Source organism: Miniopterus natalensis, chromosome 3 (genome assembly GCF_054644295.1).
Source record: "Miniopterus natalensis isolate mMinNat1 chromosome 3, mMinNat1.hap1, whole genome shotgun sequence".
In the NCBI taxonomy this organism is placed as follows: domain Eukaryota; kingdom Metazoa; phylum Chordata; class Mammalia; order Chiroptera; family Miniopteridae; genus Miniopterus; species Miniopterus natalensis.
The window spans coordinates 28,476,103-28,532,149 of NC_142083.1; the positions used below are offsets into that span (position 1 = coordinate 28,476,103).

Consider the following 56,047-nt stretch of genomic DNA (forward strand, 5'->3'; position numbering starts at 1 on the left):
GTGAACAGGTCTGACCTCTGCTCTCGCCATCCCAGGTGGAGTAACAGCCCGCATCTCTGCCCCCTTGGCCCCTGGTGCCAATTCCCCCTCTGCCCAGGCCCCCACCTGCTCTCCTCCTTGGCCAGACTCATCTAGACTGGGACAGGGGACTCTCCCAGCTGGCAAAGGTGACTTTAGTTGTGATCTGTGTGGTGGCCAAGGTCAGGTGTCCTGACTGTTCCGGGATTATTCTCAGCTTTGTGAAGAACTGGACAAGAATTTCAGGGGTCTTGAGCAGGTCCTTCATTTCTCCAAAAGTCAAATTAGGAGCTGGGTCAACACATGTTCAAATGGCAAGAGAGGGAGTCATGAGAGCATGTGCCCAGAGAACAGGGAACTGGGGATGGGGGACAAAGATAGGGGCCTTGGGGCTGAGGATGGGGGACAGGGGTAGAAGATGAGGGAGTTATGGGGAAGCAAAGGTGGGGGACAGAGGACAGGGGATGGAGGACAAGAATGGGGGACTGGGTACAGTGGTGGCCTCGGCAGCTTGCCTGGCTTAGCCTCCATGACCTTGCCGGGCCAGGCCAGGCCGGCTGCCCGGCAGTGCTTCCTTTGCTCATCCCAACACCCGACACCAAGTGGACCAGGTGCAGCTTGAACAAAGCAACGTGATGAATGAAAGGCTGCAAAAGTCAGTGTTTCCACAACTTCCTAGGGCATTGTCATCGTCGTGTCCCGTCCCGTCCCCCCACCCTGGTTTCTGTGTGGCTTCTGTGAATTCCATGCTGGCAGGCCAGAATGAGGTGGCTGGAGACCCTGAGGCGTGACTGCACTGCCCCCGTGTGGTCGACTGCTTGTGGGCTGTGTTGGGTGTCCTTTACCTTCCTGCCCCTTTGCCAGGGCAGCCTGGTGGAGCAGAGGGCTTGCTCACCACCCTTCAGGTAGCCCTGCCCCCCAGCAGGACACCTCCCCCTACCCCCAAAGCTCCCAGTCCCCCTCACCCCAGTCCTCAGGGACTGCCCAACCCCCCACTCACGCTCCCCCACGCCCCACATGTCCCCTACTCCTCACTGTGCCTCCATTGGCTAAAACCTTTGACTCCCACTTCGAGGGTCTGTGCCACCTGAGTATCTGTACCAGACACCTGAGTGCATCAGTACCAAATGCCTAAGAATATCTGCACCACATCTGTGTTTCTGTACCACACCTGAGAGTATCTATACCACACACCTGAGCACATCTGTATCTTACCTGATAGTGTCACCACACCTGAGCACAAGTACCTTACCTGAGAGTATCTGCTCCATACACCCCAGCACATCTATACCTTGCCTGAGTCTGCACCACACACCTGTGAGTTGCCGAGAAGCCCATGCTATTTTCATACAGGAACAGCTCTCCCGGCTAGTGAGGAAAGACCTTAACTCATCTATAATCTGACTTTTTCTTTGTGTCTATCTCCCCTTCCCTAACTCAGAAATGCAATTAATACCATTCACACATCATACATTCTCCTCACTGTGGCTGATACAGTGTGAGAGAACAGGTCTCTTAGCATCCATGTCTGGCATTGGGTGATCCACAGAGATTAAACACCGTGTATCTGGCGGAAGGTGCCTCACCAAGGCCTTGAACTGCCACTGCTCAAAGATCAGCTTGAGAGGCCTCCAGCTTCCTGGGGCTTCAGGCTGAATCCAGGGCCCCAGGAGCTGCAATGCAGGGTAGGTAGGGTGAAGTGGGTGGCCGAGGAAGCCAGCATTTGGAGGATGGGGCCCAGATAGAGCATGGAGAGGCTGGACTGGTGGCGACGCCTACTGCCCTCACTCTAAGCTTGAGGTCTTTACATGCCTGAGATCAAGGGAGAAATGGGAGTGGTGTCTTCCACGGGCACTTCTAGTAGGGACGGTGTGTAGCATGAGAATGGGGACAGGGAAGCAGCAGTTACTGGGTGCAGGGGTTGTGGGTATGAGATTAGATGGAGATGTTGATTCCAGTGTGTTTGTGAGAACCAAAGAAGTCACCTGAGCACATGGATGTGTGGGACTCACAAAGTCAGTTCTAGGGTCTGAAGGCCTCACAGAGTCTGGAGCTTGGGGTCTGGGGGTCTGAAGGCCACTTGTAGTTGCAAATTTGGGATTTGGGGTCAGGGGATTGACATCACTAAAGTAGAATTTGGGGTCACGTGCTGGTGCTGTGTCATGAGTGTGTTGGTGTCCAAAGAGGCACTAACATAAAAAATAGCGGAAATCCTCAGAGATCCCCGTGGACCCTCCCCCACTGAGCTCACACAGATAGTGACCAGTGACGTTCACATCCCTCTAATCACTGACACCATGAATAAGAAACCCACACCTCCCCAGATCCCCACATCCCCAACCAGCAAGGTGCTCAATCACAGATTTTCAGGGCCACCCAATTTCTGGTAACAACCATCCAGAACCCAATGTCCTCACAATGCCCCCAAATTCTGGTTTGGGGAAGCACACTTAGAGCGGGGAGGGGCAGGAACAGCCTAAAGCAATTCCATGAGTGGCAGGGCCAAGGGTCACAGGCTGACAGACCACTTCCTCCCTTCACTTTCATGTCTGAAACTCTATCAGACCATTGCAGAGCAAATCATTAGTAAATGACCAAAACACACCTCGAAACTACATTTGGATTTTTATGTCCAAAAAAGTTCTAAGAAATTTAAACAACCTCCTATAATAGGACAAGTCGTATATAAGCATTTCCACTAGTGAGTCGTGCAGACACCCAAAAGTGACCCAAAGGTGTCCCGAACCCCTCGAAGCTCCCCTCATGAGCACATCAGAGATGAACTGGGACAAGGGGTACATTGCTTTATCGCCTACGTGGCATATTCAAATGAATACAATAACCCCCCTTTTTAAAAAGTAAGGCACATGAAAAGCCTTCTGTGCAAGTTCTGTATTATTTTAAAATTCCTATTTGCTAATAAAAGTATTTCTGCTATAGAACTGGAGCTACATAGAAAAGCACATGATGAATGTTTTACATGCAGAATTCCTGAAACATTATTTTCTCTTACCTCATGGCACAATTAAACCGTCCCAAATCAAATGCCTGTATCTGAATAACAATATGACTATTGTTACAACTGGAAAAATGCTAATCAGCTTATCCACATATGTACAGGTGGGTCCCAGAATGTTAATTATATAAAGTCTAAAGGAAGAGCAGTGCCTACTGCATCCGTGCTTCGTTTCGTTCATGGTGAGAGATTTGGCATTTTCAGTCTTTCCATAGTCATGTTGCCGTTTGTAAAAGGCCAGTGTTATACGATGGTGAAGACCATGGAGAGATACTGTTCATATGACACCTGAATCCAGCCATCCTGATCCGTATCGTAGCGTCTGAATATATCTGTCAACCTCTGGGGAAAAAAAACACAGGCATTTAGATCTCAATATTAAACAGAAGGAACAAAATGAATTTGGCAAAAAGACATTTAGGGACCCAATTTCAGAAGCATTCATGTTTCTACATCCCCTAACTAACAGACCAGGGCAGGGAGGCACAACTGAGGGATTCTTGCCCACCTCCCAAGCCAGGCTGACCCAAGCCAGGGCTGCTCCCTCAGAACCTGTCCCCAGCAGGTGAGGCCCTGCACACATCATGGAAGAGCAGGTCTCCCTTCGCCAGTGCAGAGTCCACCTTGCCCACCACGTCCTCCTGTCTGCCAATCCCCAACCCCAGGGCTCCACCCTAGTCTGTTCATAAACCTGACCATTGAGGTCAGGTCAGGTACAGAAGGGCACCAGTACCCAAAGGCAGGGAAAGTCAGATAAGGGCTGCCTCAGGACAGGGCTGGCAACCACAATAGACTCTGAAGAATTATAATGACAAGAGAAGAAAACAACGCCAGGGTTCATTATGGCCTTGGTGGCCAGTCGGCTGCCCAGGGAGGCCTGGAGAAAGGCTGGAGTCTGGCCATGTGGGCTGTGTGTGCCCCGGTCTCCTCAGAACTCCACCTGTTGCCCCTCCAGTGCTGGGGCAAGTGAAATGGCTACAAGAAACGAGGCCTGACACAGGTGACCATCCCCTCAGTGTCAGCCAGGAGCACCCCAGCATGTGTGTGAAACAATAGCAGAAAACAGCAGCAGCGCTTAACTCTGCCTGGAAGAACAATGGGCAATCTTTCTTTTTTTCATTTTTAAAAATTTATTTATTTTTTTATTATGTCTTCATTGATTTCAGAGAGCGGAAGGGGGGGAGAGAGAGAGAGAGAGAGAGAGATAGAAAGAAACGGGGGGGGGGGAAATCTGAGAATATTTTCAAAAATTCTAAATTACATTTAAAAACCTCATGCTGTTCACATCTTCAGTGGATTCTAAAGCTGACAAGATGGAACCTCAACTTGGATTCAAGTTGCAAGGACTTATTTCTAGAGATGGGTTCTACTAAAATATTGATGGAAAAAACACTCTTTCCATAAGTGGAATTTGCCTCAGAATAATGGGGGGTGGGGAGTTATAGTTATTATAATTCATTGGCCATGAGTGATAACTAGTGAATGTGAGTGATGGGCACATTGGGTTAATTTTACTGTTGTCTCTTACTGTTAATTTTACTGTTGATTGTTTGTTTTAATCTGTCATAATAAAAATGTTGAACGATATGTGTTTATTAATTCAATGCATTTCTAAAGTTTAAAATATATGGAGCTTGGGTCCCTACCTAGAAACAGGAGCAGGGACCCAGAAACAGGGTGGGAGCAGCCAGTGCAGGATCGATTGCTCTTCTGTCTTAAGAAGGTGTCTCTGGGAAGCCTCCTTAAGCTCTGTGCTTAGTTTTCTTGGGGGTAAAATGTGAGGCTGTAGGATAGACATCTCAGAAACGAGTGGGGAAATGGCACGTGCAGGGCTCAGTGCAACTCAAGAGCTCTACCAGCCCCTGGTTAAAAACAGCACCAACACCCACACAAGGACCCTTGAGCCTGGGAGCCAGGTCGGGGATTGAGACCTCACCTCACACAGGAAGGCAGGGCAGAGGAAAGATCACATGGAAAATTTACCCATCTCCTCAGAATAAAAATACACAACAAAAATAGCAGAGCATGCATGTAAATAACCCACTGGATATGGAAAAAAACCAACCGCTTCCAAATGGACCACTGTATAGTACTTCCAGGGGGAGAAAGCACTACTGTTTACACCTCCGTGTAACAGAAAAAACAGTTACTTCTCCAAAGGCAAGACTAACTTTTAGAAGATCCAGGAGCTAATTTTAAATACGTTTGACTCCATTAAATTGCAAATTCCAGAATGACACTGCCCTTTCCCTCCATGGAGCCCAATTACCTGCAAGACGATGCAGCCCTGGATGAAGTCGTCAAAGGCAATCTGTCCCCGTCCTTGTCTGTCAAACTTTCGAATGAGGATGTCGTGAAACTGGTCCGAGAGCCGGTAGCCTTGAAAGGGAATCAGAGTAAATAGAGGGCCAGGAGGGCCAGCACGGCCTTACGCGCCACGCTCACCACCCCCAGGCCCCCAACAGACAGGCCTCTTATCACAGCTGATAATAAACGGTCTGGGCTGGTGGGAAACACATGGTGCACATTCATTCAAAAGCGCTCTAGGCTACGTGACAGGCCAGAGCAGCTTCCTGGAGGGTGAGGGGTAACTGGAGGCAGGACTGCATTTTGAGTTGAAGGATCCCGTGAACTCACTAGTTCACATCACATCCCAACTCCACAGGGTGGCCCCACCACAGACCACCTCACAGGGCTGAGTTTCTTGAATGCAGTGATCATTTTAAAAAGCCCTTTAGCCCTGGCCGGGTGGCTCAGTTGGTTAGTGTGTCATCCCGTACACCAAAAGGTTTTGGGTCTGATTCCCAGTTAGTGCACATACCTAGGGTGTAAGTTCGATCCCCGGTTGAGGCACACACAGGAGGCAACCGATTGATGTTTCCCTCTCACATGGATATCTTTCCCCCTTCCCCCCTCTCTAAAATAAATAAAAGCATATCCTAGGGTGAGGATTTAAATTTAAAAAACAAAAAAAGGCCTTTATGGATCGATTTTTATTACATTTATTAACCTAGATGTGAAAGTTCTGAATAATTTAGCTGCCCTGGGTTAACTCATTCCTAGAGAATGTTTTGAAAGATAAAGTATCACTGACGTCTCCCAATTAAACAAAATGTAAACCTAAGAAAACAGATTCATTGATAGCCATTTCCCCCACAGAAATGAAATGATTAGGAAATGGAACATTACAAGGAAGAAGGTAGCTTCACAAGGTTCAAAATCACAATGTTCATCAAAGGGTCACCGTTTCCATTTTCAACTTACTAGATATGTCATGAAAAGATCTCCAGCAGGAAGATGGCTCTGAAGGCATGGGGACACACAGTCCCTTGTGTGTGGGACATCCCTGGGGGCCAAGGGAACGAGGACACCTACTTCCTTCCCTTTCCTCCCCTCCTGATCCCACTACCTGTATGACCATGGTATCCTCACTTATTCAGGAGACAAGATCCAGGTGCCAAAATATTTTTACTGATTTTCAGTCTTGCTGCAGTCTTTGCAAGGAAATGTACACCCACTGTCTGAGTGAATTTCACAGTTAATTGCGTGTATGAATACTTAACACTTTACTGAAAGATTCCAACATGCAAACATGTAATGGTACCTTCCCAAGTTGCCAGTGTGCTTTGCACGTCTATGACTTAAATCCCAGGTCCCTTCCCTGCAAGCTGAATAGAAGATGGGGTGCCCGACTTAGAAAGAGACAGCAGGTCCTGGATGGCTGCCATTCCTCCTGGCCCATATGATTCTCATCTCCTTACACAAGCACCTATGCCTGTGTTCAGGTAAGAGAGAGGCCCAGGCTGGTGAGGACTGAGCTTGGTACACAGTGACAAGGCCGTGCCCGTTCAGGGTGCAATGGTCTCCTGCCCAGACTGGGAAAGGACAGACAAGATAATAATAATAACACAATAACTTCACAATCTACAGACAATGGAAGCAACATGTATCGTCCCTGGCATTAACTTCCAATGTCTCTAGTCCTCAATACCACTGCAGGGAAAACGAAAGCAAAGAAAGTCAAGACTATAAAACTAAGTGACAGACAAACCCAGGAAAGAATATTTATCTGAGAGGCCAAAATCTGGGAGCAGTCAGTTCTCTACGAGGTCCTTCCAGTGAAAATCCACATAACGATATTTAGAAGGACGTGCCCTTTGCTCGTGGACCCCCATTGCCTGGGGCCCAGGTCTGGACTGGCCATCCTTCACACCTGGGTGTGACCAAAGGGCCACACCCCTGACCTGCAGCTGAGCACCTTTTTGCTTCAGCAGAAAACGAGGGGAGGGGGGGATATGCAGCAAAAAGATGGAAAACAATTGAAAACGACTGATAAGTAAATGGAGATTCATTACACTTTCACAAAGTTTTCATGATAAACACTATACTGGCTTAATGGCTGCCAGGCCCAGGTGGAGGAAAGGGGAGCTGGGTGCGGAGCTGCCCTGTGCCTGCCTGTCATGGGTCAGAGCTGCCCCCGAGGCCTATGGTACATGAGTAAACTCCATCTGGGAGCTGTGTCCTCCATGCTGGCAGGAGTGAGAGCTGTGCCTTACGCGTGTTCTCATTTCCAATTCTCTGTACATGGCATATAGCATATATTAATAAAAAGTTTTAAATGAATGGACTATCAAATCCAGAATGTGTGCCAGTAAGTCCCACAGCGCTGCCAGGGTTGGCCTGAGACACCCTCATGGAGCTGACAAAGGTCAGAGGGCACCTTAGTTCAATCCCCTGATTCCCTCATGCATCTGCTGAGCTAAAATTTATCCACCTGCTTACCCAAGGCAAGATGCTTGTTCTTAGGGGTCAAGGAACGGAACTTTCTGCTTCTGTGGTACATTTCCTAACAGTTACTACAGAAAATCTTCCAAAATAATCAATGTGGGAAAAGGATGACAATGTTCCTTTAACAGAAAACACAGCTTTGGAGAAGCCCTGGAAAAATCAAGAACCAATTGCAGGAAGAAAATTTTTTGAATAACTGAAGAAATGCTACAAAAGAATATTTACTTTCTTCAGAAAAACTAGGACGTCAGGAAGGATCTCAGCACTGAGAGTGTGAGGAGCCTGCCAGCTCCTGACTAGGGATCTCTGCCTGACCTGCTCAGCTCTGCTGTAGCTGCAGACACCCTGGGTCTGACCAGGACTGGGGGGAATGACTGGGGCTGGGAGGCCCGAGAGTCCCAGGGCACCCTCTACATAAGTATTTCTACCATAAGCTCTAGGAACCCAGTGGTCACAGTACTAAGTAAAAAGGGGGCTCTGGCCCTGGCAAGGTTAGAAAATGCAGTTCCATGACCCGTGATACACCTGAGGTCACTTGACTAAAATCACTTGTAAGATGTGGGCCTCTCCCAAGTTCTCCCTAGCCTGGCTAGGCCCCTAGCTCCTTTCCTCCCAGACTTCCCTAGGGCCTCCACCAGTCCTCCCACCTAAGGGCAAAGCAAGATCAGTTGCATTCTGAGTTCCAACTCCGAGAACCTGAGGTTGACATCCTGCTCAAACTCTGAACACATCTGGTGAGCTCCAGACTTCTTGTGCCATACCACAGCCTCCACCTAGTACTATGTCTGAGTTTATAAGGCAAGAAAAGAAAGTGAGAGAAAGAGAAGAGAGACATAAAGTACATGACCAGAGAAAAATAGAGAGGGCAGGACCATGTTAACCACCACAAGAACTAAAATGTAGTTTATATTATTAAAACTCAAGATACCTAGAAAATAGTATATTACAATCTAACTTTTCTTATTTTTCCTACAAGGCATTTATAAAGCAGCCTTTTAAGAAAAACATAGAAGGAGTTTTGTAATACAGGCCCTGTGAACACAGGGCCAAGTAAAATTGTCCCAAATTAGAATCTCAGTGTAACTTCAAACCTTGAACAAGTCCAACATCCCAGTTTTTCCTCTATAAAAAAATCCCAACTTCCTCTCAGACCCATGCATGGTATCAGAGGCACACTGACCCACTCTGGAAAGGTACCATACCATGTGCACATTTCTGAAGGCACTGCACGCACACACGCTGACATGCACTTGAGAATGGGAGCTCGTGCTGACTCTAATGCCCTACCTGCGCGGCCTGTGATGTGCACTACAGCTTAGAGAATCATCTCTTACAGGTATTTTATCATCTTTCTGTGTATTTTGATATATCATGAAATATAAGTGCCCTACACTATCTTTTTCACTTACTCACTTTAAATTATTTCAAAGCCACATTCTCAATGTGCTTGTGACGTTATTCCAATTCACAAAAGATAAATGATTGCATAGCCCTTATCTCATTTTGGATGAAAAATTACATTTAAAAAAGACTGCATAAAAGTCTTCAATAATATCAAATTATAAGTCTGTATGATGTAAACAAAAACTTCACATAGACTGGCTTAAAAAATCAGTAAGCTGAACAAAGTAAAAGAACTTGAATGGTACCTAGGTTCCAAAATGAAACATGCTACACAATCAAGGTAAGTGAATTACCAAAACCTGAAAGTGCTTGCTTGAGCTCGTTCTTGTCAATCATTCCCGAGTTATCCCTGTCGTAGGTACGGAAGACATTCTGCCAGTCTGTGATGTATTTCCAGACGCCTGTGAATTCGCTGAAGTTCACGCCAGCCTTGTTCTCACGATCAAACATTGCTGTGACAAAAAGGAGTGTGAGTGGTGCACAATGAATGGAATCTGAATATTAATCAGCAAGAAACATGACCACAGTAGTTATCTCCCCAGCATGGCACTTGCCCAACAAATCCTTAAGTGTTGCTAATCATGCTCATTAGCTGAGTGAGGGGCAAGATCACCTCTGTTGGGGCAGGGCAGGGGAACTGTCACCCAACCACAGCCCCTATGAAAAGGAAAAATGCAAGCAAAACACACTATTAGAGCCACAATAAAAAGGATACTTCAGTCCGGCTGGTGTGGCTCAGTGGTTGAGCATCGACTTATGATCCAGGAGATCCCGGTTCGATTCCCAGTCAGGGCACATGCCAAGGTTTTGAGCTCTATCCCCACTAGGGGGTGTGCAGGAGGCAGCCAATCAATGACTCTCTCGAATCATTGATGTTTCTATTTCTCTCTCCCTCTCCCTTCCTCGCTCTAAAATCAATAAAAATATATTTTAAAAAAAAAAAGGGGGGGGTACTTCACACAGGTAGGTTCTACAGAAGCACAACCACTGGTGGGTGCTCTTGCTTTGCCAGGAAGATGCCAGAGCTAAAGTGCCCCTTATTCACAGCCTCTAGGTCTGGATCTAGAACACAAGGCACCCTCCATTCCCCAGGACTGACATCCTCTAGTGGAGTCCACTCCAATGAGAAAGACTTTCTACTATCTTTAATGGTTTTTTTTAGTAAGAACTGCCTTTCATTTAAAAAATCGGCCCAATTCCAGGTCCAAATACAAAAGAACCTGTAATTACATTTACATAAAATTGCAAAGTGGCTAAAATATATGTATATAAAGACTAACTCTGAATTACTGCCATAAAGAAACTGATAAATCATTTGCTGTCTCTTCAGATAAAGAGATTAATGGACACCTGTAGTATGAGTGCTCTCGGTTTGCTCAGAAGTACATTACATTTAGTGAAGTTTCATGTTCCTCCAGTCAGCAGTGACACAGGATAAGGACTGCGTGTGGAGGGTACAGTCCAGTGTATGCATGAAAGCTTCAGGGCTGGCAACTAAAAGGGTGGATCAGACGTAAACTGGCAGTAAAGCATTAGTGAGGGGACAGAAGGGCGGGATGAAGGCCCACATCTAACTAGAGTTCCAGGAGAGTAAGTAGGAAGCCCAAGCTGCACCAAGCAGCCCACACCTGTGCCTGCGCAGGCAGGATGCTGGCGCCCTTACTTACATATGATTGACCGGACAGTCACAGGATTAAATGGAGTCCAGGTGCCTGAAAACAAACAGGAGTAAAGTAAGAGAATGATCTGTACCTTTATTGATTTTTACACTCAGTAAAAACAAAGTAAAAAACATGTTTTTAATGTGGAGGAAAAGCAGTATCTCTGCCCATCCCCTATTTGTATAAAAAGAGCCCATTTTTTCTTCTATATACACAACTGTTATAGTTCCGGGTGGCACACAGAGATGCACTCCCGACCTTTGAGCTTTGGTGGGCTGGAGAGTCTGCAGGGTGCCATGCCTCACACTCAGGGACACTGGGCCCTGCAGCACCTCCCAAGTGCCACTCCCACCCAATTCGGGGCTTGTCCAAGCTTCTGTAACCCTCACATGTGCCCATCTAACACATGTACCCCCTCCACCCAACTCCAACCTCCCCTGTAAGCCTCAGCTGAAATGCTTCCTCAGGGAACTTTCCCTGAGTACCCCACACTCCAGGTCACTAAGCTAGATCCATCTGCTCTGCCTGCCCTTCTGACTGCCCCTTCAGAACACCTGCAATGGCTATTACTCCAGGAAGGCTGGTCCTCCCAAGAAAGCAGGGGCTCACCTGTCCCCAGGCTTGGCACACATCAGTGCTGGACAGCACCTTTGTGCAGATTTCACAGATCTTTTAGGGAAAGGTGAGCAGGAGTATGTATAGAAAGGAATGATGAATAGTAGTATTATTAGAAACCAGTATAAAGAGAAAACTATGTTACAGGAAAATTCCACATACAGGGGACTGTTTCACCCATGCCTGCTGTCGCCTCCCTCCCTCTTAGTGGCTCCATGAACTGAATTGGGTTTCACAGAAAATAACCCACCACTGACCAGAAGCCAGAAACCACAAGTACCTACTGGAATATCTTCCTTCCTCTGTGCTGATACAGACTAAGTGACCATAGGAGAAGAGTTGGGAATGTGGGCTAAAGTGAGCTGACTGTGCAGAGCTGGGGTGGTTGCAGAGATGAAGCTGCACCCACATTCCACCCCAAATGCGCACATCAAGCCAGGGCCGTAAGCAAACGACTTGCCGGTAAAAGTGTTAAACAAAAGCAGTACAAGTAAACCAGTTAAATCAGGCTGCACACACAGGCACTCTCATGGTGAGGGCCAAGGGCCCCAACAGGAACATGTGGAACGCACAGATGGCACACCACAGAGAGGCAGGCCTGCGGGACTCAGCCATGCTGGGGGAGTCTGAGGATTGGAGGTCTGGGGCTGAGTCAATGATGAAGAGACCTGGAACGTGGAGGAAGGCTACAGGCATCCACTCATCCTTCTTGTTAGCCAAATGGGACCTGACTCTCCACAGAAACCAGGGGGCAATAACAACAGCTAACAGGTAATTGACTCTGTTGTGTGCTAGTTCTGTGGCCTGGTTCCCAGGCCTAACATCAAAGCTTACTAACCCCACAATGAAGCTGAAATGTCGCAATGTGCAGACATTTCACACTCTGGTTATATTAAACATTAAGTGCACCTGAGTGTCAGCCCGAAAACCTAAACAGTTTATAAAGTGTTCTGTAACAAATCACACTGCAACACCAATAAGGCGTTTGCAACAGCACTTGCTGAAGGCAGAGGACACATCTTACAGGTGGGTTTTTTTCACAAGCCCTTCACCTCCAGCGAGCCTCTATCCCAGGTTTCCTGGGCCAGCGCAACTTCAAACATTTCCATCTCCTCTTCCCAGTAACCGCTGTGTCCAGGAATATCAGAAGCATCCAGCTTGCAAAAGATTTCCTGCCAGACTTTTACATAGAAATATATGTTCACTGTATGTATAAGTCTTGTCTCAACTTCATCTCAAAGAACCAAAGAACACAAACATACTATTATTTCCCCTGTAAGTTGAGTACTCAACTTTTCACCCATAATTTGGGATCAGTGCTAAAACCTTAAGAAGCAACACTGCACGAACAGTGTGCTTACGAAACAAGCTACCATCTATAGGGTGGTCAGTCATCATCGGGGGCTTTAGTGTTTTCCCACTTAAAAACTCCAAACACACAAATGGTTTTAGGAATTTATATCTGCTCCCTTCTCAAAAGGGGAAATCCCACTCTGCTCTACAATAATATATTGCCTTTTTAGTCTCCAAAGAGTTTTCTTTCTTAAAATTACGTCCTATTAACGAAAAACTTAAATTTTGATTGAAGAAGACTTGAGTGATGGTGAAGGGTTGTCTTCACAACATGTCGCATACATACAACTGAAACACCTAAGTACTTGGAATCTTTTGGGGCAGGGGGGAAGGGACAATAGACTTTTCCCACCATCACTGGTGATCTCTGTGAGTCTCCCTGCAGCAGACCCAGAGTCCAGCCTTCCTGGGCTTTTCTGCCAGAGGAGCTTGTGAGGAGGGGGTAGAAGTGCCACAGGGCCTGACTCTGTTCTATGCATGGATTTGTGAGGACTTCAGTGCCTCTTCAGGTTCAGCAAAAGCCTACATTTCACCCAGTCATCTTCAGTTATGGCTTCAAACAGCCAAGACTGGAAATATGGCCTTTCTGAAAAGCCATCTGAATACTGACCAAGAGCACGATGCCTACACCCTTTGATCCGGTAAATGCCCCTTCTAGAAACTTGTTCTATGAAACTTTGGGTCCAATCACTGCAATAGTTACATTATTGAAAATGAAAACAATCTTAAGTGTCTAAGGTAAACACTATAAACTTCATTCTGGTAGATACAACAGTGTCTTACAGTTCTGGACCAGACAGGGTGGGACCTGGAGATGGGCTTGGTTGGAGGGGAAAAGGATTCTCAACATCCAGTCACCCTGTTTTTATACCCAAAGACAGAGGCCAGGAATGCTGCGACCTGCCCAGGCTCATGAAGTGCCCTGTTGGTAAAGCCAACCTTCCTTACTTCTATCGGAAACTGGTGGGCAAGTTTCTAGGAAGGGCAGATGTGACAGGCTGTACTGAGGCCTCTCTCAGGCTTGATAGCTTGCTAGGATGACAATACTCATGGTCAGTTTGTTACAGAGAAGGGAGAGTTAAACCAACACAGCTAAAGGCATTGGGACAAGTCTGGGGGAGACCAGGAACTGATTCCAGAGCCCCACGTGGAGTCACAAAGGAAAGCTTAACCCTCTAGTGACAGGCTGATGACACACATGAAGTGCTGTCCAACAGGGAAGCTCCTCTGAGCCTGGGAGTCCAGGGTTTCTTTAGGGGATCAGTCATGGAAGCTCCAGGTGTCCAGAGGGAAGTCAGGTGCTTTGCATCACCAAACTCTCAGTGTGAATATCCAGGCAAATGGGTACAATGCACTGAAGGCCCTGAGTGGGCAAAACACTTATCAGTCAGAACATTCCAGAGGGAGCCCATCATCTAACAGGCCCTTCCTGGAAACGTGTGGGCTCTGAGTAACCCAGCCTGCTGAGTCAGCCCTCACCTGCATACAGGCAGATGGGGGCTGAAGGTGAATCTCACTCCCTCTGCTGCACTGGGGCAACAAACACCATCACCCGCGACACTGGGCTGGGGCAGGACAGGGATGCAACTGTAGGTCCTGTCTGCTTGGATGGTCTTATTCTTCTCATTTCTTCAAATATGGGCTCCCCAAGAAAGCTAGAACTCTACTTTGATAAAAGTACCTTAAAAATATATGAATTATTATTTTTTAAACTGGTAAGAACAGATACTACACTTGATCTTAGCCAAAAGGCCGAGAAGTGATGAATTATTATTTTTTAAAACATAGCTAAAAATGTCTCCTCAAAATACATCAATATCTATGTTAAGGCAAACATTAAAACACAAAAGAGGCTTGAGCAAAATTTTTTTTTTAAAGTATCTAAAAGTAAAGATAGTTTGTGACAGGTTATTTTAAAACGAAGGCACAAGAACAGTCCTCTCCCTCTTTAGACCCACTGACCACACACGTCCTGAGAGCAGTCATTTCTGGTGGCTTTCCTACAAAGGACTCAGTGTGTGGGACCTACAAAAGCCCTTTCCAAGATGGTTTCAGCTGGACTCAAACAGAGAGCGCTCCAAACCACAGGTCTAACTAAAGTGAGAGACTATGTTGTTCTGTAGCTTCAGTTTCCCACCAGCAATAAACTAATAAAAATAATTTCCTGAGATTGCCCAATAGTCTAGTTCTAATATGAAAACAAAAGTCCATTCCTGGGAGAAAAATCAGAACTGAAAATAACTTCAATCATATCAGCAACAGGAATTCGAGGAGGAGTGAAGAGAAATGACCTTGTCTATTCAGTAACCAGCTCAGTCCTCATTTAGGAGATAGCTACAAAAATGGTTAAGGAGAATGAAGAGAAAGGAACACATCAAAGAAAAAGAAATGCTGTTCAAAAGGAGGGGCAGCACACGCCACACAGGAGGAAAGGGGTTTGAAGATGTGGCGGATGGGCGGAGTTCATCTTACCATGAGAGGCAGGCATTCTAGGAAGGAGCAGAGACTCAAGGCCAGGGGGGATGCCACAGGCGCTAGAGGCATTAGATGGCGCCAAGAGACAGGTGGGAAAGCAGCGGGGTCAGCGGCCTGACTGAGGAGTAAGCCTGAGGCAGAATGGGTGCGGCCCTGCTGTGCACCAGATCCTGGCTCTGCAGTGTGAGAGCTACGAGGGCAAGCAAGTGGTGGTAATACCGTTAGGCACTCTGTGACGTGAAAAGAACTAGAAATCGGGACTCATTATTAACCTGCTTGCTGCGGAAAGAACCTAAAGGAGTTGATGAAGGCCTGGCCGGGCAGCTCAGCTGGTTAGTGTCGTCCCCATCTGCCGAGGCTCAGCATTCCATCTTCGGTCAGGACACACACAAGAAGTCACAATGAATGCATAAACGAGTAAAACAACAAATCAATGTTTCTCCCCCCCGCCCTAAAAAAAACAATACAAAATTAATATTTTTTTTTAAAAAGAAGTTGGTGAAGATAGTAACGAAAGTAAATTTTAACTATGTTGGATGGGAGGAGAAAAGGAGGGTAAGAAAGTGAGGAGCCTGAGGTTACATTCAAGAAGCTCATCCCTTACACCTCTAAACTCTGGTTACTGGTGGGCCACAAATTTAACTTCAGGTTTTTAGCAGCTAATTTAAAGAGGAAAACATAACTGGTTAAAAGATTCAGTGTTTTGCCCAGCCGGGCATGGCTCAGCGGTTGAGCATCGACCTAGGATCCAGGCGATCGGGGTTCGATTCCCGGTCAGGGCACATGCCCGGATTGCGGGCTCGGTCAATGACTCTCTCATCATTGATGTTTCTATCTCTGTCTCTCCCTCTCCCTTCCTCTCTCTGAAATCAATAAAGATATATTTAAAAAAAAAAAAAGATTCAGTCTTTATAAGATTCAAACAAGACAGAACAATCACCACAGTTGCTTAGTACACAAGAAGCACCACACCTGCAGGGAGAAATGAAATGGACATTTCTCTAGGGCTGCCCCAGAGAGGACCTCTCTCAGGATTAAGTGACTGCTTCATGGAGCCAGCTCTTATATGCCCCCAACAAAAGCTGGGGAAATCCACAGGGCAACTCAAGAAAAGTGACTATGAGATGCACCTGACACATACTTGTTAGTTGGGTTACACCAGGTATTGATTTCAAAGTTGTCTTAGGAAGGGGGGAATGATCACCCTTTCAAAAATCCTGTTAAAATTCTCTGTCAAGCAGGCTCCTGGTTGAGATTTAGTAGCAGCGGAGTTCAAGACTATGTTCTCACAGAACAAAGAGCCATATGCTCCAACAACCAGCAGAACCAGGGGGCAGTACTGACACCTCTAGTAGAGACAAGAGGAGCCTAACCCACAGGTCAGAACAGAGGGTCCCCCGCTCACATCCACGGGACTCAAACAACGATGCTGACTGTGGGACAAGGTTTGTTAAGTGCCCAGCACAGTGCCCATGTGTGGTGTAGTGGATGCTCAGTAGGTGGTAACCATCATCACCTCTGTCATTAGGAAAAGAAGGGCCATCAAAGGCTCAAGTTGGCTCTTTGGCCAGTAACAGTGGCAACAGCACCACTATTCCTCACCCCAGAAACAATACTGAGCCCTTGCTTTGTGCCAGGCATCACACCAGTGTTCTGCATGCACTTCCTCAATTTACCAGCCCAGTAACTGTGGGACACAGATCCAGAAAGGTCGAGTCCTTGCTCAAGGCCACATTCCTAGAACTGGTTGAGCTAGGATTTGAATCCAGGTAGGCTGACCCCAGTGACCTCACCTCCCCCCACCTCCCCCCAAGGTAGACAGATTTAGAGTATTTGACCATCACTCCCAACTGAGCAGGTTTCACAAAAACCCTAAACCTGGGCAGGACTCTCAAGCCTTATAGCAAACAAACAAAAGGAGATGTCCAAATGGATCACAAATCAATCCTTACTCACTGGAAAAGAGCTCAAAAGAAAAGCCTTACCCTGCAGGGCACTCTCACTGTGATGGCCAACATCTTTAACATCCGGCCACAATTAACATATGATGTGAAGAAATCATCCATTTTTGTCAACACTTAGAAAGTTTTAATCCAGGATTTGCCAGATTATAGTCTGCTGGATTTGTGCTCTGGACATCTTTCTAGTAACCCTGTCTTCTACTAGTGTAACTCTAATAGTACTTCCACAGGTTATTCAAGTTGAAACTGGCAAGAACTCAGCCATGGAGAACCTGCAACACACCACCCACAAGAACTGTAACCCTCACCCCTGTCTGAATGCCTATAATTCTGCCACTGACAAGACCACCACCCCACAATCCAGTGGGCTCTGGGACCTTGGTGATCCTCTCCAGAAGGGTCACAAAGATTACCTAAGAAAAACAGTGATCTTCAAGATACATGAAGGATATCTGCTATACAAAGCTAAACTTCCTATCCATCCCTAAAACCTATGTCCCCAACTTGCACTTCTCAAAGTTTCCCTATGCCCATCCACACAGTTGTTCCTCAAGGCATTTGGAGTAGCACTGACAACCACCAGGAAACCACTGGGCAAAATAAATCAGAAGCACCTCCACTATGTGCCAATAATAACAGGTCTACAGATGGGTCAGGCTGGCAGTTTAGAAGTCCTAATGGGAGGTCCCACTCACCATTGGACAGTGCTTGCTGAAGCTCATTGTCGGATATCACGCCGCTCCGGTCTTTATCAACCCTACAAAATCAAGACCAATTCAGCTGGTGATTAAAAGTGCAGGAAAAGCAAACCATGGCAAGCACAAACGTTTAACCCCACTGACCAGGCTACATTAACTCTGGCATGTTTCTTCCCATGGACCTTTCACTTTGTTCTGCTGGGGAACAGGTATACGCTGGAGCTCCTTCACAAAGCCTAAGCACTCCACCTGCCAAGTTGGTTCTCTCCAGAGGCCAAGTTATTTTTTCACTCTCCTTTCCCTTTCCCAGGCCTTACTCTTTGATTATTCCATGGCCCCAGTTCCCCCTACACCAGTTTCTCTTTTGTTCACAAACAGGAAAAAACTTTCTCAATCAAGTCATTCTCGGGCCATGAGTCACTCAAGTTTCCGTCATTCATTCACTAGAAGGACGGCCATGGACGGAAGGAGCTCAGGTAAAGATCACCTGTCCCGGCAGCCATCATGTCCCAGCTTCTTTCCTGGCTGCTGGCATTTTAATAGTGCTAGAGCAGAATCTTGTTTCTGTTTATCTAAAACTAGCATCGCCAGGAGACCCTCCCGGAGCAGCAAGAACCTGCCCCTCGCCTGCGGGTTTTTGGCTGTTTGGGGAGGTGGGTGGAGGCAGCGCTCCAGAGCGTCTTCGGAAAGCTCCACACCTCGGGGAGGGGCCCGGAGGGAGGGTGAAGCCCTGAGACAGATGGGGACAGAGGAGGGGAGTGAGCAGAGCCGAGGCCTCAGGAAAAGTTGGGGGAGGGAAGCTGGGGCAGGCCAGGGAAAGGCTGGAGGAGGCGGAGCGGAGACGGTGGCTGGGGAGGGAGACCCGGGAGAGACCAGGGCAGGCCGGAGTGCAGGCTGGGAAGAGGCCCGGGGGCGGAGGAGGCAGGCCAGGACCGGGAGACGCGAAGAGGAGAAATGCAGCAGAAGGCTGAGGAGAGGACGCGGGCGGGGGGCGCGGGGGGCGCGGAGTGCGGATCGGGACAGTCCCTGGGCGGGGGGTAACATGGAGCCGGAGGTCGGGGAGAGGAGGAGCGGAGGCCGGCAGACTCCCGTAAGCCCCGCGCGCCGGATCTCACCTCTGGAAGACGTTCCACAGGAAGCTCTGGTCCGGCAGCGCCGCGCCCACGGCTGGGCCGGGGCCCGGGCCGGTCCCGGGGCCTGGGCGGTAGGGGTAGGCGGCCATGGGCCCAGGGGTGCGGCTAGACTGAGTAGTCCGAGGCTACAGGAGACGCCTCAGGGTAGCTGCACTTCCGCCTCTGCCAGGGGCGGGGCCAGTAGCTACGTCACTTCTGGGAGCAACAGGAAGTGCGATTCTCCGCAAAGGTCCCCGGGCCTAAAGCTGCGAATCCCTCCGCGGCCCCGTTGCCAGGCACCGCCGAGTCCCCCCCTGCTCCCTGGCTGCTGGCGGCCTCTAGGTGTGGGTACCGCTTGCTTCGCCCCCGCAGAGCGCGCGTGAGGGGCGGAAGGGGCTCCACGAGGGCACGTTTAATTCTTGCACCAAAAGAAAGTCGTGAAAGCGAATGTGATCGAGGGGAGGACGCGCGTGGAATACCCTTGCGCTTCTCTGGGTTTGCCTGCCCGTCCCCGCCCTCTTCCCCACGTTGGGTCCCCCGCGCGTCTTTCGCGGACCTCCCCAGTAGCTCTCCGTGCCTGCATACCCGGGAACCCTCACGCTCCCGGCCAATCTGTCCCCGTCTCCGGGTAACAGACACCGCCCTCGTCGGGACAGACTCGGAGCGTTTTTAGCGAGGTCCCTGCCTCGGGGCACTCGTGTTCCCCACCAATCCACCGGCCTTGCCCCTCCCGCCCGGGTTCGGAGGCTGAATTTGTTCCTGTGAGTTCATAGACTTCCAGCTTCGCAGGTTTTTAAATTCCCGATTCAATGATCGCTGACCTGTTTCATCCTCAGAGCTGGGAAGCATTTAACAGAACATGGGAGGACCGAGGGCTAAGGACACGACCTTTTATCCGAGGCATCGGAGTGCTCCCGGTGGACACGAATGCATTATTCAGCGCTCTGGGCGCGGCTGATCCTGCCCCGACGGTTACCCTCTGTCCCACTTAACACGAGGCTCCATCCTGGAGAGTTCCTTCAAATTCTACAAAGAAATTAAGATATTCTGTGACTGTGTCATTCACCTAAGGTACTAATCCTCAGACCTCTTCAATAGTGTGGGGTTTTTCTCATGACTCAGTGAATTAAGTGGTTTCTTGTTTTCTCATATTCACATCACTTGAATAGTCCTTTCTAGATTTTCCACAGCTCTTCACTCTGTAGTTTCTGAAATCCATCTTTATTCTGTCTCCCATCTCTGGCTTTTTTGTTCTCTAGAGCTCTACAAAATTAGTAACTATTATTTTCCAACCCAATTTGTAAGTTTTCTGGTACATCAGCAAGAACCCTCTGGGTGACTGCAGAGGGCCCCTGCCTCCCTCTCTCCACTGTCACTGGCTCCACCAACCTTTGGCCAAGTCTCCAGCCTGGATTGGCAAGGCCAACACCACCTGTGGGGCCCAGAAGGGCCCCATTCTACTTTCTGTTTAGTTCTAGGGGTGGGAAATGATTCATTCAAGGTGAGAACCACTTACTGGATGCTTACAATTAGATAGAATCTACCCTTGTGTTCAAGTATTACTTTATGTAATCCTCATACATGCACCTGGTAGCAAAGTCCCAAGGTCCACGTTACTGATGAGAAAACCATGGCTGGCCTAAGGTCAAACAGGAAATTGATTCTCTCTGCTTTTCCTGCATTACTTCAGTGGTAGCAAGGCTGACTTTTAAAGGGGAAATTACTAGGAAAGAAAGGTTTATAGAAAAATCACCCCTGCCACTTGTACATTCACCAGACTGGTCTGGTGCACTCAAGAGCCAGGCAGCCCTAATTTCCAAGGAACCTCTGGCTCTGAGAAGCTAAGCCTGAGCACTGCACATGGGTCGCACCCCTGTGCTGCACTGCTAAGGCACAACCAGGCCTTGAGTCCTCACAATGGACCATTGCCATTGATGAGGGGCATTGCCTGGGGCCCTGTCACTACATTACAAAGATGTACAACAATGGAGACCACCTTCTGCCAACAGAAAAAGGCAGATCATCTCTTGCTCCTGGTCCTACTAACTCAATCATTTAAAGTATTGATGTGCTTGCCTCTATCTCCTTGCCTATCTAGGGATCCAATTCCCTCCTAACCTAGTCTGTTCTAAGCTTTCCATTTAGATGGTGCTCCTGGATGGGAGGCAATAAACTGAAAGACAACACTGCTTTCTTCCCTACATTAAAGGTATCACACGATGTATCAAATCTCAGGCCAGTCTTTCCTTTTGGTCTAATTTCTCGGAGCTAATTGGGAAATGCCTTTTTATTATCCCTAGAATTTTTCTAAACATTGATTTTATCTGGATGATAGAATTCCTAACTTTCTATAGTCCACCCTCGTATTCATTCTATGGCATACAGGAAGTTCATGGATGACTAAATTTTGTATGTGTCCTACCTTAACAGATTACCTGTCTTTTCTCATCAGCTGCACTGTGACATTTGCATAATGGGTAACTTTTCTTTTTCAGTCTCTCCCTTTTACAGCCTCTGGTGTAGAATTCTAGGAGCCAAGAGCCCACCTTCCCTTTCCTTCCCAACCAGTATCATCAGAATTCAGTATGAAGGGAATGCCCTACCACTTTTTGTCAGGTTTCTTACTGAGTAGTGATCAACTCATCAAATATATGCTGTTTTCTTAGGTACTAGCAAATGTCTACATCAGCAGTGGCCAATAAAACTTTCTGCAATGATGGAATGGTTTTGTATATGCTGTCTAATGTGGTAGCTATGGGGCACATATGGTTACGAAGAACTTAAAATGGATCAAGGTGACTTGGGAATGGAATTTTAAATTTTAGTTAATTTTAATGAACTTAAATGTAAATAGTCATGTGGCTATGGCTATTGCTATGGACAGTGCAAGTCTGAATGTTTTACTACTATGTCTTATCTTTCTGCTTCTTTTAATCCATATTAGAAATTATCCACATCATCTTTGGGCAGTATTCTATTCTCTTTATATCTTGATTCACATTTTTTTATTTCTCTGGTTCATCAATTCCCCTAGCACAGGTGGGTTCATTTAGAAACTGAACACATTTTACAAACATTTCCAGTGTGAAATAATCTGTCCCATGGCTCCTTAACTAGCGGAGTCCCATAGAAACATTTCCAGACTACCCACATGCTTGGTAGTTTTCTTGGTCTCAGGATACTCATTAAAGTAGTTTGAAGGTTTCTGTTTCAGAGTAGCAGACAGACAGAAGGAAACCACCGATTCTTTCATTGAAGCCTAACTGGCCCTTCTGTTGTTATCATATCCTGCTTTAGTGGTACTGTGCTAGCTTTTAATTCATTGTCGCTCGAAAGCCTGTATTAATGCTTCCACTTAGTTTACAAAATGCTCAGACATATATATATTTCTCATATCTACTGGCAGGGATGAATCTTTCTGAGGTGGTCAGTTGTCTTTCTACCCGTTTTCAATTACCTCCTTCATGTTGGACCATATCATTCCATGTAGGTGGTTTTCAAAGTGTGGTCCTTGGACATGTTAAGAAATGCAGTATCTACTGAATCAGAAGTTCTGGGTGGGGGCAGGAATTCCTTAACAACCTCAATGTGATTCTGATGCACACTTAAGTTCTAGAACCACTATATTAGGGATTGCAAAGTGGCGACCTTCAAATTCTATCATTCCTTATTTATTTACAGGAAGTCCTCTGTAAAGAAGTTTCCCTAATCAACTAGGTTATCCTGAATTGCAGTTTGTAGAGAAAAGCCAAGATAACTTTATATTCCTTTAATTGTCCATTTTCAGGGTTAGGAGTTAGTGCCCTCATTGCTTCCAAGAGTGACCAATTATGTTTTTTTCTTTTTTTTTTAAACTATCATTATACGTTCAGTTTTTAATCTATTCAGTGTTTCAGTCAGATGTGATCATTATTGTTTGCTGGCTCCCATGTGCCCTCTGGCATGGTTCCAGCAGTCTTTGATGGTTTCCTGGGTCTCTGAATCAGAAAACCATTTTAGGCTCATCTTGCACATTTCCTCCCCCAGCCCAGGAATCAGCAATTCTTCATGGAGCCCTAGTTTCTTTAAGTGGGATATGGTACGCAGGCCACAATCCAGGTGCTTGGGGTGTCTACTGCTACTGGGGCAGAGCTAGGAAATGTGTATTTCTTTTGAAGAGCAAAGAAAAGAATGAGTTTACACTTATATTTCTGTACCAAATTTAGCATTACAGGGTTTTCGCCTCTCTGATTTTGAATGTTTCCTCTTAAAAAAAAAATATCTTAGTTTTAACATTACCATAATTAGTTATTAGCTTTAACTCACACTACACAATTTCAAAAGATAAATGCCAACATTACTACCAATAATGAGATTACTGATTGAAATTTGGGATTTCTTAGTGACTCTATTTGTAGTTAGATTCTAGTTTACTAAAGTTGTAGACTCAATGCCACTTGAAATAATGTTCTCCTCTATGTGACTGTCAAAACTGGATTTGCAGTTGGGTTTTAGACACTTGATGCTGTCCCTTGGCACTCTCCAGATCTGTGCAGCCCCTAGCTTCTTGCCCCAAGAACCTGCAACTCTGCCTGAAGGCTTTCCTGGTGGTAAAGTGTGGCTTGGAGCAGGGCCAGGAGTTTTGGCACCCTGGATGCAGCCTTCAACCCATGAAACACACCAGTCCCCTTTCTTGTGAACTACTGGTTCAGCAGTGTGGATGAATCTCAATTACCATGCTAAGGGAAGAAGCCATATTAAATACTACATGCTGTATGTTTCCACTTATATAAAACATAGAGAATGCAAACTAATCTGTAAGAAAGGAAAGCAGATCAGTGGTTCCCTGTGAACTGGTGGGAAAAAAGGGGAGGTGGGTATTTGGAAGGGGTGAATATATTTATTATCTTCTGCCAATTATACCTCAAAAAAAGATGTTAACAGTGATAACAAAACAAAAAAGAATTAGAAGACAAGCTACACTAAGATAAAATTTCTCATTATGTGAATGGTAAACATCTAGAAGCTTGCCATCACACCTTCTTTGCAAAGTAGGACTCTCATACATTGCTGGTGGGAATGCCCACCAGCCCAAGAATTTGGCAACATCTGAAAAAAGGTGACTCAGCAATTCTATACCTAGGACTCCACCTCAAAGAAATGTCAAAGAAAACGACTTCACACACAAAGTTATTCATTGTGATATCTGTAATACTGGCAACAACACAAATGTTTACACTAGGGGATAAGCTCCATGTTGGAAAACACCACCAATGACCACATTAGGGGATAAGGTCAATTCAGCAGTGAAGGACTACGAAGCCACAGAGGATTGAGGACAACTCTACTGATGACAAGGAATAACCAACCCCAGAATATACAGTGTGCGTAATATATGCAAATATCTATTTGCTTTTTTTTTTTTTAAAACACTCACTAGAAATACAAAGCGGTGCTCTGGGGGGAGGAGAGAGGATGCAGCGATAATTGAGGCGAGCCCTGAATAAAATAGACTTTGAAATCATGTAAATGTTTACATGATTTCAAACATATTAATAAGCTTTAAAAATTTTGAGACAATCTCGAAAACTGAAAAATAGAATCTGAAATAAATGAACATAATTGCCTTGATTGGTTTCTACAGAAGCTAATGCTGAAATAAGAACTTGGGGGTGATGCCTAGCAGCACCTAAAAGGAAGTGGGGAGGGAAGAAATCCATATTACATCCATATCAGTTTCACTTAGTATTTGGTTACTGAAATGCTTTAGGACACATATTCACATATGAAACCATTTGTTTACTAAGAACAAGGAGGAAATGTTTGTTTTCTTCATTTGCTGCCAAGCAGTAAAATTCATTTTTACTTAAATATACACTAAAACAAAATTTTGGGCTTTCAGTGTACCAGAATAAAAAGATAACCACATTTAATATTTCAGGTCAACAAATATGCCTAAAGCAAGTCTATAATTTATGTTTTAAGAATCCTGCCAAGTTTTATTATTTCACAAGAATGAAGCAAGGGATAAAAGTAAGCTTAACACTGTGGCTTTAATCACTGGCAAGCTGCTGACCACTGGTCTCTACTCAGATGGCGTTTCTCGTTCACTAGAGAACAGAATTTTAAAAATACAGTCACACTTTGAACATGTCTGTGAGCTATTATACATTATTACAAAAGCAGGTCAACTCCGGTCTCATCAGTAGGAGCGAATGGCTGGGGGAACTGTGGCGCAGTCAGACTCATTTAAAGTTTTGTCGATTACAGGTCTGTATTCCAGCGAAACCTTAAACAGAGGAGTCAATGGTAAGTTGGGGCACAAAAATGTACAAACAGCACTATCATAATGATCTTTTGAAAAATTAACTATAAAAGTAGATTTGTACACAAATATGCAGGCACTTAAAAACAAAGGTATTCAGTGGAGTATTTTTTAACAACAAACTTGAAAATGATCTAAATGTACAGCAGGAGACTAGCCATGTAATTACGGTAAGTTTGTGTCTTAGAACATAGCAGATCAAATGACTACAAAATTCTTAATGCTTTACAAAAATGCTCAAAAAGTAGGTAGAACTCTGTATATGCTGTCATACTTTAAGTATCATTGCACTGTGTATTTACTTCCATTTTATTCTACTTGTAAGTGAATATATACACACATAAGGAAAAGACCACACATACATAAAATGAAGGAAATATTTCAAAAGGGCAATAAAGAATATTTCTAATTGGGGAGCTTATAAATGTTAATTTTCTTTATTCTTTTTGTACTTTCTATACTTTCTAACATGAGCATGTATTTCTTTTATAATCACCCAAAAACCCAAACAGCCCTGGCTGGTGTGGCCCAGTTGATTGAATGAGCACCATCACATACATGGAGAAGGTCACCGGTCGGATTCCCAGTCAGGGAACATGCCCAGGTAGTGGGTTCGGTCTCCGGACAGTGTGCATATGGCAGGCAACAAACAGATGTTTCTCTCTCTCTCCCTCCTCCTCTCTCTCTCTCCCTTCTTCTCTCTAAAATCAATAAAAACATTAAAAAAACTCCAACATTACTAAAAATAGGGTTGCACTGAGAGGGGGAAGCCTGACTTCTTCCCATACAGTCAGAAAATAGCATTCATGAAAAATTTGAAAATGACTAACTGCCCGGATTAAGTGGTCATAGTGGGCACTCTCTATATATGTAAATATTTAATCCTCACCCAAGGAAATGTTTATTGCTTTTACAGAGGAAGAGAGAAACAGGAGGGAGAGAAACACTGATCAATTAATTCCCTCCGTATGCACCCTGATTGAGGATCAAACCCGCAACCTAGGTATGTGCCCCGACCAGGAATCAAACCCGCAACCTTTTGGAGTACGGGACAACACTCCAACCAACTAAGCCACCAGCCAGGCGTAGGCACTCTATATTAAGAGATGACCAGAGAGCACAACTTAATTTCTGTAAACTCAGATAAAGGATCAAGACTATCCTTACAAGCTACGAAAAGCTTAGGGGTAAACACTTTGTATCCTAATTTCTATCTTAACGCCTGGCAAAAATGCCCAATGGGTAAGACCAGAAGCCCCTACTGCAATCTCAGCTGACTATTCCTAGGACCTGCCCACCCCAACCCCTTTGCTTGCTCCCTGAACCCCCTGGACTTCCATGAGGCTGCTTCCAGGTGGTCTAGCCAATGGGAGGGGAAGGGAAGAGGGGTATTTTCCTATCTCAGCCCACTCACCATTTCAGACCTGGCCACCATGTCTTCGTGTGCTCACTCCCTGCCCAGCTCCAATGCTGTGGAAGCCAGCCCTTCTGAACCACTCACCCACGCTGAATTCTGTTTCCAGGCAGATGCCTGACAGTGTCTTTTTCAGTGGTGTCTCAAATCTATGGCAGTCGATTTAAATCCACAGTGTATCTCCCAGTTCATTAAATGCCATGTGTCAGTGCACATATAAGCAAACCACATTCCCCACCTACCTTCCCAGTCTTGACATCAACATAGGAAAGGGTGTGCTTCCTCCAGTGCTGCTCAAATGGCTTCTTCTGCTGCCCTTGGATGGGTTTGGAATAATCATATTCATCAACCCGCTCCTGAGGCCAAGGAAGTAAGTATATTTCAGAAAACATCAAATACAATTACATTCCAACTTTCTCATTACTCTAACAGAGCAATATAACCACAAAAATATGGCTAACAGATACATGATGTAGGAACCCCTACATCCCACTCAACAAGGAGGTCTCATGCAGACCTTGTTCAGAGAGCTGGGACCTCCCTAGGCCATTTTTCAAACCATTTCTGCCCCTCTACAATGAAAACCACTTGGGTACATCTCGTCAAAAAGAACACATAGCATGTAACATGGTACAACTAAGTACCAGACGCAGAAGAATGGAGAAACAAGGCGTGCCAGCCATTTGCCAGCTGTCAGCCTCTAGTTATTGGTAAGCTCCTCACTCTGTACCAGCCAATCCCAGAACCCTATGCCTTTACTCATCCCATTTCCACCACAGCCCAAATCCTGAGGTGGTCAGGACCCCTGACGTCAGACCACACAGCTGGGCAGTGGGTTTGCACTGGCAGGGAGGGTTCCAGAGTTAATGTGCTTTTATACACTTAAAGTCTATCAAATACTTTCTCTGTCTTTTTGCTCTATACTCTGGGAGAGTTCACCTTAAGTCTTTTAATTTAAATGTTTTAATCTTAGCAAATCATATTAAAAATTTCAAAATCTTGTAAAGAGAAGCTGAATGCTTTTAAGGAGTAACTTGTACATGGTAATAGATAAGCCACACAAGAGCCTCTTCAAATAAAACACAAGAGATTCAAACACTTGTTATTTCTGCAGAGTGAGGCAAGTGTGGGGGTGGGCAGAAGCAAGACCTTTTACCTAGGGGCAAGAGAGCTCAGAACATTCTCTTCTAAAGTAAGAGACAAGGCACACTCTCCTGGGGTGAACAGGTTCTAAGTGCTATCTGACTGAATGAAATGAAGTCTTCATTGCAGCCACAAGAACTGCCAACCCACAACCTGGAGAAGCTTTCAGTCCTTCTGTACACATGATGAATGTGCTTACCAATCTCTTCCTTCACACCAAGTAAACAGCAAATCTAATCCAGCCCCAATCAGTGGAAAATCAATAAAATTTCACAGTAAATCAAGATCCTCTTCCTTAGCCAATCCCCAACTCACCCTGTTTGGTGGACAGGTAAGGCTGTCAGCAACCCAAACATTGTCCTAGACAAGAGTCTGTGTGCCTGTCTGGGGGGAGGTGGCTCAGATTGCTGATGTTCACCCTTAACTGGCATTTGCCCCAAGGTCCTCTGTCCACGAATTGTTTTTTTCTCATAAACTGAGTGTTCTTTTCTGGCAGAATATGACAAGTGTGCTCTGTATAAAAAGCAGCTCCTTTAAAAATATTGCGACCCCAAGACAAGGACTCATAATCACAGGCACAAAAACGATGATTTACTCATCATTTTAAATCACTAAAGTAGCGTTTTCTGGCAACAGTACTTGAGCTGCAAGCTAACCTTTGCCCTAGTGAGGAAAAGCGCATTCTGCTTAGAGATGCCACTGTTGGCAGCAGGAGATACTGATTCAAAGCCAGAAAAAAGTCCTGTGGTAGGAATACCATGAGAACACAGGTATAAAAGTTAATAGGAGCAAAGAAAAGCATGTTTTTCAATTTACTTCTCTCATTTTACTCAAAATGGGAGTGAAATGTAGAGAAATTGCAAGGTCACTTAGGAATGCCCATGGGGAAGACACATGGTGAACCCGAGTGTGTCATGAAAGCGCACCTTATAATCTTCCCGGGCATGAGCACCACGTGACTCCTTCCGGGCCTCTGCTCCATAAATGGTCTGAAGGGCACAGAGCATCAGGTTCTGCAGCTCCAAGGTCTCCACCAGGTCTGTGTTCCAGACCATTCCTGGGGACACACAAGGTACCCGTGAGAAACAAACAGGGTGGGGCTGTCATTGCTAAATGGGATATCCTGCACCCCAACTATGTGCAGGGGCCAGGGAACTGCTCACCTCTGTCAAACGTCTTCAGATGCTTTAGGTCTCCGTAGAGCTGGCTGATTTTCTCACAGCCCTCCTGTAAGACGCTGCCCACACGGAACACTGCAGCATGATTTTGCATTGACTATAAAACAAAATACCATTGGGAAACTTTTATCCATAGGAAGCCATGTCAAAAACTCCTAAATGTTCAGATTTTCCTCTTGTGCATTTCATTTTCTCTAAAATATTTACGTAAATTAAATAGAAAAACTAGGAAATTCAGGCTTTTATTACATTGAATTTTAAAATGAAGCTTTGTGAGATACTCTTAGCAACTTTCAAACATGCATTACAATATTAACTATAGTCACCATGCTGTACATTACACCCCCAGGACTTATTTTAAACTGGAAATTTGTATTTTTTGGCCCCTTTCACTCATTTTGTAACTCCTCACCTCTGGCAACCACCAATCTGTTCTCTGTACCTAAGAGCTTGGTTATGTGTGTTTTAAGGTTCCACATATGAGAGTATATGGTAATTGTCTTTCTCTGACTTACTTCACTTAGCATAACACCCTCCAGGTTCACCTATTTTGTTCCACATGGCAAGACTTCCTTCTTTTTTATGGCTGAATAACATTCCACTGTACATATGTGCCACATCTTTAAACATTCATCTGTCAATGTTTCCATGATTTGGCAACTGTAAATGCTTTCGCAATGGACACAAGGAAGCATGTATCTTTTTGAATTAATGTTTTTCTTTGGATAAATACCTAGAAGTGGAATTGCTGAATCAATAGTAGTTCCATTTTGATTTTTTGAGGAACCTCCATGCTTTTTTTATAGTGGCTACACCAATTTACATTCCCACCAACAGTGTACATGGGTTCCCTTTCTCCACATCCTCGCCAACACTTATTTCTAATCTTTTTGATGACAGCCCTTCTGACAGGTGAGGTGATATCATATTGTAGTTTTGATATGCATTTCCCTGATGAATAATGTTGAGCATCTTTTCATGTACCTGTTGGCCATTTGTATGTCTTCTTTGCAAAAATGTTTATTAAGATCCTCTGCCCACTTTTAAATCAGATTTTTATTTTTTTGCTATTAAGTTCTATGAGTTCTTTATATACTTCATGTATTAGTCCCTTATTAGATATATGATTTGCAAATATTTTCTTCCATCCCATAGGTTGCCTTTTCATTTTGTTGATAGTTTCCTTTCCTGTGCAGAATCTTCTTAGTTTGATGTAGTCCTACTTGTTTATTTACCCTCTAGCTGCGTTTGCTTCTGCAAAAATCATCACCAAGATTGATGTCAAGGAGCTCACTCCTATTTTCTTCTAGGAGCTTTATGGTTTTAAGTCTTTAATTCATTTTGAGTTAATTTTTGGGTACAGTGTAAGACAGTGATCCAGTTTCATTCTTCTGCTTGTGGCTGTCCAATTTTCCCAACACCATTTATTGAAGAGACTGTCCTTTCCCAATTGTATATTCTTGGCTCTTTAGCAATAAATTCATTAACCATATATACACGGATTTCTGATTTCTCTAGTCTGTTCCACTGATCTATACATCTGTTTTTATTCCAATACCACACATACTGCTTTGATTACTACAGCTTTGTAATACAGTTTGAAATCAGAGTGTGATGCCTCCAGCTTTGTTCTTCCTTCTCACTATTACTGTGGCTATTTGGGATCTTTTGTGGTTCCACACAAATTTTAGGGTTATTTGTTTTAAGTAAAAAATGCCATTGGAATTTTGATAGGGATTGCACTGAATCTGTAGGTTACTTCGGGTAGTATGGGCATCTTAACAATATTAATTCTTACTATCCATGAGCACAGAATCTATTTGCCTTCTTCAATTCCTTTCATAAATATAGTTTTCAGTTTACAGGTTTTTCAAATCTTGGTTACATTTACTCCTATGTAGTTTGTTCTTTTTGATGTAAATTGGATTGTTTTCTTAATTTCTCTTTCTGAAAGCTCGTTATCAGTATATAGAAATGCAACAGATTTTGTGTGTTGATTTTGTATCCTACAACTTGAGTGAATTCATTTCTTGGTTCTAGCAGTTTTTTGGTGGACTCTGTAGGGTTCTCTACATACGGTTCTCATGTCGTCTACAAATAGTGACAGCTTTACTTAATCTTTTCTAACTTAGATGCATTTTAGTTCTTTTTCTTGACTTAATGCTCTGGCTAGGACTGCCAATACTATGCTGAATAAAACTGGTGAGAGTAGGCATCCTTGTCTTGTTCATGGTCTTAGAGGAAAAGTTTTCAGCCTTTCACCGTTGAGTATAATATAAACAATGGGCTTGTCGTTTATGGCCTTTACTATGTTGAGGTATGTTCTTTCTATACCCACTTTATTGAGCATTTTTATCATTAATGGACGTTAAAATAAAGTTTTGATTAAAGCTTTTAATAAATGGTGGCGGAAGGGGTGTAAGCTCTCCATGCTCGAATAACTGAGGAGACAACAGCTACATGAGGGCTACAGGACACCTCCTCGCCCTACTCACAAGGCTTGATGTTAAGTTTTACAAGAGCCAGCAGACACCCTGTTGGTGACACAAACTAAGAAGTGCTGAGATAATGAGGTGGTGAGCAGTGGGTGCTGAGCTGGGAGGTCGTGAGGAGGCCTGGAAACCCTCACTGCTCACTCTGCTGGTTATTCAGTAGAAGATCCTCATATATAAAGTACTTTAGAGTTTTACTGCTTATAGTCCTAAGAAATGGGATATGAAATAAACTTGAAAGTTAGACATGAGAAGCAGAATCTACCTGTTTCCCATCATTTACTAAATGACTTTTCATCATTCTTGAAAAACCCCTTTATCATATGCTAAATCCCAGCATGTACTGAGAGGCCTATTTCTGGAATTGATTTTGTCCTACTGACCTAGATGTCTCTCGCTCTACCAATAACAAACTAATGTAGCTTTATAATTTAATTCTATTTAATAGGCATCTCACCTACTTCCTTAGAATGACGTATCACTGTAAGATTATAATGCACACCATCAATGTCATGGTTTTTCAGGAAGAGCAAATGGAAAAAAATTCTTAGAATCTAGTAAATATTAGTTAATACATTCATATTCTCAATAATCCTAGTTTTTCATACCCTTTTTACATTCGGTAAAAATGTTAGGTTTATTCAAGGCATTTTAAACATTTTTGGCTGTACTGCAAATGAGATACTAACTTTTGAATAGATTTTTGCTGGCATCTTGGAAAGTTACTAATTTTTGTATATGAATCTTTTATCCAGACACCTTACTTCATTCTTGCATTGTTTTTATTAGCTTTTCAGTTTATTCTCTTGGAATTCTTAGGTAATCATATCTGTAAGTAATGATAATTTTATCTATTTCTTTTTTATTTTTATATGTTTTTATTGATTTTAGAGAGAGGAAGGGAGAGATAGAAAGAAACATCAATGATGAGAATTATAAACTGGCTGTGTCCTACAACGCCTCCTACTGGGGATTGAGGCCACAACCCTGGCATGTGCCCTGACTGGGAACTGAACCATGATCTCCAGGTTCATGGGTCTGTGCTCAACCATTGGGACACACCGGCCAGACTTATCTATTTCTTTTCAATACTTACCTAATTTCTTTTGTTTCTTACTATATATGCTGGAATCAGCAAAAAAATTACTCCCTCTCCATCACTCAAATGTAAATTCCACCAGGGCAGCAATTTTTGTGTTTTGTTCAATGCTGACTCTAACATCTAGAACACTGCCTGGCACATGGTAGATACCAGTACATGCCTTTTTTGGTGGGAGGCCTCTAGTATTTCAAAGTCTCTCATGGATTTGCCATTTCTATTACCCAAATAACACAATGGTCACATCTGTCCTAGCTGAACCCCTACCCTTGAAATCAGCACCCTACAAAAGTCCTGCAGAACATCACTCAACTGGTTTTCCATAAACATACTTCTGTTCCTTCACTCATGCTATTTTCCTTACCAGTCCAGGAAGCCTCCCTGAAGTCCAGTCTCACCTGAAGACATGGCCGTATGAAACTTTTTTTCTTTTGGTGCTATCTGTGTGGATGTGCCACTGGACTCCTTTCAGAATGACTAAAGCAAGGGGATTCTTTTCAGAAAATGTCTCCACACAGAAATTCTTGCAAATACTTTTAAGTGGACAGAGATCTCATTCATGCACCAAGAAGCCCTGTACTAAGAATCTGAGTGATTTCTAGCTGTTTTACATATTATTTTTATTGATCTAAACCTGTGTTATCCAATATAGTAGCCACTAACCGCATGTATCTATTTACATTAAAACTGAAATAAAGTTAAAATTCAGTTCCTTAGACTAGCTACATTTCACATGCTCCACAGTCACATGAGGTCAAAGATACAGAACATTTCCACCCTCACAGAATGTTCCACCAGACATGCTGACCTAGAACATAAATACTCTGATAGTAACCAATGCACAGATTACAGTTTCCACGCATGATCCATGCTCCTCTCTTCCTGATTTTATTTAAACGCATCAATGGCCCAATATAAAGATACTTCCCAGAGTTGCTGGAAGCTAGGTGTGATAATGAGACTACTTTCTCAGCAATGAGACGTGCTGGGCTTCAAAGAAGCCTGCTAAAAGTAAGCTTCCAGCTGGGAACTGAGCTCAGACTTTTCACTTTCCCTCCTCTTTCAGGCTGTGACATATACAGGATGGCTAGAGATGGTGTGAGGAAGGAAGCCCACATACAAGCATCCTGGAGCATATGAGAGAAGGCTGAGTCACTGATGCTGCGGAGTTGCTCTTGCTGCCCTTGGCTGCTACCCCCAGCCTTCTATGTGGAAAGACATGCACTTTTATCTTATTTGATTTCTTTTGTACTCCTACTTGACACAGGAAGAAATCTGTCCTTCTGCTGTTTACCTCAAACCCCAGTGCAGGGCTATCTGATGTAGCTGGTCTGCTCACTGCAGTGTGTGTACAGGTTCTTACCTTCTGCATGTTGAGTCGTAGTTCCGATGTTCTTATGCTTCCATCAGCAAATCTCAATTTGTCAAGATTCATGACAGATTCTTCCCCAGCATTTGCTTTAATAGGTGGAACTTTATCACCTATAAAAAAAAAGGCTATAATTTAACTTCTGAAAAACATTGAGAAAAACCAAATGAATTTAATCACACCAAGTGTGTATTATAACTTTTCAGGCACTTCAAAAAAACACACCTGTAATTCTACCTGAACCACCCTATACTCGAGGAACCATCTGTTGACTTGGGTTCAAAGAGTAAACCTAAAGACAAAATGTCTGGCAGAGTAGGTCTCCAATAAGTAATTTGTGAATAACAAAAGAGAAACCATCTTTTAAGTTTAAAACTTAGATTTATGCAAACAAGCCTTGCACCATTACTCTATAAAGAGGAAAAATGGCATCCTTCAGAACAGTGGTTCTTGGCGAATCTGCCAACCCTATTTCCCTCCACAGGCCTGGCCAGCTGTGTTTATGTCTCCTGCTGACCCTGACCCTTGTACCCACATACCTACCCCTCAAGGTTTGCTGTTCTCGACTTTGTAAACAGATAAACATTTTGAGGGTTTTTAAGTTTTTGGGATGACATTTTTAAATGTATCGGTTGCTGGAGGCAACCAATCAATTGATGTCTCTCTCTCTCTCATGTCGATGTTTCTCTCTCTCTCTCACTCCTTCTCCCCTTTCTACTCTCTCTGAAAAGCAATGAAAAAAAAATCCTCAGGTGAGAACTTTAAAATAAAATAAAATAAAAAATTAAATAAAATTTAAAAATAAAAAATTAAGTTAAAATAAAATAATTGAATTGAATTTAAAAAGACCCCATTCACGCTGTGTCCAATATTAAGTCTGCCACCATGTAAACCTCTGAATTTGTTTCCTCACCTATAGGGAGAAAACCAGACCACCACTACATGATCACTAAACAAATCTCCAATTACAGACCTTGACTTTGTAACCTTTGCCCCCTGAAGGACCCTGGCTAGCTACTTGAAGAAAACATACCAGGTCTGCAGGACTCTGCGATACTCAGGGCACATGCCCGGCCAAAGACAACCAAGTCCAAGAGTGAGTTTGCCCCAAGACGGTTGGCACCATGCACCGAGGCACAGGCAGCCTCCCCACAGGCGTACAGGCCAGGCACGACCTGGTCCCGGCCATTCACATGCCTTAGTACCTTTGGGAAAGAGGAACAGAAACGTAAGAGCAGTCTGCACAGACCCTTCCCTACAAGGGGCAGCCATGACATAAGTCAGAGCAAGGACATGATCTTCTCTTGTCTGCAGGGAACCCTCTGGACCTATGCGCCCAGTCTCCTCCCTCTACCTCTGGATACTTGGTTACCCTATGCCAAGGTCAAAGGAACCCAAATGGCAGCGCCTGTGATGTCAATCCCATGGCTAATTCTCATCAGAAACCTCACCCACCCAGACTTGACCCTCTTTATTTCCCCCCTCCGCTTCTGGCTTGAGATGGAGGGAGCACGGCAGAGCTCAGGAGCATTAAACTATGAGGTAGAAGACTTGAATTGTCATTCAGATTCTTCCAACTTATTACTCGTCTGTGAAGTAAGAATACAATTCCTACCCAGCTCACCTCAGGAGGGACTAAAAGTAACTGACTGAAAAGCTCTTTGTGAACTGCGAACCACCCAAATATATTAATTGTCTAGAATACACAATTGACAAGATCACTACCTCCTGATACCTGGAGAAATAACATGAGAATGTACAGGAAAAATCTGCAAATGATGTCTATAACTATTTACTAAGAAGGGATTAATAAATTATTAAGGATTGATTGTTATTAAGGAGTGAATGCAAAAACTGGAATATAACTAAGGCCTTCCTCTGCCCTCCAGCTATAGCAATTTAAAGTAAGTGCAACCTATCAAACAAAAGGTACTTTTTTGAGGAAAACATCTGCCTTTTCCTCTAAGATCTAAAGGGACAACTGTGAGGTGGGCCCACTGTCCCCATTCTCTTTTCTGCTGTGTAGTCACCTGTCCCTTGTAGTTAGTGGGAATGCCACCCATGTTATAATGCACAGTGGGGAGAACAGGGATCGGCTCCTTGGTGACGTCCACACCCGCAAAGATCATGGCCGTCTCTGAAATGCCAGGCAGGCGCATGGCCAGCTGCTCCGGGGGCAGGTGGTGCAACTGCAGGTAGACGTGATCTTTCTCAGGGCCACAGCCTCTGGTAAAAAAGGGCAGGATAACATAAGGCAAAGAACAGTGATTATAGAAAACATGAGGTTACAAAATCATTGAAGCACATGAGACTCCTCACTTTTTGATACTGAATAAAACCTACCCATCTCTCCTTTTCTAAGCAACTACTATGTGCCAGGGTAGACTCTAGTAACACAGACAGCCATCATGGCCTCACTGGGCTCACAGTTTGCTATGCTTTCTTTGGTAAATGCATTAGAAAGTCCTTTTATGCCAAATACCCCAAAGAATCATTTGACTTCTCATTTTTTTATATAAAAATGTAAAACCTCCAACAGCCATACCAGCAAATATTTGACATATCACCACAATAAAGTGTCAGGCACTGAAGGGCCTAAAGATGCAAATAGCCCACATACCTTGAAGGTCCTAAAACATGAGTTAAAACACAATACAAGCCCGGCTGGCGTGGCTCAGTGATTGAGCATCGACACATGAACAAGGAGGTAACGCTTCAATTCCCAGTCAGGGCACATGCCGGTGTTGTGGGCTCGATCCCCAGTAGGGAGCATGCAGGAGGCAGCCAATCAATGACTCTCTCTCATCATTGATTTTTCTATTTCTCTCTCCCTCCCCCTTCCTCTCTCTGAAATAAATAAACAAATACATTAAAAAAACACACAAAAAAACATGCAACACACCACCAAAGGCTTCCACACTACTTGCAGGTTGGGCATGTTCCACTTCGCCGACACTGTCACTATCACACTCACATACAAAAAATGTTCCACAGATTTCAGAAAGATTTACCCTGAACTAGCTACACTTCTAGCCCTGGTCAGGTGGCTCAGCTGGTTGGAGTATTGTCCCATACACCAAAAAAGTTTCAGGTTCGATTCCCCCGTTGGGGCATGTATGGCAGACAACCAATCAATGTTTCTCTCTCCCTCTAAAAAAAATCATCCTCAGGTGAAGATTTAAAAACAAACAAACCACAAAACTGGCTAAACTTCTTAAAATGTAACTCTCTATATAGACATACACTAACAGGCAACAGTCAGAAGTAGCAGAGGCAAAAGCCCATCTGCCAATTCAGAAGTGGGAGTGGGTACTGCAACTCACACAGAAGCCATACCAGCCCACGTTTAAAATGCAGACGTAAACAACAGTCACCAAAGAGAAAGGAGGCTCTGTGAGCATGCATATGCACTCAGGCACCTTTGGAGATCACACAGACCTTCCTTCACGGATTTCCAGAGTCATGGATCGGGACACGACGTCTCTGGAGGCTAGGTCCTTTGCTACCGGGGCATATCGCTCCATGAACCTCTCGCCTTGACTGTTAATGAGAATGCCTCCCTCTCCGCGGCACCCTTCTGTGATGAGACAACCAGCACCATATATGCCTGCAAAGAACCCAATTAATTAAATATTTATAACCTGAAAATGCTACGCCTATGCAAGTATTTTCTAAAAGACATTGGGGAGGGGAGGGCAAAGGGTATGCAAAGGACATTAAAGTCAACAAGACAGAAGAAAAGTTAAGAAATAGTAAATAGAAAGTTTTGATAATAAAAGGTACTGATAAAACTGCAGTGAGGAGGAAGGACAGCTGCAATGGGCAATGCTACAGCCTTGCCAAGTAATCTGACTTTAACTGCATTTTAACCCTTCAACACAACTAAGTATATGTTAAATATCTCTGGTTTTGCTTTAAGGAAGCATGAGAACAGAGCTCTAAATAAATCATAGAAGGAATTAAGAAGTCTGGTTAAAATTAGTAATTATAAAACTACCTATTACATTTTTTATTCTTCATCCCTGGCAGGGATCAGAAAGAACATACGGACAGAGCAAAGAGAAAACACAGGTCTAGCTCTTAGCATGGGGGCCACTGCCACCATGTGTGAAGTCTCATCTATTGACAGGTCAGAAAAGCAACCCACAAAAAAAGGTCAGGATGAGATTCATCTCCCAAGAGACAGATTCTCAGATTCATTTATGGGTAACATCCCTGCAACTCTCTCAAATCTGCAACCCCAGCCTAGACCGCCCTCCTTTCGAATCCCACACTTGTACTGTCTGACGACCGAAGATGAGTTCATCTCCACCATGACAGGCACCCTCCCTCATTAGCACCTCACAGAGCCCTGCAGGTCAGAGCTTTATACTGACGTCACTGTTACTGTGGCAGCCCAATGTTCTCCCTACAAACTGAAATCTGCCTATGCCACTTTTCTGGTCACATGTATTCCACCTCACTTTCAGGATACTGACTTAGTAAATACTGACTGAGGTCCTACCAGGTAGGTGCCAGGCACTGAGAGCACAGCAGTAAATGAGACAGACCTGTCGCTACCTCCTGGAGCTGACAACCCAGTGGGAAAAGGGACAATGAACAATCACTGCTTTACAAGGGGGATAAGTACACCTGAGCAAGGTGTAGTTAAGAAAGGGCCTCCACTACCTTGCAGGAAAGCAGGGAAAGTCTCCTGAGGAAATGACAAGTTAGGACCTTGGAGATAAGAAAGTGGTAAGTCTGTATAGGAACCGCAGAAGAGCATTCCACAGGTACTAAGTGCTTAAAAGACACAAATAGCTTCAGTTCCATGAAGGTAGTCCCATCCTACCTGTGGGGTGGAACTGAACAAACTCCAAGTCCTGGCAGGGAAGGCCTGCCCTGGTGATCATTGCAGTGCCATCTCCGGTGCTGGTGTGGGCAGACGTGCAGCTGAAGTAGGTACGCCCATAGCCTCTGGAAAAGACAAGCCGGCACAGTGAGAGTGGTAACTACACACAGCACCAGATCAGAATCTCCTTTCTAATGGCACTGAGTGGACAGCAGCCCATGTAGACCACCACAGGTGCCCTCTGCACACACTACCCTCGGCAACTGGGAGGGGAGCCTGGGAAAGAGAAAGTACTCTTATTTGTACTTTGGTACTTTTGTGCTGTTTGAGCGATTTCTCATATGATAAGGATATCTCACTTTTATAATAAAATTTTTAAATGTTTATAGATTCACCTTTTTAAAAGTTTAAAATAACAGACTGATGGTATAAAATGGAATTTACATCATATGAACAAACAGCACTTATCTACCTGAGAAATCAGTATAAAACAGTATCCATTAAAGCAAAAGAGACACTATTCCAGAAAGTGTCATGTGATTCTCTAGGCCTCAGTTTCTTCAAGTCTGCCCTGTGAACTGATGATAGGACACTTTCTCGCCCACTTCACAGGCAGGTGTTGTTATTGCCCCTGTGAGAGAAGAGAAACTGAGGCTGGCAAAAGTGATTATCCTCACAGGCTAAGTGATGACCTATATCTGAACCACATGTCCAAAATGCCTCTACTTCTATTAGGATAAAGAAAGCCTGAAACTCAACCTCCCCGTAGAGAAATGAAATACAATTAAAATTAGATTCCTACCCAGTAGCTATAACAGTGTTCTTTGCTCTTATGCGATGGATGGTCCCGTCTTCTATGCACAGTGCGATAACACCACGACACTCCCCATTTTCCATGAGGAGATCCAAAGCAAAATACTCTACAAAATAGCTGGTATCATATCGCAAAGACTAAAAAAAAAAAAAAAAAAAAGCCCACATTTAGGGTGTTAAACCAACATTTAAGGCAATGCTGTTCATATGAACAGGTTAAAAACCTTGATGTATAACAAATGAATAAATGCATCAGGTAAACCCTAGGAGAGTACCAGGCTGGAAACAAGTCACAGACGCCAACTCACACCAACACAGTGCTGATACTATCGTGAAACAGCACAAAAGGGGCTCTACTCCAGGCTGTATAAACAAAACATAAAAAGTTGCACATATGTCAATGCATGCCAGGAGGAAACTGACTCCAGGAGAGACTGGTAATGTGCTAACACATCCCTTATTTCTCCACATCCTAATAGGCATTCCAGGCTCTCTGGTACCGCACATAGCTTGACACCAGAGTTAGGGACCCACAGACCATAGGGTCTGGGCTTAGGCTGGGCTATACTATAAGGCAGCTGCTGGCCAAATACCACCACTTAGTCTAAATAAAACAAAACATTCAGTCCCTCAGCACACCAGCCATATTTGTGACGGTCACATGTGGCTGGAAGTTGCTAGATTGGACAGCCCAGATAAGCGTATTCCTATGGCAGCAGAAGGTTCAATACTGGACAACGATGGCCCAAACCCTGGATCTGACAGTCCCCTCGGCAAACGGAAGGGTCTTTCATGAAACTGTCAGCTTCCCAGATGACACACAATTCCACGGGATGAGCAAGTCCTGTTACATATTAGTCAGAGAAAGCACTGGTATTCTAACACTTGCAAATCAATGGCTTGTCCCATTTGTAAACAAGAGTTCAGAATACTGATTATTCTGAATCAATATCATTCAGAATATTGATTATCTGGCTATAAGAAAGTTGGCCCTGATTATCCAGTGACTACTAGCCCTCAATTCTTAGTCCAGTTTTAACAGTAAGTATTAAATCAATCAGCTCATGAACTCAAGGGTGGTGAAAGGGCCTTAAAATATGTGCTCTGCTCTTATACTTTCAGTGTGACAGGATTACAAATTCAAACCTGGTATGTAATGATTACCAATTTAGTTTTCTAAAATAAATACTTTCCAATCAACAATTTCTATACAAGGCCTACCAAGGTATTCTGTTGTTTAAGACACTCCTTAGGCTGACATTTTGACACTCTGACGCATCTCCAGGGTGGCCTGTCTCCGGTTCATCTGCTTGGCCAGAATGGACCATGTCCCATCACCCTAGGCACCCAGGCCAGCCTCACCCTTCCATACAACGTGTGCAGCAGTGAGTGGCCAGTGCGGTCAGCCACACAGCAGCACCGATGGGCCTGCCCGCCTTTCCCAAACTTGAGGCTCTGTCCGCCAAAGGCCCGCTGGTAGATCTTCCCATCCTCAGTTCTGCTAAATGGCATGCCGTAATTCTCTAGCTGTAAAACAAAAACAAACACCTAGTACTTCAAAGGAATCAAGACACTCATGGCTAACTTACTGTGAGCAACTTCAACCTAAATCTGCAAACCCAACATGAATACATTCTATGAAAACGTCAACATTTCTGAAAAGAGAAAAATTTCCTTTAATGAATTGAATGGTTAATAGCAGAAAAGGTTTCCCTTGTTATACTGGCTTGTCACCATCCTTTTCAGCTGACCACACCTGCCTCAATCCCACTAGAAACAGACTGTGAGGACCTTACCTCAACCACAGAAGCGGGGGCCTGCTCTGTCATGTAGTGGATGGCGTCCTGGTCCCCCAGCCAGTCAGAGCCCTTCACGGTGTCATAGAAGTGCCACCTCCAATTGTCCTCCTCCATGTTCCCCAGAGCAGCATTGATTCCTCCCTGAAAACACAAAGCAACCTTAGGAGCTACAAATGGGAGCCCTACAGCATCTTTCAGGCTCATCTCTCCAGGGCCCTTCCTTGGGAACTGGATTTGGAGGGAGCCCCAAGTACTTGTGAGGTAACTATCTGTGAGGGATCTGACTACAGACCAGTTCTAGGACCTTCCTTAGCAGAGAGAGGCAGCACTGCATGACAGATTCCAAATCACACCTCCTCCCCTTAACAAGCTAATGATGTGGGCCAAGTTACTGCATCCCTCAGCCTTAGTCTCTGTATCTGTGAAGGAGACATGAAGTTAAACTCCTTGAAGAGTTGTCTGGAGAACTAAGCAAGAGGTTACATGTGCAATGCTTCTTACCAAAACTGGCACATAAAAGGTATTCAAAAAATCTGGATAATTTTATGACAAAATGTTTCTAATGATATTTTATGGGTATATGTTAAAAACAAGAAGTACTTACTGCCAAGTAATAAACTCCAAACTCAGAGTCACACTCCCCATACCCCCACTTCCTTTTGCTGGGCACAGTCACCCCATCCCTGCCTTATCCCCACTGTCTCTGCCCCTTCAGAGGCACAGAAAATGCAGCACAAGGACAAATGTTAAGGCTCGCCCTTTTCCCCCACAGCTTAAAATCAGATTCCTCTTCTTCAGGTAATCTTTTTTCCATAAGTAAAGGCACATTTTATAACTTACATTTTTTTTCCAATTGTTCTTCAATCACAACTTTTGAATCAAGCACACCCACATTGGAATTCCTTCCCCACTTAGTGCCACCGTGCCTCAGTTTCCCAAGTTATGTGTTAGGACAAAAATGAGTTCCTGGCAGACAGTGAGGAACCTGTTACTTCCTTCTTCCCTTCTCTAACCCCTCAACCTGTAAACCCAAATGCAACCCTGATAGAATGGTATAGAGTAGTAGCACAATATAGAAAGCTGGTTTAAAATACAAAACTACTTGGCCCGGTGCATGCATAAATGCTATTTATCTTATTGCTGCTTTTAGTAAGAATCAGAGACATAGATGCCTGGTCTTCTGGGCATTCCTTAGAAGTACTCTCCAGACTTTCCCAGGACCTGACCTGTCTCATCCTTCCAATTAAACCTCTTTTTTTGAGAACCAACATTCAAGTTAAGCTACCCTTTCCTTATTCTTTTTATCTTATTAATACTGCACTACCTGAACACTTTTATTTTGCAACATTATTTAGAATTATCTGTTTGTATTTTTCCTTTTAGACAACAAATTCTCCAAAGGTATGTATTATTTATTCTTTAGTTTACAAAGCACAGCTCAGAACAAAGTATCTGGACAGCTAAGTGTCTGAAGAATGCTGCTGGACACTGACTACAGGTTGCTCCAGATTAGGGAGGCTGTTATGGTCCCTGGAAAGGCACCACACGCTCTGCTGTCTCTATTAGAAAGGACAAATAGGACTTTGGAATACTGCCTGTGTGCAAGCGGACACACCTAGTGTGCCAAGGACGAGAGAACAAAACTATGAAACCACCAGGTAATCTCCCCTTACTTTTGTCCTCCCCCTCAGTTCAGAGCCACCATTTCACTGTCCTGCACACTCATGCCAGTGTCAAAGCCCATCACCACCACCCCTAATGAGGATGCAGCAGGAACCACGAGATCCAGAGCAGACAGTAAACAAGCCCAGAGACAAGCTCATTTCAGACTGGCAAGTGCAATAAAGAAAGTTTAACCAAGAAGAGGGGAGGGGGCTGGGTGGAGTGGTCAGAGAAGACCCAAATGTCAGTAGAGCAGAAACTGAGGTGACAACAAAGCTCCAGGCAATGAGTGATCCCTAAGGGAGATCCCTAAGGGAGTGAGCAGAGTGGGTGAAAGAGCATGGTGGGAAGGCGGACTGTGGCAGGAGGTTGTTCTGGCAGAGGCTAGATTGCACAGTGCCTTGCAGGTGCCAAAAGCACTGAGAGCCCCTTTCTCTTACCTGGGCTGCCACAGTGTGGGATCTGGTGGGAAAGAGCTTTGTAACACAGGCTGTGTTAAACCCTGCCTCAGAAAGGCCAAATGCAGCTCGCAAGCCTGCCCCTCCAGCGCCGACCACCACTGCGTCAAATTCATGATCCACTACTGGGTATTGCGTAGAAATCTGGAAAAGAAAATTTCACCTGTCAGCCACCCATTCAACTATGTCAAACACTGAGACTGTAGCTACAGTGAAAGCTTAAAGGGAATGAAAGAAGAAACACAAAGAGTAAGTGCCCAGAGAGCCTCCACCATGCGTGAGGCTGGATATCAACAACTCATAGTTCTGAGATGTGGCAGGCACTTCAGTGAAAGGGAACAGCTCTACTCATGCCAGCTCTACACTAAACAATAATCTGGGCATGCAATGGAATGAGAATTTTTTCCTTTAAATAAAACCTGGGTATTACTCAAAAATATTAAAAATTGGTATAGATCATTACCGCTATAAGCCAAGAAAATAATTTATAATGGAACAAAAAGCCATGAACTTACTGAATCTGAAACTTTAGCAGATGACCTCTTATTCCCATCAACAGTGAAGTGAAAACCACGGGATCCTGTCTGCAATGCTGCCGGCCGCTGATGAGAGAGATGGAGAGCACTAAGTGTCTTGAAGAAACAGGGGACTTGTAATTAAAATTTCCTCTACTAAGTTGCCAACCTATTTATGTATTCAGGTGCTCCCTGCTTTACCTAGAAACTTTACCTGGAAGCCTGCCTGTACTGAACTCTGAAGGATAGAGCAGGGGCTAAGGATCCAGACAAGCCCAAAGGGGACTTGGCACTCTAGGAAAAGCCCTTCTAGATAAAGCTGGGATCCAAACAAGATACTTACCAACTCAGATAGGAAATAAAAAAGGTATACTTTCACATTAATTTCTTAATTTATGTTACTTAAATGGATAAGGGAAAGACATCTACATTGTATGAGTGGTAGTTTTGCAAATAAGGAAGCACTTTTACTGAATCCATCATAACCTCTTCACACTGGAGCTACACCCATCTGTGAGGTTTTGTGATTCACTGGGAAGGCACGAGACATTGTAGCAGGAGATCAATGCTCTAGGGCAGGCTCTACTGCTTGTTGTGACACTTAGGCACCAGTGATGTTATCCCTTCACTGTACACGAGGATTCAAGGCTGAGATGCTAGCAGTCCTGCTTCGCCATCCTCCATCCACATCTTCACTAGGCTTCAGCCATACCACCTTCTCACCTGTCTACACCACAGTGCCATTCCCTCTGCCTGGACACGTGTCCCTGGCCTTTCCCTAGGGAAACTCTACAATTCTCTAAGACTTGGCTTAAAGGTCCTATCCTATAAACATTTACCCAAGAATTATGTATTAATGAAATCACAGCCCAGCATGGGGCGATATTCTTCACATACTAAGAATGGTGAGCAACTTAGGGGATATGATTTTCCATTCTGCTGACTGCATTTTAGTAGGCTATTGATAAAACAATAAGCCTTAGAAATACCATAAAGAACAGGTTTAGGAAATAAGCACATACAACAATGACAAAAGGGGATATGAGAGATGCCTTCAAGTATTCTGCAATTTGGAAGATGTTATTTACTCTGTGGGTTAAAAAAATTATTCTGGAGGCCAAAAAGTGGAGATTACAGGGAAGAGAATTTGGCAAGATACAAAATGAACTCTCACTGAGCTGTTGTAAACTAAATGGACTTCGCTGTAAGATGAAAGGACTCCAGAAAGGGCTGGATGACTTGACCACCTGTGAGGAAAACTCAGAGGTGGCTCCTACCTTTAAAGCGCCCTCTAACTCTAAGACTGAATGATGACTGGCACAAATATTTGAGTTTATTTTAATAACTCCAATTACAAAGTAGTTTCTTGGATTTTTAAAGCTGAACTGATAAGGGAAATATTCTTAAATTCTCCAATTTATTTTTAAGTACATTTGTTCTTATTGACATGAGGCAATTCAGTTTTTTCTTTCAGAAAATGAATTAAAAAGAACTAAAAACAACAAATATTCGTCTGCTTCAATTTAATTTTTTAAATGGCAAAATCATATTTTAACAAAGAAGTCATCGAAAGACTTAATACAAACATTATTGAAAACTGTATAGAGTACAATATAAGTATAGGTAATAGTACCAATAAGAACAGTACACTTTGTAATACCAAATTAAAATAGGACAGTGAGATTCTGTAAGTATTTATTTCTTGTTTGGATGTTCAATAAAGATATACACACACTTAAATGGGGCAGCTTCTGTAATAAAATCTTTAACAAAGGACACTGTCTCCCTGTGGAAAAATAGTAACACCAACTGTTGTATCTGATGGGGGCACGGGGAGCAACTGTAGAGTCTGGAGAGTCCAATTGTAACCCAATTTCTGTCTCTAGATAAAACTAATTTTATGTCACTTACTAATCTAATGTGTTTTTTTAAGAGAAATCATAAAACATTTTCTAACAGGGCAACATGAAGAATGGGAAATCTACCTAAGGTACAACTAAAAGGAACACTCATAGACCTTTTACTAATAGTACAGGTGACTGAATTAGGAGGTAAAAGGGAAGAAGGGTAGAGATACTGATGTCATCAATCTAGCAAAGAGGGGAGTCCTCATCTAATAGACTACACCTATGAATCATGAACAAGAAACTCAATTGTTAGTATAATCTATACAATTACAAAAGTAGCCAACAGAGGATCTGAAAGTGATTGTATAACTATATTGGGAGGACTGAGAAAGTGGGAAGTAAGATGGTTTAAGTAAACTAAACCCTTATTTACCAGCAAAAGTCCATGTCTAAAATGGATAAAAATGCAACTGCATATGAGCTAGAGAAACGGAGGTAAATATGAAGGATCAATACCAGAAACAATTTGGAACTGATTCCATTGGGGAACAAGTCTGGGGGAAAAAAAGGGGTCTTATTCCTTTTCATTTATAAGGCCTTCTGCACTCATTGACTTTTCCTTTTTTACAACTATGTATAATTATTTTCATTAAAAATTTAAAGACTTTGCCTGGCTGGTGTGGCTCAGCGGATGAGCATCGGCCTATGATCCAGGAGATGGAGGTTCGATTCCCAGTCAGGGCACATGTCGGGGTTGCAGGCTCAATCCCCAGTGGGGGGTGCACAGAAGGCAGCTGATCAATGACTCTCTCATCACTGATGTTTCTATCTTTCTCTCTCTCCCTCTCCCTTCCTCACTCTGTAATTGATAGATATATTTAAAAAAATAAAAATTTAAGATTTTAAAAACAGGGATGCTTAAAATATAGCTGACAAGATAATAATACAGTTCACAAGGTTACTGAGCACAGGCTGCAAGCTGTGGGCCCCGGCTCAGATGAGCATACACAAAGATTTCACATATTATATCACAGAATCCTCATTAACCCCAAGAGAAACTGAGTCTATCCAGGGTACCTGAGATTTGGACTTGGGTCTGTCTTGCTAGCTCCAGATCCTGCACTTTCCCTACTATCTAAAGACCCTTGGGGAAAAAAATCTCTCAAACTCCAAATTAAGATGAATATCCAGGTAATGGTATCAATACCAAACCACAATTATTCAAGTGAACCACGAAAAACATCACACATGATACAAAACTCTATACGACTGACACTCTTATTACACCAACAAGCAAAAAATGTAATTCTAGATACACCATTAAAACATATTCAGAATAATACGTACAAAGAAAAGAGATTAACTTAGATAGGACAAGGGTCTCAAGGTCTGGCAGTTCTAAACATAATTTCTTGCTAAACATTAAAATAAAGCACAGTATTTTGCAGATGCAGCAGTAAACAGGATGAGCCGACAAGAACTCAACCAATGGATAAATGCAGCAACTTTGGAGAGACAGAGCTTTAGATACAAATCTGAATCCATCTCCTTTATACTTGCTGCAAGTAAATAAAACTACATTGCCACAGCCATGTTCCATGTCTGGTTTTTAAGAGCATCCCAAGTGCAAACCTCTTAAGTTCCTCTTGAGTTCAGTAACAAATTCATCTGAAGTGAGCAGTTAACCAACAGTTATTTAAGTCCTCAATTTTACTTTTCCTTTCCATTAAACTACTTTGGAACAGTTGCAAACTGTCAGTACATTAGAACAGTTGGAAAGGAAATAAAAGGCAAAATAGTTTTGATGATTTTGTAACTTAAAAGCATTTTTAAATGACTTGGAAACCCCACAGAATTGTACAAAATGAGATAAAGAAAAAGTCTCTGTGGACTTTATCTAAATTCTCTCATCATCTACTTTCTGTGGACATTTCTCAGTTGGCATCATAAATTTCTCTATTTGTGCTGTCAAACTGACACTATTGTTCTCGCCAATCTTAATCTCCAATAAATATACTGCTTGAGGGAAGAATTAATTTCCATAGGAAAACCTATCTTCATCAAGATAAAAAGACTTAAAAAGCCCAAGACCATCTTTTGTAGGCCTACCTTGTTCAATTTTACTATCTTGCCACCATGTTTACAACTACTTAAACACAGGACACTGATGAAGATTCAAGGAGAAAATGAAGGTAAAGCGCTGGCAGCTAAAAGCTGACTTCAACGCAGATCACTTCCAATCAAGTCAATATCAAAGATTTACACACTCTGACCTCTAGCGCTTAGAACCTCACTCTCACTTTCAGCTATAAACTGGAGCCAGAATTGTAGTCCAGCCTAGATAAACAACAACTTTGGTTTTCATAACTTGACAAAGGGTGGGTGGTGGGTGAAGGGAGTTCCACAGGCTGGGGGGGGGGGGGGGAAGGGGGCTTAGTCTGCACAAGGAATGCTTGGGCACCAGTCCCGGTTGAGGACAGACACATTAGCCCTTTTCCAATCACCACCAGTTACCAATCTGTCATTTCACCTAACAAGTAGGAAGCACTCAGAAGCCTGCTCCTTTGTTTAACTGAAAATACCCCACTAACCTCGACCTTCACGTGGACTCCCTACCTAATTGTGTCTTAGAGCCCAAAATGGGGTGGTCAGTAAGAATCTCACAGCATTTAAAATGCTTTCTGGTGTTGGCAGGATGGGATGCCTGACTAAACCCTCTCACATTTAACGTAAATTTTAATGCCTTGGTTCCAACTGGAACTTTTACGCGGTAATTAAATTACTACGTAGGTGGGTGAACAGGTTCATTTAAAAGAACCCAATATCTAAATCCTCCAAATTTAGTGTGCTTACAGAAACCATAAAAGACCAATTCTTAAGATGTAAAGAGTACGTCTGACAAACCCAGCACGAAGGCTGAGGCAAGCATACTTCTGCCGGTCATCCTAACAGACCCGAGCAGGCGGAGACACCTCCTCCACGGACCTCGACCTCCACAGATAGCGCCGGAAAACAAACGACCCGACGTCCCCTCCCAAATGTGGTTTTGCAGTCGGCGTCTTGACATTCTTCGTCTGATTTTTAAAAGTGTGCACAAACACCACGATACAAAATCCAAAACGAAGGGCCTAAACTTACTTGCCAGGCCCCGGTGTGGACACACAACCTACGAGTTCTCGAAAGGGGGCCCCGTTTTGCAAACAGTTGTAAGGCAAGCCGAGGTGAGGCTGTTAGACACTCGTTCCACCTCACCCCGCCTTGGGCGGCAAGGACGGAGCCGGGACTGAGCCCACGGGCTCGAACCCCGCCCTGCCACCGGCCACCCGGGGCCCCATCTCCCCACCCAGAAGCTGAGGGGATCAGACGGGACGGTCCCGTAGGCTGTACGCAGAGCGCCCAGCCGTGCCGGCGCCAGCGGCCAAGGTCCCGGCTCCACGAACGTTCTGGAATTCCGAGGCCCGGGGCATCCCCAGGCCGCTACCCGCCGACATGACCTTGGGCAGGCAAGCTTCCCCTTCGCATTCACATGCCCGCTGCGGAGGCCAGGCCACCCTGGCCCAAGGGGCATCCGCACCCTGGGGATCCCGAAGAGGCTCGCGGGATCGTGACCTTCACCCGGACGCGGCCCGCCCGGCTTCGAAGAAAGTCCAGTGGCCCCCCCAGACGGAGCCTGACTCTGTCGGCGGCCCCGTGGGTCCTCCCGCTCCGGCTCGCAGGCGGCTCCCAGCCCGTCCAGATCAGAGACCAGGGAGCTGGGTCCTGGCGTCTACTCCGCCCCGGAGAGCGGGGACCATCCGCCTAGACCTCGCCCCCCCCCCCCGCCACCTCCACCCCCACTCCCACCCCAGCCCAGCGGGCCTCAGCCCGGCCCGCGAGGCACACTCACCGCCCCCGACAGCGCCAGGCGTCTGGCGCGCAGCAGCCCAGACACAACCCGGACCCCTGACATTTCTAGTGTCCGCTGTGCAGTCCCACCAGCCCCCGCGCCCAGCCGCGCCTGCGCACCTCGCCGCGCCCGGGGTCGAGGCCGGAGGACACTGCGCCTGCGCACCACGCCGCGCCCCTGGTCACTGCTGGAAGAGAAATCGCGCCTGCGCACCTCGCCGCGACCCGGGGAGGGGGCTAGTGTGGGATTACCACGCCTGCGCAGAGAGGACTCGCGGACCGGGGTGTGCTGTGGTGCCTTGTTCCGCGCTCCGGCCCGGGGTAGGTTGGGGTTCGGCGCGCTGCGGCTGCTGGAGGCCGGGCTGTGTGCCGGGGGCGGGCTGGTCGCTCCTGTGCGAGCCCCCGCGGTGGAGCGCGTTGGGGACCCGGCCGGGTCAGGTTCGGGTCCAGCCTGGGGTGCCTTTACCCACTCGCCTGATGTCACCTGCGGTGCAGATGATGTTTCTGTTTTTCGTTCTGTGCTGTGAGATGTCTGAGATGCTTTGTGGGAGGAAGGGTAGGGGAATAATATTGCAATAGTCAGAAGTAGTGTGATCATCATCTCGCACTTCACATAACTTTCGATTACTATTAAGATGTTTTTGGGGCGCAATTGTGTGCAATATCATTTTGAATTATTTTGAGTAAGTTTACAAGGGACCGTTCCCACTCTATTCACATTTAGGTTGTTTCCAAATTTTTGCTATTAGTAAATAAGGCCATGAAGAATATATTTGCGCCTAACCTGCGTCTTTATGTAGGACTAGGTTGCTTTTACTAGAATTACACGTTTCCGCAGGCCATAGGCCCGAGGGAATGGACACCGCAATTCCCACATGTCCTTTGAAAGTCATGCAGTTTAGTACTTTCAGATAACTTTTTTATTCCATGGGTACCCCAAGCTCTTTAACATGAAGTCCTGAGCCATATTTTTTGGCACTTCCTTATTGCCAATTAGAATTTAGGTTTTTAGGTGTTAAACAAGTGCTTATTGAAAAACCCATTAAGATTTTTAAAAATTGAGTTGAATTTCCTTTTTTTTAACTGTCCTTTGACTATTTATTTTGTCATCAGTCTGTATGATTTGTCACAGTCACATAGAAACAGGCCGAAAGCCCTTATGACTGTATTTTGCAAAAATGTGCAACCTAATGTAGGCACTTAGTGAAGTGGCAGATGCATATTAACATGAGACCCACGCCTGGTGATGGAGATAAACCAGGAGCTTCAGGCAGAAAGGTCTGTAAGCTGGAGTTAGGACCAGTGTCCGGATGAAGCCTCCCCTTGCTGCCCCTCAGCCCCTCAGTGTCTGTCACCTTCCCTAAAGCAGCCAGTGTTTTGACACCTTCCTATTTCTTTGTATAAATGTACCACCATAATTTTAAACATTTTTATACTAAACAGTTTTCCTCGTTCTACTTGTTATTTCAGTTACTGAGACATGTCTCTGTCCCCACAGTACTGTGAGCTACTTTTACCTGAGGTCTTCTTGTCCTCTACTTTTGATCCCATAAGGTTCAGTGATGTGTAACACATACATAGTCTGAACAACATTTTTTGGAAGAAAAAAAGAATTCCTATGAGCAACGTAGATGATAAAATTGTGACATGTTTTTTATTCCTTTTGCATGGTTAATGGTTTTATTGTTTACTTTAGGTATATATTCATGAATAACTTAAATGACCCTCCAAATTGGAATATCCGGCCTAATACCAGGGATGATGGGGGTGATGGAAGCAAATGGAATTATGCCCTGCTGGTTCCCATGCTGGGACTGGCTGCTTTTCGTAAGTCACATTTTCCTAAGAGTTGCATTTTCTGGACTGATGGTGTAGAGCTATGCCAGGGGTCTAGTTAACACCCTTATGTTGCAATATAACTTCTCAACACTGTAATTACACACATTTTGGAGAATCCTTATAAGAATGCAGTTAAAAGTCTTCTCTGATAACATTACCTAAGCAAGACAACAAAGAAGAAAAAATAAAATATTCTTCAACCCTTCTCTGGGACAAAAAGCATCATTTCAAAAGTCCCAGAGCAAGAACTTCAAAAGTAAAGGTTATTCTGAAAGGCTGTAAAAGCTAGAGACGAGTCTGAAAAACAAACAGAAATAAAAGTCCCTTCAGGCCTCTCCCAGAGTCAAAACTAATTATTACATTAGTAATTGTAATTTTAAACCTTTCAATTCACTCACCGAGTTCATCACCCTAGCCACAGGCAATAGGTAGTCTCTTGGCAACTCGTAGTCTTTCCTAGTGTTAAGTAGTGTTTTGCAAGATGGCAGGCTGGTGAACTTCTAAATGGCATAGCCTTAGGGCTGGATTTTCTTTTTTTCGAGAAGCAGGCACAGTGCAGGTCACTGAGTCATAAAAACCACCAACACTTGTCAGCCTCCATCAGAGTTGATGTTTAGTTTTTTAGAAAGTGCCAAAATGTTTTCCAGAGTTGCTGTACCATTTTACATTCTTACCAGCAGTGTGTGAGTGATCCAGTTTCTTGGCGTCCTCACCAGCATTTGGTGTGGTCACTATGGTTTCTGCCTACCCATTCTTGTAGGTGTGTAGTGATCGCCCCTGGGATTGTAATTTACATTTCCCTAAAGGCTAGGGATGTGGAGCATCTTTTCACTCCTTATTTGCCATCAGTGTATCGTCTTCCATGAAAGGTCTGTTCCTGTCTTTCAGCCCTTTCCTAATTGAACAGTTTTTTAATACTGACTTTTGAGTTTTTACTGTATTCCAGATTCTAGTACTTTGTTAGCTGTCTGGTTTGCAGACATCTTCTCTCAGTCGGTAGCTTGTCTTTTCAGTCTTTTAATGGAGTATTTCACAGAGCAAAAGTTTTAATTTTAAGGAAGACCCAGTTTGTCAACTTTTCCTTTTATGGGTCATGCTTTTCATGCTAAGTCTGGGAACTTGGTTTAGTCTTAGATCCTAAAGATTCTCTCCTATATGTTCCCTAAAGTTTTAGTTTTACATTTTACAGGAAAAGTGAGTGGTCCATTTTGAGTTAATTTTTGTAAAAGATCTGAGACTGCGGTTTTCCTCCTTTCCAGGCTGTTTCCCTTTCTCGCTTTTTATTCACTGGCTGAAACTTCCAGGACCCTGTTGAGTAGTTTGACCTTACAGGGAAAGCTTTCAGCATTTTCACCATTAAGTACACTGGTAGCCGTAGGTTCTTCATAGATCCTCTGTGTCAAGGCAAGGAAGTTCCCTAGATTCCTGTTTCTCTGGGTTTTTATCACGAATGGGTGTTGAGTTTTGTCAAATGTTTTTCTATATCAGTTGATATGGTTGTTTGATTGATTGTACTGTAGCCTGCTAATCTGTTAGATTACATTGATTGATTTTTGAATATTGAACCACTCTTACATTTTTGGAATAATCCCCACTTGATCATACTGTATAATTCTTTTTATATGTTGTAGAATTATATTTGCTAATATTTTGTTAAAGATTTTCATGTCTCTGTTCGTAAGGGATATATCAAATATTTCAGCCCTTTGGCAAGGCTCGCTCTCTTCATACCTGTTTCAGCATCCTGTTTTTCCCCTCAGTTATTATATTTTTCAGTTCTAAAATTTCCACTTTTTAATCTTCTATTTCTTTACTGAAACTTTCTATTTCTTAGCTTAGACTTTCCATACGTTGGCTGCCTTAATCTCTTTCTCAGGCAACACTGACCTCTCTGTCATCTCAGCATTGACACCTACTGATTAGCTTTTTTTTTTAGTCAATTTCAGATCTTCCTGATTCTTGGTATGAAAAGTGACTTTCCATTGAAATCTGGGCATTTTGGGTATTATGTTATGAGAGTGGTTTTTATTCAGACCTGTTTTGGCCGACTTCTTGGGCAGTGCTCTGGCAGAAGGGTAATGCTGCCTCCTTACTCTCAGGCGGGGGTGGAAGTCCATTCGCACTGTGGCCCATTGACACCATGTCTTGACGTTGAACTTCTCTCTCCACCTTACTTTTTATGTACCCTTGTCAGAGCAACCAAACATCTGGTACTTCAGATGTTTACTAGTGATGACCAGGCAAAGCTGAACACACTTTGAAATTCACTTTAACCTGGCCAACAATATTTGAAGTATACCCATATTCATTTTTTCAACAAATAACCCAATTCATTTTTAAACCTTGGCAATAGTACGTGGGAGCACTGTGGCTAGAGTAGGTTTGAGAGCAAAAGAAAGCAGTGGGGTTTTCTTAGCCATGGAAAATTAGAAGGCTGAAGAGGGGACACTCTGTCATACTCATCTTTTGGGAGCCCTTATCTGAGTAAGAAGTTTGCATATTATGTAGTTTTATGCAAAATGTTAGCTTTTTTGTCACTCTTAGGACTTAAGAGTTTATTGAAATGATGTCTTAGCTGCTTTATGTTTTCTTTAAAGAACTTCAGCTCTGGATTTTCATTATATGTATTTTTCTCCCTCAATTTATTCATGTCAGGTTGGATTTGGTCTAGAGAGTCCCAAAAAGAAATAGAAAAAGAGAGGGAAGCATATCGCCAGAGAACGGCTGCTTTCCAGCGGGATCTTGAGGCCAAGTACCATGCCATGATCTCAGAGAACCGACGTGCCGTTGCTCAGCTGTCTTTGGAACTTGAAAAGGAAAAAAACAGAACAACTAGTTATCGAGAAGCCCTTATTGCTCAGGGACGCAAGTTGGTGGAAGAAAAGAAGCTTCTGGAACAGGAACGGGCTCAGGTCATGCAAGAAAAGCAACAGTTGCAGCCCTTGAGAAGTGCGTATCTGAGGTGCCTGGAAAAGGAAGAAAACTGGCAGAGGAGAGCCCGGCTTCTGCTGAAGGAGTTTGAAGGTGCTCTTTCAGAAAGACAGAGCATCTACTGCAGCCTGGTTCTCCCTCGCAGCAAGCGACTGGAAATAGAGAAGAACTTACTGGTCCGAGCATCCACTGACCCAGTTGCTGTGGACCTAGAAATGGCAGCTGGCTTGACCGACATATTTAAGCATGACACCTATTGTGGTGATGTCTGGAACACCAACAAACGCCAAAATGGGAGACTCATGTGGCTGTATCTCAAATATTGGGAACTAATTGTCGAACTGAAAAAGTTTAAGAAAGTAGAGAAAGCCATACTAGAAGAGTAAGACAAGAATGAAATAAAACTTCTTTTGACGACTCAGGTCAGTCTGCCATTGTGACATTCTCAGTTATCTGATGTTTTCTTTTTCCCTTCTTCCAGTACTGCCTGTGTTGTGGCCACATGTACAGAGTGGCCTTCCAGTCTGCCACCCTCTGAGGACAGCAGTCCTCAGCAGACAGAGGGTTTCCTCCCTGATCCTGTATAGTCATTAAGGAAGCTGTTTCTCAGAAGCATTTTTTTAAGCTGTCAGCGTTTTATTAAGCAAAGAGCATAACCTCGTATCTTAGCTCTAGTGTAAAATTGTTTTTAAGAAAGTGAAATACAATAGTGATCCTCACTATAAGAAATTTGCTGTTTTATCACTCCCTAAACAACTTCTGTTTTTTCCTCAAATTATTTTTCTTCATTCTGAAATTACATTTAGAAGTTGTGAGGTAGTGGATAGAACTGCCTAACCGATGATAATAGGAAAATACTAATATTATCAAGGTTTTGTATTATTTTAAAGACCTCTCCCACCAAAGGGAAAAGGGATTTCTTGTAGCTGCTTGATACCCTTGTGTATGTTTGGAATTTGGCTTGTGTCTGTGTTCAATAAACAGATATTATTGATTAGTGATGACATATAATAAAAGATACCTGTAATTTAAAAGATACCTACCACTTGTGTGTGTAATTTTTTACTCTTTACAAAATGTTTTTACATACATCATCTCAATTTTTGCCACAAACTAATAGGTAGGCAGGCATTCATGGCCCTATTTTTTCCCAAAACTAATATGAATCAGCCTTTACTATGCTTTACGTACATCACTCGAGTAATCCTAACCCCAGTGCTGTGCAGAAATGTTACTACCCTCTGTAGGTCCTGGGACTCCGAGACCACCCCTTTGATGACCCAGCACAGAGCTGTGCTTCTAGCTAAGATTTAGTACATGGAAAGGACACAAAGGGAAAGGCACACAGGGTGAAGTGAGGAGATCAG

At 44.1% G+C, this 56,047-nt stretch overlaps 3 protein-coding genes and 1 pseudogene across 5 annotated transcripts; 1 reads left to right on the plus strand and 3 right to left on the minus strand.

The window, feature by feature from the left end:
• Positions 1 to 2,807: 2,807 nt before the first annotated feature.
• Positions 2,808 to 19,258, minus strand: PDCD6 (programmed cell death 6). 2 transcript variants are annotated; one of them, XM_016212309.2, is made up of 6 exons: positions 19,105 to 19,258; positions 17,987 to 18,048; positions 10,894 to 10,938; positions 9,526 to 9,678; positions 5,304 to 5,413; positions 2,808 to 3,376 (listed from the first exon to the last, which is right to left on the minus strand). In XM_016212309.2, exons 1-6 carry the CDS (start codon positions 19,209 to 19,211, stop codon positions 3,278 to 3,280), a joined length of 576 nt encoding a protein of 191 aa, XP_016067795.1. In that variant the 5' UTR covers positions 19,212 to 19,258; the 3' UTR covers positions 2,808 to 3,277. The 2 variants fall into 2 exon arrangements, with proteins under 2 accessions (XP_016067795.1, XP_016067787.1); XM_016212301.2 differs by having other exon boundaries at positions 9,520 to 9,678.
• Positions 14,493 to 14,619, minus strand: LOC148093449 (U2 spliceosomal RNA; annotated as a pseudogene).
• A 5,011-nt stretch (positions 19,259 to 24,269) lies between the features above and the next one.
• SDHA (succinate dehydrogenase complex flavoprotein subunit A) lies at positions 24,270 to 50,001 on the minus strand. The gene is made up of 15 exons (XM_087815362.1): positions 49,912 to 50,001; positions 44,179 to 44,265; positions 43,646 to 43,807; positions 41,541 to 41,684; positions 41,107 to 41,271; positions 39,734 to 39,882; positions 38,932 to 39,056; positions 37,539 to 37,707; positions 36,131 to 36,326; positions 35,134 to 35,305; positions 34,095 to 34,213; positions 29,126 to 29,237; positions 28,889 to 29,019; positions 27,062 to 27,175; positions 24,270 to 25,369 (listed from the first exon to the last, which is right to left on the minus strand). Exons 1-15 carry the CDS (start codon positions 49,972 to 49,974, stop codon positions 25,283 to 25,285), a joined length of 1,995 nt encoding a protein of 664 aa, XP_087671488.1. The 5' UTR covers positions 49,975 to 50,001; the 3' UTR covers positions 24,270 to 25,282.
• Positions 50,002 to 50,201: 200 nt separating this feature from the next.
• Positions 50,202 to 55,697, plus strand: CCDC127 (coiled-coil domain containing 127). Of its 2 annotated transcripts, none has more exons than XM_016212338.2 (3): positions 50,202 to 50,231; positions 51,607 to 51,737; positions 54,405 to 55,697. In XM_016212338.2, the coding sequence occupies exons 2-3, from the start codon at positions 51,617 to 51,619 to the stop codon at positions 55,064 to 55,066; spliced, it is 783 nt and encodes a 260-aa protein (XP_016067824.1). In that variant the 5' UTR covers positions 50,202 to 50,231; positions 51,607 to 51,616; the 3' UTR covers positions 55,067 to 55,697. The 2 variants fall into 2 exon arrangements, with proteins under 2 accessions (XP_016067824.1, XP_016067834.1); XM_016212348.2 differs by lacking the exon at positions 50,202 to 50,231 and adding an exon at positions 50,413 to 50,433.
• Positions 55,698 to 56,047: the final 350 nt, after the last annotated feature.

Coding starts and splice junctions, on each gene's coding strand:
- PDCD6 (XM_016212301.2), bottom strand. CDS start 19,211: ATGGCCGCCTACCCCTACCGCCCAGGCCCCGGGACCGGCCCGGGCCCC. Junction 10,939..17,986: donor TCAGCAAGCACTGTCCAATG/GTGAGTGGGACC, acceptor GTTTGTTTTCAG/GCACCTGGACTCCATTTAAT. Junction 5,414..9,519: donor GCAAGCACTTTCAGGTTTTG/GTAATTCACTTA, acceptor TTCCCTTTCAAG/GCTACCGGCTCTCGGACCAG.
- SDHA (XM_087815362.1), bottom strand. CDS start 49,974: ATGTCAGGGGTCCGGGTTGTGTCTGGGCTGCTGCGCGCCAGACGCCTG. Junction 43,808..44,178: donor CTGCTAAAGTTTCAGATTCA/GTAAGTTCATGG, acceptor TTTCTTTTCCAG/ATTTCTACGCAATACCCAGT. Junction 35,306..36,130: donor CCACTAACTACAAGGGACAG/GTGACTACACAG, acceptor TCTTTCCCAAAG/GTACTAAGGCATGTGAATGG.
- CCDC127 (XM_016212338.2), top strand. CDS start 51,617: ATGAATAACTTAAATGACCCTCCAAATTGGAATATCCGGCCTAATACC. Junction 51,738..54,404: donor GCTGGGACTGGCTGCTTTTC/GTAAGTCACATT, acceptor TATTCATGTCAG/GTTGGATTTGGTCTAGAGAG.